The sequence below is a fragment of the Polypterus senegalus genome, chromosome 3 (genome assembly GCF_016835505.1).
Source record: "Polypterus senegalus isolate Bchr_013 chromosome 3, ASM1683550v1, whole genome shotgun sequence".
NCBI classification, from domain to species: domain Eukaryota; kingdom Metazoa; phylum Chordata; class Cladistia; order Polypteriformes; family Polypteridae; genus Polypterus; species Polypterus senegalus.
The window spans coordinates 39200714-39271461 of NC_053156.1; the positions used below are offsets into that span (position 1 = coordinate 39200714).

The 70748-nt window shown below is 39.1% G+C and overlaps 1 protein-coding gene across 1 annotated transcript; it reads right to left on the reverse strand.

Annotated features, from left to right (window-relative positions):
• Positions 1-2158: 2158 nt before the first annotated feature.
• polr2a (RNA polymerase II subunit A) lies at positions 2159-34778 on the reverse strand. Its single transcript, XM_039746996.1, has 29 exons — positions 34447-34778; positions 32154-32286; positions 31098-31234; positions 27701-27874; positions 26913-27194; positions 26664-26825; positions 25557-25777; positions 22197-22329; positions 21803-21927; positions 20050-20260; positions 19456-19665; positions 18689-18857; positions 17814-17908; positions 17520-17723; positions 17183-17405; positions 16691-16874; positions 13772-13943; positions 12911-13016; positions 12569-12774; positions 12071-12295; positions 11638-11884; positions 11053-11153; positions 8940-9044; positions 8127-8309; positions 6974-7177; positions 6549-6735; positions 6091-6204; positions 5476-5625; positions 2159-5324 (listed from the first exon to the last, which is right to left on the reverse strand). Exons 1-29 carry the CDS (start codon positions 34531-34533, stop codon positions 4168-4170), a joined length of 5907 nt encoding a protein of 1968 aa, XP_039602930.1. The 5' UTR covers positions 34534-34778; the 3' UTR covers positions 2159-4167.
• Between the last annotated feature and the right edge of the window lie 35970 nt (positions 34779-70748).

Genomic DNA, 70748 nt, shown 5'->3' on the forward strand with positions numbered 1-70748 from the left:
ACTTTTGGTCGTAACCCGATTTGTACGTGTTTTTTCTGTCCCCACCTTGCCATTGGACCTTACTTATTCTATGTTAATTAATGTTGACTTATTTTGTTTTCTTATTGTGTCTTTCATTTTTCTATTCTTTATTATGTAAAGCACTTTGAGCTACTGTTTGTATGAAAATGTGCTATATAAATAAATGTTGTTGTGTTCCGAGACATTCGTGAACTGAGGTTCTACTGTAGAAATAAAAGAGGAAAAGAATACCAACTAATTAAATAAGATAAGATCAATGTTATCAGTTGTCACGGACTATGAATCCGCTTAAAAAAAAAAAAAAACCCTGAATCACAGTGGGTCCTCAGGATCGATTTTGAGATCCCCCGATTTAAACAAACAGCATTGCCAAAAGCAAAACTGGTAAATAACAGAGCAATTAAATTGGTCTTGTAATACCACACCAAAGTGGAACCACCAGTATAGGACATCTTTGTTGTAGTAGAAACCAACATCTTAAATTAAAAGAGAAACTTCAAAAAGGTTTTATCAGATTTACATCTTGCCGAGTCAGTAAGCTGGTCCACCTGCTGCGCCAAGCCATCACTCACAGCACTTTGTTACGGCACGAGGAGGAGAAGAGTCACAGAAACCAACGCTTTAGGTTTGTTACAAGAACTAATACATTTACATTAATGTCAATCAATGCATACATCTGATTGGTTAAAACAAAGGTGGTGTTTAGCAAAGAACAAAACCAGCCTAAAATAAGTCCGTTATACCTATGGGATGTATTTTCTGCCAGAAAAAAAAAAAAAAAGGAAAAATTGAAATTAAAAATGAAAATGCAATCTTTTGCATTTTTAAAGAAATGCTGCAGGCATTACAATTCAAATGAAATAACCCCATTTGCAACTTCATTTTCTGCCTGAACAGCAATGAAGCCTCAAAAATGAAAAGTAAAACGCAAATAAGCACTGGCGCCACCTGCTACTCATTGAAATAAATAGCGCAGGTCAATGGGCAGGGATACGACTTCAACAATTGACAGAATAGTTTTTGTAAGGTACCGGAAACTTCTAAGAAGATGGACAGTAAGTAGTGTACAAGAAATAAGAGTATGAGGTTGGCAGATTGCGAGGATGAAAATTTATCACTTAGATGTGAATAGATTTTAGATGTCAAGGCTTTCACCTACACGGAGGTGAAGGATATTGAATGGAGGAATTTACACAAGGTTGTACAAATCGCCCAAGTACAGCATCAGTGGACACAGCAACCCTTGCGGCTCCAGGTCAGTCTCGGCTGGTCATTACCATAGACGTGACTGAAATATCTGCTCCAGGTTATCCAGATTAGTCAGAACAGGCAACATTTTTCCCCCACAAACACCTCATTTTTGTTGTTCTAATCTGCCTACTGTTCTTGACGGACACTGCAGCAACACTGATGCACTAATCAGTTTAAATTGTCTGCTCCTATTTTCTTTTTTCCTGATTTGAAGAGCTGGCCTGAGAGAAGAGTTCAGGTGACAAAGTTAACATTTCTAGAACAGACCTAATTTGATTATTTCTAGATTGGCTTGTGGACACAAAAGCTTCCAAGTCCAAAACACCAAAACCAAAATTCATTGAACTACAACAGACAATACACGACCATATGAATCAAACTCCATAAATTATACACTCCACACACTACCTTAATCGGCAGACAACATATTGTGTATAAACACTGACAGGCATGGGCCAGCGGGGGTCTTTGAATTACAGGCATGTGGGATCCTTGTTTTAAGACATTACAGACATGCAAAAACCACCAATCATATGTGGCATGAAACGGGTTTGATTGTGTCGCAGGGACGGCACTGTGTGCACACGCAAGACAACCAATGAGCACCAACACAGATGAACAATGCATATAATAAATACAGTGCAGAAGAATGATTAACGCAGGATGTTTTGGACCTCACAGAAAATTACTTTCCGGAATGTTGTACTTGCTAGATGGGCATTTTTGAAGTCAGGAGGTCACTAGAAACATTTTACTCAATAAAGCATATTATACACACACAATATAAATAATACACACATTCCACTCATACTGAGAACTTCATATGAAAGGGCTGATTGACATTTCAGCATTTATACATTAAACAAAGGCACACATCTGCACAAAAAATTAGTAAAACTTTTATTTCTTATCAGGTCAAAAAAAGAACAGAAAACGAACACGTAGAAGAAATGGAACAATTCTATACAATGGCAATTTTTAAACAGACCCTGTCTTAATTACAACTCTCATGCTCACACACACCTTCACAAGTGCCCACCCTCAGCATTACTCGGGAGTCTGAAAAACCTCACACTCAAAAGAACACCATTAAATACAGCTGTACATGGATTTTAGTAGAAAACACTGATTATCTTTCTTTTCTCCATTTTCAATAAAGCAGTGCACTTCACATCAGGTTTGGACTGTAGTGATCAGAGGTGGAGAACAGAGGGATCATGTACCCTTTTTTGCAGACCCCCCCAAACCCCACAGGATTTTAGCATTTAATAATACCGACATTTCACAGTTTTAGTCTTGTGTTCCCATCGCGCTATAACCTCTCAGTTGAGAATCTCCACCTCTAATTGGCACAGTTCATGCCCCTTTGAAATGCATTACCCACTTGAAATCTTTGGAAGCTACAGGGTAAGAAGAAAAAAGCTATACAATTTGTTTTTTAGCAAATACTTGGATTTTATCTGACTGTACAAAAAAACAAAATATTGATAGTTAAAGGCAAACTTATTTAGCCAGTTTTCCATAAAATAAACCCACTGATTTCACTGTATCAAGAGTTTCACTTCTCATTACCCACCCACCCCCATTGTTCAAATATATTAACCCAAATACTCTTGTAAAGGATGCCCAACCTCCTTTATGGCCTTCCCTTTACGCAACCAACTCAAGCTCATGTCATTTTGAAGGATTACAACTACAATGGGGCAAACTGTAACTAGAGTACTTGGATGAGGATACTCGCACGCACCCCCCCCCAAGCTTTCAAACACAAGACATCCAGCCACCATTAACAGGTTTTGAAAGCTGGATTAATTCACAAGCGCTTCTTGTCCAGATACAATTGGCACATAAAACTACTAAAAAGGTACGTAAGGCTAGTGAACAACAGGCATCGCCTGGACTGTAATCTACAAAAGGACTCATTAAAACTCCCTTAACACAAGGGACCTCATTTTTAAGGTTACATTTTCTTTTGGTGTAGATTATATGGGCAAAGATTTGTTACAAGGGCATCTCACTTTAGCTCAAAGTATACTTTACATATATATATATCTATTATATACAAAAAGAAATGAAAACTGACAAGTTTGACTCGTCCAAAGAAAAATGGGGCAGTTCATTTTGAGGTATGTCAAAATGTTGAAGTTCATGGTGTAACTAAGCATTAAACTCACGATTACAAAGCAAAGGAAAATTAACAAGTTTATGATCAGGAGTTCCTAATTGGTATCTTGGAAATGCTTGATAAAACTGTTTATATTGGAAGACAGACACCCCCAAACCTACAAAATCACTTTCAACTACCCACGTAAGACTGCTCTTGCTTGACACAAGCAAGGGCCCTTGTAAAGAACCACTGGGTTGAAACAAAAATGTAAATTATAGGTAGCATGGGGCAAATTAAAAAAACCAAACTTGCATTTCACTGTTGAAATTTCAGATGAGCCCCATTTCTCTAAAGCAGATCCATTTATAGAATAAATAAAATTTTTGCCCCGTTACAACTGCCATGGTTAATACCTGTAAGATTTTAAAGGGGCGTTGGGATTGAGTAACAAAGAGACTCCAAAATTTAAGCAGCATTGCATTATGCTCTAGTCTTTGATTTACAGTTCAAATCCTTCTTGCAAAATCATATTCACATGAAGCAAACATGTTCATCTCAGTCATTATAAGAAGAAAATAAATGAGCCCCCTGTAGAATTGGGAGCCTTTTTTGTCCTCTCCTACCAGCAACCCCAGAGGTTAATGTCTTGCCCAATTCATAGCTATCAGTCAGGAGAAAAAAAAAAAAAAGCCAAGAAATGGAACAGGAATCGTTGGTAGTTATATGAAGAAACTCCGATGTCAATGCATTGGATTATCTGGGCTTTAGATGCGCCTTCACGTAACTCTTCAGTCTTCCTCATCACTGTCGTCTGGACTGATTGCTGGACTTGTAAGGCTGTACGTTGGAGAGGTTGGGCTATAGCCAGGAGAGGTGGGAGAATAGGTGGAGCCCTTGGGGCTTGTCGGCGAATAAGTTGGAGATGTTGGGGAGTACTTTGGAGAGGTAGGCGAATAAGTGGGGGAAGTGGGGGAATATTTAGGGGAGGTGGGCGTGTAACCAGGGGATGTTGGGGAATATGTTGGACTAGTGGGGCTGTATTTAGGTGTAGTAGGCGAATAAGTAGGAGAAGTAGGTGAATACTTCGGAGAAGAGGGGGAGTATTTGGGAGAGGTAGGACTGTACTTGGGGGACGTTGGGGTGTATTCTGGAGAGCTGGGGCTGTAGGAGGGGCTGGTTGGGGTGTATTTGGGACTGGTTGGGCTGTAACTTGGACTGCTTGGAGAGTAGCTTGGAGAACTTGGGGTGTAGGTGGGAGATTGTGGAGTATATCGAGGACTGGAGGGCGAGTAACTGGGCGAGGTAGGAGAATAGCTTGGAGATGTAGGAGAGTAAGATGGGGAAGTGGGGCTGTAGTTGGGAGATGTTGGAGTATAGTTGGGAGAAGTTGGGGAGTAGGAAGGAGAAGTAGGGGAATAAGAAGGAGATGTAGGGGTGTAGTTGGGGGATGTAGGCGAATAACTAGGGGATGTAGGCGAGTAGCTGGGAGATGTAGGCGAGTAGGAAGGTGAAGTGGGACTGTAGGAAGGGCTGGTTGGAGAGTAGGAGGGAGAAGTGGGAGAATAAGATGGAGATGTAGGGCTGTAACTGGGCGACGTTGGAGAGTAGCTAGGAGATGTTGGAGAATAGCTGGGAGACGTTGGCGAGTATGATGGGGATGTGGGAGAGTAGCTGGGTGAGGTAGGAGAGTAGGAAGGTGAGGTGGGTGAATAGCTAGGTGAAGTGGGCGAGTAAGAAGGAGAAGTAGGAGAGTAGGATGGGGAAGTAGGAGAGTAGGATGGGGAAGTAGGAGAGTAGTTGGGACTAGTTGGAGAATAACTGGGACTAGTTGGAGAATAACTGGGTGAGGTAGGAGAATAGCCAGGGCTCTGTGGTGTGTAGCCACCTGGTGAACGTGGTTCATAAGCTGGAGAGGTTGGAGAGTAGCTTGGGGACATTGCACCACCTGGTAGAAAAGCAACATATTACAAGATTAATTAAACTGCGTTACTGCATACTGAAGTAATAAAACCCAAAGTGAGGGTGAGGGAAAGAAAATGCAAATTTATATGAAAACAGTCCCAAATAAAAACAAAGGCCACCAAATGCCGACTTACCAGGAGAAGGAATGTAAGGGCTTGCTGGTCCTGGTGATCCAGGAGACCCTGGAGTAGGTGACCAAGCTGGAGAATAACCAGGGCTAAAGCCACTTGCATCTGATGCAGCGCTAGGAGAAAATCCAGCGCCTCCTGGGGTCATGCCGCTCCCTGGGGATGGGAAAAAAATAAATAAAAAATTGAGAAGCTGAAAAGGTTTAAGAGGTTGAAATGGACACATTATAAAATGTCTATTGCCTTCTCCCTTTTCGAAATAAGTATACAAAAACATAACCCTAACTATATACCTTCAAGCTGGAAGGACATACTTGCTGCACATAAGACTGACATGGAGGGAACTGAAACTTGATGTCTACAAATGTAAATAAACTGCCAGAACTAGACACAAGATGAATAGCTATGAAGACCAACACTGGTACAGAACCTCAGTCTCTGGCATCAAGTAAATACAGATTATGCATAAACACACAGATAAGGAAACATGGATAACATTGAGAAGGGAGTTGGAGGGGAAAAGCCACAATTTAGCTAGTTTCACTCTGATCAACTTTGAAAAAATATACTACTCCGGTGCACTGAATAGGTAAAGACATCTTCAAACACAGCTATACTTACCAACACTTGGTGACCAAGCTCCATAAGCAGGTGTAGCACCCTGATTCCAGGGGGTCATGGCTGGAGACATGCCACCCATTGGGCTAGGAGCGGAGCCATAGAACATACCAGTAGCTACAAAAGGAGCGAGAGTGGTGTTAAATAAGAGAAAAAACACTTGGTGATGTTTCAAGTCATTCTTACTGTAAATTAAACATGCAATATCCTGCTAGATCAGGCCAACAATCAAATTGGACACACTACTTCAAACAATTTGAAGTGCCTATTTTTAAAGGTCAAATGAGTTCATAAAGATTCATGAAGACTACGGGTCAAATTACAGTTTACTTCTTTGTTACAAGGTGGACAGATTGGGAAGCATTATTCCTGCTAGAGAAATGTCAGTCTTTAAAATTGAAGCACAAGTTACATGTAAAGAATGTAGAGTATGGTTTTGCTAAATATACAAACAAACTTACGCCCTGCAACACTGATCCCAGGTAAATTGGTGGGGATCTCCATTCCATATTTGCATTTCTCTGCGTCTAACAGTAGATCAAAACAGCCTGTCCCAGCAGGAGCTAACTGGCCCAGCATAATGTTCTCCGAAACACCCTTCATGGGATCGCATTCTCCATGAGCTGAAGCTTCCATCAACACATCAACCTTAAAGTGCAAGTTAGAAATTCAGTTTGTGAATGAGAACCTTTAAAAATCCAGAACATTTTGGCCAGTAAACTTTTTAATAACTGACAAGTTTACCAAGATGGTACTTTCATGATACATGCTTTGTAATACGGATTCCATTCATTACAAGGTATCACGATTATGCCAGGAAAATTGCCACTGGCTGAATTAATCCAACACATTTTCCAGATGAACCCCACTCCCTTAAGATGCTTACCGTTTCTTCAAAGGAACACTTCATGAGAGGCCCAGTGTCCTGCCTATTCACACCATGTCTGGTGATGGCCATCAAATGGCCTCGACAAGTCATGGTGTCACAAAGCAGTGCCAAATGTCGGTAGTTGACATAGGACCCATCAAAGGAGATGACATGGTACAGCTCTCTCTCTAGAGCTTTCCGTACAGCTTCAATACCCAGAACCTGTCAAAGACGAAAAGCATGGTCAATTCTTGCATAAAAAAAGGTTTTTTTTGTGGGGGAGTGTAGTGTGGCTGTAAGTGCCAGAGGTTTTTTCTAAGCTTCAACTTCTGTTTAACAGTAAAGTCTGCTACAAGACTGCACAAGCTAGGTCGTTGCATTCACTGTACATATACCAGCCGAGAAATATGGTTTGTGATCAGGCCTGATACTCATTTGATAAATGGAATAAGGAGTGCAACCATAATGAAATGTATGTTCCACATTTTCACATGCAAATGGAAATTAATAGCACCAGGATCAAATGAAATACGAGATTAAAAGCAGGAGGCAGAGCTGGAGGTAGCAGAGTTAAAGATGCTAAGATTTGCATTGGGTGTGACGAGGATGAACAGGGTTAGAAAGGAGTACATTAGAGGGTCAGCTCAAGTTGGACGGTTGGGAGACAAAGTCAGAGAGGCGAGATTGCGTTGGTCTGGACATGTGCAGAGAAGAAATGCTGGGTATATTGGGAGAAAGATGTTATGGATAGGCCTCTCTCTTTACCTGGCAGATCTAAGAGAAGGTTTATGGATGTGGTGAGACAGGACATGCAGGTTTTTCAAACCCATTTACACCACCCTATTAGGGTAGCATTGGGTGCAAGGCATGAACCACCCCTGCAGCAGCCCATGGTAGGGCCGACAAATGCACAGTCTCACTAATCCAATTTGGAGATAACTTCTGACTTTGAGGCAGTTCCACCTAAAGGCAGACAATATTACCCATCAGGCTATGTTGCCACTGAGGCATCAAACTGCTCTGATAAAACAGTTAAAACAAAAGTAGAGGCGTTTTTGTATATATAATTTTTGTATAGCACGCCTACCAAGAGAACTTTGACAAGAACTGAAATAGAGTACAAGTTGAGCATTGCTCCATTATTAAAATATTCACACATCAGGTAACTCACCGTAAAAATTTCCACAATGTCATTGGAGGTTGTCCTTACAGGGTCCACATCCTTTTCACTTAGCACCCTCATGAGTCCTACACCATCTGTCTCCAAAATCCATTCCTGCAAAGCTTTGAACTCGCCATCCTCTGTGATGATAATCTTTTTCTTGTTGTCCGTCTGAGGCAAGTGCATATACACCTACAGCAGGATTGTGGACCGTTAAATCACTTATCCTGTGCCTGGTACATTTTTAGGTATAACCAAACATTTTCTATCAAAGTTATATAATGCATTAATTTGAGTGTAGGAGTGTAGACTGCCACTGAATCAATGAAAAAGGATTTTAAAAACTGGGTAATTTAATTTTTTTTTTGTTACATGTTTTAATATAGAAAAAGGTCAACTTAAGAAACTAAAGTGATCAGTACATTAAGTCTAACACATGTAAATTATCCTATATTGGCTGGAGTGTTGAGCCACCAGATATGGGCTATTTAAAGTTCAGTTCTGGAACACCTGTTGATTCTACTGAAGGAAAAAAACTCAACTACAAAGTAAGCTAAACCATTAATTATGAGAAGTGTTCAATGAGCATACACTAGTACCCAAGGTAACTAAAAATGCATGCATGAAGCAAGATACTCACTGAATCATGGGTCAGTAACAGGACTGACCTAGCTTAGCCAACAATAGCATATTTACATTCCTTCTTTTTATCTTTGCTTACCCAAGATTGATTTGTTTTTTGTTTTTTATAAATTGCAAGCCCACACACTGTAGCAGATGTGAAGCCATTTTTGACAAATCTAACAAGCCAGTCCAACTTACCTTGCTGATCTGCTCAATCCCCTGAAGAGTCATATCTGTCAGCATATTTGACTCAATGCACCTTAGGAACACATCATCATCCATCTTGTCAACCACTTCTTCATCCTGCATTTTAAAACAATTCAGTCAAACAGAAGTAGGAGGGAGACCTAGTAACAGTGTAAAAGTACAAACAGCTGTATCCAATATCTAAAAGGGTTTTTCTGTAGACACATTAAGCAAAACATTCTAAATTTACTCCCTAAACATGCATAATTCCTATCCAAAAAACATCAAGGCTGACTCTGCAAAAGGTTAAACTAAAATTCAGTTGTGTGGGCCCACTGACAACAACATTAATGACTGCTCTGCAATACAATTGGAAATCTGCCTGGTTCAATTTAGAATATGGTCAGCCAAAAATGCCAGCCTACTAAACCAGTATTTTGGTTAACATTGTGGAGGCTTTTGGTTAGTAAGATTAGTTGATTTATGTAGAGTTTTAAGAGGTCAACTAGGGAAAAAAACAAGTCTTCGGACACCAGCTTGTATCGTGTATTATATTTGGTCTACAGGACCTCTGGGTAGGAGATCTTTAAGGGCACTTGCAATCTATTCACAATTGTTACACCAATAGGAAAGGTACTGCCGGTAACAGAAAAGCAGCTGGACAGTAAAATTCAATTTTACAGATTTTTCAACTTTACACAGCTTTGCCATGAGCACGTCACTTGACTTACAAATAAAAGCTACAAAAGATACAATAAGTTATCAAATGAGAACATACAGGAGAATGGTGACTCAAGCACTAGTCTGCTGCTTCAAACCTCATTTCTGCTCTGGGCACTGACCAGTGACTGCATGTTGCCCCAGTGCCTGCCCAAGTACTAGAATTTTTCCTTTAAACCCCAAATGCATGCAAATTCAACACAAGTCAAACATACAAAGATTCACTCGAAAGAGGCCCTGAATATTCTGTAACGAATCTCACTAGGACGAAGTAATGTGAACAAAGCAATGGGCAATGTGCTCCACAGTACATGGAACTTCGAACAAGCTAGGATGCCCATGCATCAGAGCAATGAGGTAGGTGCTATCATATTTAACCTCCCTTTGCAACTTCTGGGTGCATACCACCCATACCCCTTCACTCAGTCACTCAACTTCTCATCAGGATGGTGGTGTACAGTATTGAGCAGCGCGTCTTCATGGTGCAAATCTATTGGGTCAACAATTTGTTTAAGAGATGGAACAATGTGTCACACATCGGCAAGAAGCATGGCAGAAATTGAGTCCTTCTTCGGTAACAGGGTAATTTCAAAGGGGCTTTGGCCACCATGGTCACCAAGTCTGACACCACCAGACATCTTCCTTTGGGGTATGCTCAAAAGAAAAAAATCTATCGGAACACATCTCTCACTGTGGAAGATTTGAAGGAAAACATGCAACGTGAAATTGCTGCTGTTCCCCCCACCCCCCCATGAAGACGCTCGCCAATATGTTCAGGAACATGGAGCGCCATCTCAAAATCTGTCTGGCAGAAAATGGAAACCACTTAAAGCATCACAGGTAATGCAACCAATTACACAAACATCAAGGTATCGAGCGTATTTTTTCGGTTCATCTTGTTTCATCCTAACGGGAGTTTCACTCGAAAGAGACCCTTAATATTCTGTTGCATCTCCCTGGACAATTTACACATGGCTGACAAAATGGCACGCTGCCCTCAAATGGTTTCTGTCTTGCACTTTGCAGTGCCTACAATAGGCCCACACAACACTGAGCTGGATTAAAGAAGTTAAGCTTAAATGTCTGAAGGTGTTGAACTCTAGTTTTCCAGACAGCAGACAAACTAAATACTAGGTAATAACTGTTTGGATATTTCACATTCCAAATAAAATCATTTAATAAGCACCCCAAAAAAAATAATCACACATTAAAACACACTATAAAACAAAGAAGCAAGTAAATAATCCAATGCAAAAAGTCTGCAGTACAAAAATATCAATTACAATTAAAGATGGAGAAACAGCCTACAGAAGAAAAAAAAAACACCACACACACACACAGACTCAGATGTGAGGGAAAACCAAAACAAAGACACTAAATGAAGAGTTCTCAACTCTGTTATTACCTCTTGAAATTTATTCTCATCACTATTCATGATTCGAATGCGCAGTACCAGCTTCTCTGCATTATCATCATTGAAGATGCAATTCAAATCATCTCCAAAGCCTGTACAGAAAAGTTCAGGTTAAATAAAACAATTTCTTCCAAAAGACCTTAGTTAAACTGCTCATTGGAAAACAGAATAAAACCCGAGGAAAAAAATGATGTTTCATCAGTTTAAGCTACCATTATATAGACTGGAAAGAAACTGCAAAAGGTTTGTTAGGGCATTTAATGTTAATGCAGTTCTAATGATATACCCCAGTCAGTGAATTTTTCATTCAGAAAGATGACAGCAATAAGCAGACAGATTCAACATTAAAAAATTATTTAAAGTGAAAAAGCTACTGCCTGCTTAAACCTTGAGGTTTTCATATAACAGTAGACACCAACATCCATTAATTAAAACTCAGCAGCACAGAGTAAGGCTGGATACAGATTATACCCAAACACATTACTACAGCCATTGACTTTGAATATATTGCTACAGCCATTGACTTTGAATACATTGCAAAGGATTCCCTGGAGGATTTTACCAAAAAACACTAACCTGCGTTGATTTTTTCAGCAATCTGTTCCATGGTCAGCTTTCTGTCAGTCATATGCTTGCGGTCAAGCTCGATGCGCAACAGCCAGGGTGAAATGCGAGTGACATCAAAGTCCGGCATTTCATAATAGACATTCACCCACTCCTGGTCCTCTGCCACTACGGTGTTGTGAGGGTTTGGGTCGTAATAAATAGCGGTGTTTGCTGTTACCTTCCTCAATGTTGTATGTTCCAGACGACATAGGATATCCTAAAAGCAGTAAACTTTGGTCAGCTCACAATAAAATTAACAGAAATGTCTGCTTCAACTGTAAAATGAAATAAAAAGATAAAATTTTGAATTCTGCGGCCAAAACAAATTCAAGTGTGGTACTGTCTAGTACTATACCTGCCACCTTATACCCAAACACATTTAGCATTAGCCCTTGTGAATCACCTTAGCTCTCTCTGCATCCCGCGCTGCCTGTCCAAGGAGGAAGACAGTTAAAGAGGGAGTCTTGGGTCGTTTGGAAATGTTGATCAGCTCCTTAAGACGGGGCACTCCCAGCGTGACATTCTTGGCAGACACACCAGCATAGTGGAAGGTGTTCAGAGTCATCTGTGTGGCAGGCTCTCCAAGTGACTGAGCAGCAAGAGCTCCTACCATCTCCCCAGGGTGAACCTAGTAATACAAGACAAGAGACCTGTTTAAATTCTTTTCCCCCCACTATCTCAATTCACAGTTTCTCAGAATGGTCTGAATTCAGCTCCCTTGTACATTAGTTGGTACGCCCATTAAAATTATGGGCAAAGTGGGAAACAAAGCAGAATACAAAAAGTGCTACCCAGCTGGAAAATTTGCCGGGATGCAACGCAGATTTGCAAGTTTCAGAAGCCAAATTGAACGAAATGATTTGTCTGAATGGACATTAGTTATGACAGCCACAACACTTACAATGGCCTGGCTGAACTTGGCTTCTATCTCCCCAAGCAGCCAATCAAAAGCCTCTGTGCTGAGCCGGAACTCTTCGGTCATTCGACGGCTACAAAGAGTTGAGCGTAGGTGAATATTGAACAGTAGAGTGGCATTCTCCTGTGCCTGCCGGCTCAAGGGGTCATCACCATTGACAATAACAAGTCTCTTACTTAGTTCCTGAGCACCTGAGGAAGAAAGCAAAAAATATTTACAAACGTATAAAGAGTGTGAAATTTAAGAAAAGCACAGTAGAACTGTAAAGCTTAATAAAATGCATGGATCCAATTCTACTCTGTTTATTCAGGAAAGTCAAAAACGTACCTTCAACAACTCTGAGTGGGTGCAAGTCAGTTGGTGTGCGAGTATTAATGCGAAAAATCTTCTGGGCATTCCAAATCATCCTGGCTAGATTACAAGGCAACACCACCTGGAAGTAAAGAAAAGCAATTAATTTTCATCTGCTACAAAAACCATGCTTTTACCAGTTATTTAAAATTACTTATAATAGTGATCATTTGTACCCCTTACTTTATATTCTGTGGTCACCAAACACAAACAAATCCACACATACTTGCTGGCAATTTCAGGAGGCCCAGCTCTTTTTTTGTTTTTGTGAAGTGTCTAAGGTTGATGTCCTCTATAGCAACTTCAGGGCTGCCTTTTGCCAAGTGATAAAAGGGCTTGGACGAAAGTTAAAATGGCAGAGGGTTTAAAGCTCCCTCAAACATATACATATTGAGCTGTAAACCTGGTAGTACAGATGGGGCAGAAGCTCAACTTGTGAAAGAGGTGTCAGCGACACAAAGATCTGAAGTACTGCCTTTGTGATTCTACCAGATAGATGTAGATCAAAACTTGTATAAATTAAGCCCAGAAAAATGACAGCACACACCCAGTTTTCATGGTTATTTTATCAAAGGCACACCTTTTGTAATTAGACATTAAACTGGGAAAGAGTACTGCAATCAGGGCTGACTCCTGTTACATAATGTATTGTAATGGTTGTGGGGCAGTGTTTACATTGTTAAGTGGGGTTGGAAATGTTCACCTACATATCACACATTTGAATCCTACAGATCAACACTTTTAAAAAAGAACTTTAACACGTCCCAGAATTGTTACGCAGCCATCAACAGGAAAATTGAACATCAGCCTAACAGACTCTGGCCTTCTTTAACTTACTTTACTGTCTCCAGTAGGGAAGATTGTTCTCAAGATTTGTCGGTCCTCTCGCATCTTTTCAAACTCCTTCTCTAGTTCACTCTGCACATGAGCATTGGTCATTACATCCTTGACCACTTCCTCCTGCAGTGTGCGCCGAAGTGCTCTCTCATTTGTGCAGTCAAATTTGAACCTATCAGAAACAGGATATGAGAGTTACAAGGTTTTGGGAGTACCACAAAATATACTATAATGTCCCACTGTAATGCTGGTCTAAGGAGGCATTTCTCAGTTTTTTACTAACCATAGCCAAGGGGTTGCTCATAACTTCTGAACTAAAAAAAAAAAAATGTAAAAAACAGTATACGGTGCGTGGTGATGCAAGACTCAACATATCGAGTAACATTAGGCACATAGCTCACTAAAAGTTGTAGACAAGCAGAAAGTTTTTTGAAACTCACTGGCCCATGTGAAAGTAGCAATTGTAGCATTAGTAAATGCAACTAAAAACTGTGTATTGATCTGTCTCTCACAGCACTATGGCCAACATATTGGCATTTATTTTAACTACATTTGAAAAGAAAGATTACCTACCTGTTCCCTGTACTGCATAGGCATATGCTGCTAGTCTTGCTTAAGTATAAACAATGAACATGCACGTACACAGTATGAGGTCTCATTGTTTTCTTGTGGTAAACAATCACACACACACACAACAATGACAAGAAATAAAATGCTAGAAATACAGTATTAGAAAAAAATTTGGTGTAAACTAGGACTTAAGGTTAATGCTTCATACTTCTAAAACTGATCTCGTGATTAAATGCTTTTTCTCCTTAACTGTGTTTAGCCCCCCTTTGAAATTCACAAGCTCAGATGCACTGGGGCACATGACCAAGAAAGGTTGATATTAAGAAACAAGTTCTATTTAAAAGCCTGTTTTTGACTGCCTTGTTTTAGAACAAACAGATAAATGTCTATGGTACATTGCTACTTGTATGTAATAGTTGACCATTTTCAGTGTTCCTCAACCATTGCAATCGATAACCTGCACAGGTGGTACTCGAGGAAACAAAAACCACAGATAGAGACTGTGGGTAACACAGTCACCAATCCCGACCCTCCAGACTCCTCTGCAGCTCCACTCCCAACTTTCCCACCCCAGTACTCCTCCACCTTATCCATCTCCCCTACCAAACCAATGTTTCAATTCGCTCCAAGAAAACCATTCCCACTTAATTTAACACCAATTTGAGCCATTCAATAGCAGGATGGAGAGACAATTCAGGAACCATGTATCAACTGCAATTTGAATTTAGTGACAGTATCTACAGCATGCACTCTCACCTCCTCCTCCACCCATATGTGCAGCCTGCCAACTGTCTGCCTCTCTCTCAGGTCTGGTCCTCCAGTTTAAAAGTTTTAGTTTTGGTGAACTTGTTTGGTTCTATGAACCACAAAAGTTTTAGAAATTGGCAGATTAAAATGATTTGTTTTTTATTGTACATTCTCCTGTCTTGAATAATAAACATATCTAACATTGCATTGAGTAGATATTAATCAACAGCTATTGCTTCAGAGGTGCCAATTTTGTTAACAGTGACTCTTCATTTAAGAGCAGCTCTGCTTCGAACTTCAGTCCATTTGTATATTTTTAAAGTTATCAAAACTGGAACCTGACAGGTTTCACAGGTTCTTTCTCTTTTCACCTGAATGAATATGTAACAAGTTATGATTTTTCTACTTATTTTGATCTAGATGTCCCTATATAATTTGTTAATTTAAAAATATGGAAATCATAGGCTATATCTCTTATTTTTCAAGCAATAAATTCTTAAAAGCAAAAGGTGCACATAAGGAAAAAATAAATAAAACATAAAAGGTGTGCACAATCACACAAAACATTCTAAGCAATTCACACTTGTTAAAAACCCCAAAATTGGATTATTGGGGGCAGGCATGGTAGTTAATGTAATCTCATTTTTAGTTCTTAATAGAAAGAGTTCACTACTTAAGACTGAAAGAAAATGTTGGTACTTCAAAATATTTAAATTCCTGGAGGAGCCAAGACAAGAAAAATTGTTATATATCAAAGCCTAGGAGATACCAGATTACATTTAATCACATAGGTGTCAGTCTACTGTAAGTATTTGTAAATTTAAAAAGTTTTTTAAATTTTATTGGTGAAGACCTTGATTAACTGGTACAACATTTGGGGTTGGGCTTGACTCTGGAGACCCTTATCTAAGGTATTCCATTCTCAATGGTTGTTTTGACTGGGACAAATTTAAATCAAAACCACCATTATTAATTTCAGCTCAAAGGATAAATTGATACTTTGAAAAATGTAGAGCTGGCAAATTTAAATATCACAGAAGTACAACTTTTAACAGCAAAACATGCATAATACCACAGTTAAAAACGTTAATGCTAGACAGCAAAGTCTGTAGCAAACTATAATCTATGAATACATAACTCCACTTATCCAAAAATGAAGCATTAACTACCACTACTTACTGCAAAATGGTTAAAAATTAGACTACATACCTCCAAATACAGTTGAGGACACAATTCGTACACATTACTATTGCATGGGATAATTTATATGGCAAGGGCTTTTACAAAAGGCACAAGTACTCAAATTCTGAGCAGCAGTGCCATCTACAGGGGACTCCTGAACACTGCTAAACTAATGATTGTGATTGCAATTATATTACGCCTGCTAAAATTCTAGGGATTTAAGCACTCAATATGTACCATAGAAAACAAAGGTAGACAGTTCAAGATACTAAGTAATAAAATGGTCAACAGCAGCCAAGATGTATTGCAAAGAAGATCACTAGCATTGGTGGCATCTACAATATCTACAGTAAAATCTTAAGAGGCAAGAATTACTGATGACAAAATGTGCCATATTTTCTTTCAGTGAGGAAAACTTACTTCTTTTCAAAGGCTTTGTTTGATGGCTTCAGTGTGGCCACATTCTGGAACTCTACTGCTTCACCAGCCAGTCCATCTTCACCATAACGCAGCTGCACTACTTGGTTGATGGAGTTACGCACTGTAGCATCATATTTCACCATTACAGACTCCATAGACTTGATAAGTCGTCTCTGGATATAGCCTGTGAAATAAAAATAGGTATTTTACATAAATGAATAGCATAAACAGAACTAGCTACAACTGTAAAGCATCCTTTTTTAAAAGCTAAGGCACAGTCAATGGAAGTCTATACCTACAGCGCACCAAGATCTATATAAAAAAAGACATGGAAGGACCAAGCATACGTCAAGCATTTTATAATGTAGTTAACTCAATTTTCCAAATTCTCAGTGACACCTTTTATTGGCTAACTAAAAAGATTACAATATGCAAGCTTTCAAGGTAAAGAGATATGCACCCACTTCTAAACAAAACACTTTAAGTACTTGCCTGTCTCAGCAGTTTTGACAGCTGTATCAATCAAACCCTCTCTTCCACCCATAGCGTGAAAGAAAAACTCCGTTGGAGTAAGTCCTGCCAAATAAGAGTTCTCCACAAAGCCCCTGCTCTCTGGCCCATAGTCATCCTTGATAAAATGTGGAAGGGTACGGTGCTTAAAGCCAAATGGGATCCGTTTTCCTTCAACGTTCTGCTGACCCACCACAGCAATAACCTACAGCAAAGGAAATACACGTTTACCATACAAAGTGCTGGAGGGAATTAATCACATAATTCCATAAAAAGTAAGATAACTTAATTTGAATCTGCAATTAACTGGTCAGCTTACCTGAGAAATGTTAATTTTTGAGCCCTTGGACCCAGCTACCACCATGGATTTGAAGTTGTTATATTCAGATAAAGATTTCTGTGCAGAAGAGCCAGTCTTATCTCTGGCATCATTCAGGATCCTGTTCACCTGGTTCTCAAATGTCTGACGCAGTGTGTTACCTGGAGTGGGCTCCAGCTCATTATTGTGAGCCTTCTCAATGACCTACAGAAAAATATAAAGGAAAGTGAAGTGAAAATGCTTTCCTGGAGAGAAACAAACACGAACAATGGCAAATATTCCTGGTCTCCTTACCTCTATTACATCTTGTTTGGCTTTCTTAATGGTGTTCTGAATATCCAAGTAAGTTTTAGCATCAGCAATAGAGTCTCCAATACCAATAGAATGACCTGACGAAGAAAAAATATATTTTGAAGACATTGCCACACGTAAATTTCACAGAAGCTGGACAAGAAGCCATAATCACTGAAATCTTAGACTTTAATAACACAGATTCAGCCAATTCTGAAATGCCACAATTGTCTTAGAGATCAAGAAAAAGGATAATTACACCATTAAGGAGTCAGACTGCCTCCATCATTACCTAACAAAACTAGCATGAGACAACCCTTTTTCAAGACAAGCATGTGGCTTTCAAACTCTGAAAAGTTACTATTTGGAGTGACAAAAACAGAGGCAGTAGTCACAGCACAGGATTAGTGTGAAACAGAGTATATATATATATATATATATATATATATATATATATATATATATATATATATATATATATATATATATATATATATATATATATATATATATATATAGACAATACTCAAGCACACATTCTTTCCTCTGCACTGTCATTTTTAAAGAGGAACAGCACAATACAATGTCTCCACATAATGACCAGAGTGGCACTTTCTTCAAAAATGGAACACATATACATTTGCGTTGTACCTTATGCTTGGGAGTTTGCAAACAGTTTTCCCCCCCAAAGTTACTTTCTCTACCGAATTGACACCATAATACTATTGTGGAATAAGCAGCTCAAAAACTAAACAAAGGCCCTCTTGATAGATGTGCAATCAGTATCAATTACTATCAGTAATAACTAGTCATCTACATCAAATCATTGATAACAAGAGCCTAAAGGTTGGAATGGAAAAGTGCAGGCAGTAGATTACCCTCAATGAGCAGCCAGTTGTTAACAACTGTCTGGATGTTGCTATAGAAGAGGCGAGTAGTGTCATGACCCATCTCAAGGTAGGAGATATGAACCAAGGAGCCAGCAGATGTTCCCAGAGACTTCTTGCATAGGATGCCCATGATCAACTCTCCATTTTCCACAATGACCTACAAGACAGAAGGTTTACTTCTCAAACTCAAGCTGGCTAACTAACAAGATTAAAATCACAAATAAAAACCCCTTCTAACAAACCATCAAAAGAGGTCTTTCTTGGTCCAAAGAACTTTAAATGGAGAAAAGAAAAAAATGTCACAGTGAAGTACCATTTCTACAATGTTGGAAGTTATATTTATCTGGGACTACAATTGTAAACCTGATGTATTTTGGAAATTAAACGTCCCATAGCCACACAACAACTAAACAAACTGTTGTCCTAGCAAGTCACTTCATTGCTACCAAAATACTTTTGGTAAATCATGTAAACGCATTCACACTAAGTCAAGCACCACCAAATATATATAACTCAGAGATGAATTAGAATTGGTTTGTCTGCTTTATATAAAATTACTACCCAGTTTAAAATATACATGCTCCAGTTTGGGTTCCAACTCATATACTACACATTCATAAAACTCACAGCTAAATTAAAAAAAAACCCATACGCCCAAGATAGATCGAATAGGTTGAAGACCTTTCATGAGCATGGATATAAAAACAAATCTTCACATGGTTTATGAGCAAACAGAGAACCAGCTTGAGACAGACCTTGGTGTCCCCTGGAGAAATGTGTTTGTATGGTCCACTATCCTCATCGTCTGGGTGAGTGCTGTGTGTTCGAATTACATTGATGTGGCCAGGGATGATCAGAGTAAAGATTTGCTTGCCAGTCCAAAGTGGCCGGGGTTTCAGAATTGCAGGCTGGGGCACTTTCCCATCCCATGTAGACAAGAACATTAGAAGATTCATGACTTCACCCTGGCAAAAAGAGTAAAAAAGTACCAAATTTAAAAAGTAATAGGGTATCAGTAACCTGTATTAGTCATTAAAAATACCCGATTGAAGGACCCCTACAAACAAGTCTTACAAGATACAGCTTGCACAGTAATAAATGCAAGTTAGAAAATAGTCTAATCAACTATGGTACTAAAAGTAGGGGGTTTACTTTCATTTCACAATTTTATAGAAATACATCAATGTGAACAAATTTGAACTACTGTAAATGCACTTCACATTTGTCCAAAACATTTTTCAACTTCAGGCCTAAAGCAAACCACTTGTTCCCCAAGAAGGATATCAAAGTCATTTTCACCCTATCACTGCTGCCTCATAATATTTAGCCCACCGTACCCAATTTCTTACCCTTTCTAGGAAGACATCTCTCTTGGTAAACTTGCGCACTGCTGTAAGTGTATCTTGCACAATACCCATGACAGGCCTGTTGGACTGAGGTGTGACTATCATTCTAGGGACCATGGCTAGCTCTTGAATTTCTGCCCTTGTTTCCAAGGATTGTGGCAAATGGAGATTCATTTCGTCTCCATCAAAGTCGGCATTGTAGGGGGTTGTGACACTGTTGGATGTAAACAGAGCAGAAAAAAAAAAAGATACATATTTAAAAAACTAAAAATTAAAAGCACATTCATTTAAATGTATTAGTTACACACCATCAAAGGGTTCTATTAGGTGGGCAAGACTAAAGGTTTTCCTTAATTGCCACCACAATTGGACTCAAACTCTTATTACAAAAGTACTTTCTATTGTACATTCTATCGCGCTTTTGTTTCATGTTAAAGCCTCAAATTTTTGTTTAAAAGAGGTGTAGCTGAAATGTACAATCATTGTGTCCAACTGAAGGATGTGTGCGTCTTTTACCAAGGATTGCTACATACCTCACTTTTCAAGCAAGACAAGTTGTTGTCAGTGAGCAACATTACACCACTGAAGCTAAAACCAACGGCAGCAAAATTTACCACTGCATTAACTATAAAACAATGCAACCTAGAACCCAATTTATGTCTTACAGTTTAAATATGGGGGAAATACAGTACATTCGGAAAGTATTCACAGCGCACCACTTTTTCCACATTTTGCTACGTTACAGCTCTAGGAAGAGTCCTGGTGGTTCCCAACTTCTTCTACTTACAGATAATGGAGGCCACTGTGCTCATTGGGACCTTCAAAGCAGCAGAAATTTTTCTGTAACCTTCCCCAGATTTGTGCCTCGAGAAAATCCTGTCTCGGAGGTCTACAGACAATTCTTGACTTCATGCTTGGTTTGTGCTCTGACATGAACTGTCAACTGTGGGACCTTATATAGACAGGTGTGTGCCTTTCCAAATCATGTCCAATAAACCGAATTCATCACAGGTGGACTCCGATTAAGCTGCAGAAACATCAAGGATGATCAGGGGAAACAGGATGCACCTGAGCTCAATTTTGAGCTTCATGGCAAAGGTTGTGAATACTTATGTACATGTGATTTCTCAGTTTTTTTTTTTTTAATTAATTTGCAAAAACCTCAAGTAAACTTTTTTCACGTTGTCATTATAGGGTGTTGCGTGTAGAACTTGGAGGAAAAAATGAATTTAAATCCATTTTGGAATAAGGCTGTAACATAAAATATGGAAAAAGTGATGCGCTGTGAATACTTTCTGGATGCACTGTAAATACTTTGTATTATGCTGCATTAATAGAACTACATCAAATTTTCCCGATAACCTCCATAAAGCGTTTTTGAACAATTAAAATTTACCTCTTAAATTACCTGAAAATCCTACAACACCAGGGTACTGTCACCACAATACCAACTAGTCTATGTCGTGCATTCAGATTAAAATGCCAACAGAAGGTCAAACAGTTGAGATGGGGCTTAAAAATTGCTTAACTTTGAATAGACAAGATGTTTCAAACACCATAAGCCTTTGTCATTTCTTAGTAATGCCTATATCTTTATCTAAAACACTTCAACATCAAAATAAATGAACAATCTTGTGCTGGATATGGAAGTGTACAAGTAAAACAAACAGGAGTCAAAATAAACTATTAACCTCAAGGGTTTTTTTTTTTTTTTAAATATATAAATGGCGTGACTTTGCCAGTTTTTTATAATCACCTGAGATTAAGCCTAAAGGTGGACCAGGGCAGAATTCGCACCCTGTGCCCCATCATAGACATTTTGTGCAATGTGGGCTGTCGATTAAAGATGACAATATCACCATCACACATGTGTCGCTCAACCTAAAGTAGGGGGGGGAAAAAATAAAAATGACATACATATATTTTTTATATACCACTACATACAATTCCAAACAAAAAGTTGCTACCCCAGCAAAATTTTTATCCTTCAAATGTCAAATTAAGTTAAGTGCAAACAAACTAAACAATAGTATTTGAAAATATTTTATGAACATAAAAAAGTTAACTTTAGCATTACAGAAAAATAACTTGAGCATGCCTGCATGAATGATTTTTAAGGTTAAGAGTTAAAGGTAATCCAAATCACTTACCTTATATCCAATCTGTAAATGGAGGTCACTTGGTTTTGGATGAAATCGGAGATCTATTCTATCTCCATTGTCACGGATGATGTACTTTGCTCCTGGATACTGGCTGTTACCTCTTCTGACAAGCTCCTGCAATCTAAACAAAAAAGCCACATAGAGAATAGTGAGTACTTGGCAGTATTAAACAAAAGAGAGACAGTAACCTTAATCTAACTCCAAGTCATGTGCTTAAGTGGTACAATTACAACATATGGACAAGTGTAATATGGTGCATTTTCCAAGATAGGGACAATTAGAAAATGTTCTAGACAATGCAGTTAAGCAATTGGCGCAAGAATGGTGTGTTTTTTATTATAATAATGTTGGCACAACTAGGAGTGTGCAATATGCATCAACATTAATATCTTAATTGTGTTAACAATGTACAAGCTGAAATTAGAGTAGGTCACTCACTTTACTCAACAAAAAAAAAAAAAAAATCCCACACCTGGAGAATCCACAATTTCACGGTCTCATGTAACCTTCACTCAACAGGACAGACTATTGTGCATGCACAATCAGCACACCACATGTCAAAAAATGAGTAAGCAAACAGCACCAGGGGCCTCAGGTATAAACGGTGCATACAAAAATGTTTCCACACAAAGCATGATGTATAAAACCTAAACTTGGCTTAAAGCCGCACACATTTTCACACTAGCTAAAACCCTGGCATACGCACGTTCTCTACTCGGTTTTGCAGACTGGCGGCACCCAGCATCAAAGCAGTGCTACTTGTCCAGTGTGGTTTCCTTTTCTTTTTTAGATTGCAGCTTTATCATATACACTGAAATTAACTGTATATTGCTTATTAGTTTAAGGTATCTGACTGTAGTAAACTTGTAACAATAATGGTCCATAGAATGGTCAAACTATTCCAAATACCACAGCTGCTCTAGCATTGTTACTCTCACTGCACCTTCTTTCAGCTGCTCCAGTAAGGGGTTAACACAGTGGATCATCTTTTTCCATATCTCCGTCTAGTCTCAAAGCACCACTCGGAGTATTAATATCACTTTATCCGAGTGGGGAATCACAACTCTACAGCAGCTGATCGGAAAGAGAATTATTGGTATACAGCAACAAGCACAAGCTGCCTCAGCCCTGCTGTCTATTGAACTGCTTTCATATGGCAAACGCTTCAGAGCCTTTCCTCACGGTTCAGAAACAGTTTCATTCAAGAACTATAAACACACTCAATGATCAAGTGCTCTTTATAGAACTGTTTGTACTTAAGTACAATTACCTCTTGCGACAGTTATAATATTGCACAACTTGAGCCACTTTATAAAGCATGTATTTATATATGATAATATCATTTTTAAGATGAAATGCAGCAAAATATGTTTATTATACAGATAAAACTAAATTCATTTCAATAATCTATATTGGTAATAATTAAACATTAAAAAAAAAAAAAAAAGACTGCCACAGTGCTAGCGAGGAGCTGGCGTGCTCCGTTCACGGATCGTTCCTGCCTTGCACTGTATTCTTGCTGGGGCGACACTGGAAGGATAGATGGATAGAATAATTAAACATGTACTACGAAGATATTTCAATGTTCCTTACAAGTTTTGAAGAATTTGCGTTGTAAGCTTACAGATGGCTTAACATCCATTACAGAGCTGATTGTGTGGTGATTGGGTATTTGGTGAAAGAAAAGTAAGGACAGGAATTAGAGGTTAGTACGTTTGAAAGAGACAGTATTGCAGCAATAAAATTATTTCATTGAAGGTCGCGCACGTGCAGCAAGCATTTTGTGTCAGACATGAACAAACACTGCGCCACCGTGTTCCCATGTTTAATAACATGATTTAACTCCTGTCATCATGAAAATTATATCATGTATACATTTCAGTATTTTAATTATTCAGAGAGCTGTAATATCACGAATGTAATGGATTCTGTGTCCTGTCGGAGGAAGAGAAGGCCCATTTAAGAAGCACGTAGTGATTCACACACATAGAAGATCAAATACAAAAACAAAGCATGCTACTTTAGTTACGATGGGATTTGAGAAACCAGTAAATTAAACGATTTAAAGATGGTTTATGATGTTCTACTTTAATGACAAAATAAAACTACATGATTAAAGTGGAAATTTCGAGATTAAAGTTGGCATTTCATGCTTTTTCTCCCCACTGTGTGCCTATTTTTTTTTCTCTGTACCCTAATAAGCTTTCATATGACACTCATACAGTGGGCTACGACTCGCCTTTTCATGGTGACTGATATCTGACAACTTTTTTATTTTGGGCACTGTGCGTCTTTGTGAATTTGAGCTTTAGAGTCTCTCTGACACGGTCACTCGATCAACTTCCTTTTGTTGTTTATACCACTGTTTAAACCAACATACAGCACATTTTTCCTTGCCTCCACTTGGTATTCGCTGAAAGTCTCGCAATCTACATCATTAAGATAATTGCAAGACATGAATCGTTTTCAACATCAGTCTTTCCAAGGACAGCAATATGCCAAATATCTCAGAAATCAGCTGCTGGATTTTTTTTTTTTTTTAGATTTTTACACTAGAGCTTGTATGCTGCACAATTCACTTTAGAGCACAGCAGTTTGTTTTTCCAGACTGTAATGTTTATACTGTGTAGTTCAGTTATGATTAGTATTTTATTACCTTTGGAATCATATCTTGTTTAAATTAACGATAAGTGTGATTAAAATACTCTCAATAGTCTTGGTGCAGTTTCTGTGCAAACCCTTTAGGCCACTTTGAAATGGTTACACACAATTGCACTGTTTGATCTCAGTAAAAGTGACTGGTGATTTTAATGTTTGTTTTATTCAACTTCAGTTTAAAATGAATAAGACCCTTTTTTCTTAAAATATTGTTTCCATTAATCTCATTAGTAAGCTACAAAACAACATCTTATTAAGACCACCAGGCTTGATCAGTAAGACTTGCATTTTTAAAGGGCGCAAAAACATCATCTAATTATCGTTAGCGTCAAAGTCCCAGAAAATATCGAGATATCATTTTTTACCAATATCACACACGCTCCTCAGCACAACAGAGGCTTGGAGGCTGCTCTGCACAGAAAAAAATTCCTGAAATGCCTGTTCCAACAGTAGTGAATTTTAAAAATATTCAATGGTGTATCTCAATTTGAATTCTCAAAACAGAACAAAGTTTTAATCTCTTCAATCATTTTACCACAATGCAACAAGATCTGTGATTTTTTTGGGTTACATTTTACTGTAGTATCTACACACCATACCCAGGAACCATCCATTTGTAGAACAGGGGAATAATCTGCCTTTAAAAAAGAAAAACCCTGAATACAAACACTTCAAGATTCCCAAGCTCACCTGTCAATGTTGAAGGGTGTGACAATTTCTGGGAAAGTCATGTTAGCAGCAATGGAGCGTGGAACCCCAACCTGGTCGATGGACAAGTTAGGATCTGGAGTGATGACTGTTCGAGCAGAAAAATCCACACGCTTCCCCATCAAGTTGCCTCTAACACGACCCTCTTTTCCCTTTAACCGTTGTTTGACTGATTTTAGTGGACGCCCAGACTTCTGCATGGCCTATTGGAATAATGCAAGAATCACTTAAGTTTCACATAGCAGACTTAAATGCTGTTGTAATTTAAAGCTTGCAAGAGGACACTGAATGTAGTACGATCACCATCATAAGATTGTCCCTCTCCTTGGCTTCCTAACTAATTATTGTTAAAACACAACTTCTTAATGGTTATTGTTCATCTGATGATGTCATTTTGATTCATATGGACCATTTTAAAACAGACTGCTCATAGATGACCACTCTGCCACTAGAAACAAAAGTGGCAAAATGGAATGCCTGCTAGTTTGCAACACAGTCTTAAGCTTCATTGAATTTATGCAGCACCACAAAATCATGTCATTTGACAGGAGAACAGTTGCTGTAACCACATAGATTACAGGACACTACACCAATTCAATCATGAATGAATCATGAATGTCAAGGCAAGTGTGGCTAGGAACAAGAGGGCTCCATTCGTTATTTACACCTCAATTAAATGTGAAGTCAACCATTTGTATCAAATTTTCTAGAATAACCTGCTGACTGAGGTAGCACAGGTCACAAGTTTGTAACCAACCATAGAGCGCGCACACATCCTCAGCAGGACACACCCAGAGCTATACAACTTATTTCCAGTTTAAGTATTGTCAATAAACCTTAACAGAAAGTCTTTGGGGAATAGGACAGATTGAATTATTGACTGGACAATTTTACTCACAAGCCAGATTTCACTGCATCATGGTGTATAGTAAAGACAGCTTGGCCAAACTAGTCTTTCAAACTTGGCCGAGGTACACCAAGTTCAAGCATCATTAAATTCTCATTTCCTTCCACTCCCTTAAGAGTTCATCTACTTAATAAAAAAAAAAACAAAAAAAAAACAACACACTGGTAAACTAGTACACTCACTCGGGGCAGGCCAGGAAGCTCATTGTCAACCATAGTAGCCACGTGAAATTGTAATAATTTGACATCCTCAGCAATGACATGAGCAGCAGCACCACTTTGCTCATTACGGCGTAACTGGTTGTTGATCTTCACGATGTCTGCAAGTTTGTGTGTCAAATCATCCTGTTTGGGAGGGAAGCATTTTTTCAGTATTGTATCTCAAGACATATCCTTTTGAAACCATGCTTCTAAGCCGATTTCCAATTTTACCTGATTACGAGCACACCCCTGCATTACTACAGCAGGCCTGACTGACAAGGGTGGGACAGGAAGGACTGTCACAATCATCCATTCTGGACGTGCAAACTTTGGGTCCATTCCCAAAATCATGTCCTCCTCATCAGAAATGCGTTTGAAGATTTCATGGACACGCTCTGGGCTAAGTAGGATCTTTTTCTCCTGAGAATCCTCATTCACGTGCTTCCACTCTGCATACAGTTCCAGGCCAGAGCGGCGGATACGTGGCTGGTAACGTCCACAGCCTCCATGACCCTGGGAGAGAAGCAAAAAACCATAAAAGACCAGTACTTAATGCACATAGGTTCTCAAGTTCCAAACAGAGACGGAAAAAACACTGTTGTATTTTGGAAATATTCTTTTATAAACTCATCTGAAAAATACCTGATATTAAGTGAAAATATCCTGGGGGAAGTCAGGCAACAACAGATATTTGAAGTAAAACAATTACGTATAATTTTTTTTTTACATAAAGGGCAGAAAGCACTACCCTTCATACGCACCCTGCCCTGTCAACCTCTAATCCTACCAAGAAACTGCATCACCCCATCTATAAACCTTTATCATAGCTTCTCACAACACTTTCCAACTTATTCATCCCAGAAAGCCAAGTATTTTCCTAGGCTGCACTACTCAATGTTTTTTGCTTATGGTGCAAACCATCGATCCCTGCTTTAATTCTCTAGTTATTTGTTTAAAAATTGCATTTTTTTTTAAAAGCAAAACCAACTCTGCACAACACTATGTAGATATCAAAGTACCTTTTCTTTTGTGATGTCTTCATCTCCCTCTGCCTGTTCCACACCAAACTTGTTATCCATCTCTTCTCCACCTTCGCAAATGTTTTTCCCTTTGCAAAGGTCATAGACATGGGTGAGGCGCTTACGAGGCTGACCTTTAGACTTCGACAAGATGTCTTTGATTTTGGGATTATTCTACAAAGAAACAAGACAACATTTTTTTCAATTTGTAGGAAGAATAACAGCCACAGTAGATGTGCATAGTTTTGACACATTACAATGAGTTGGAGAACTAACAGGCATATATAGAATGGGCAGTGTTGTTAACCTGTTAGACAATCCAATTACACTTGTGCAATATTGGCCTCATTTTACATTCAAAAAAACTTGGATTGGACAATGAACTCATTCACATGTGAATTTAAAAAAAAATTCCACACTAAACAGGAGTTTTCACAGGAACATTTGGTAGTATTTACAAAACACATGAGGGCATACAAGATTGAGCGTTATACATGATTTTTTTTTTCTTTGCTGTGGATTAATGCTGTGTTTAATGTTTATTAGCACTGAAACAGCTCATCTGTTTATTTCTTTAGTCATTTCAAAAGCTGTAGTAGCTATGTGAAATGGCACTTTGCTCTCCTGTTCAAAATGCAGCAGGAGGTGTTACCCCATTATTTTGTCTATTGCAAATAGCTTAGTTTACAAGAACATTTTCCAAAATTAACTGTTCTCTCCCTTACTAATACATTTTTTTTAATAAAAAACTTAAAGCTGTAATTGTGAAAGAGGTCAACCAGTCGTGAACTTCAGAAGAATTGCCAACCAAAAGACGGATTTAGGGCTCTGAACAGAGCATTCATGGGTACATTCTTAACCAAACTGACGTCCTCTAGATAATAATTTACTAGGAAGACAAATGTCCAAGGAGAAACGCTATAAGCAAATGGAAACGTGAAACCCAAGTAAAATAGTATATGTACTTTTGCAAGGGATTGTGTGTAATGTTGCGCTTTAAATTGCAAAGTATAAATGCGGCACTCAAATGTCTATTAACTACAGTAGGCAGTAAATAAACTGGACATATATTGATCTGGACATTTTAGCCCTGGAGGAAGGTATCCAAAGGCCGTTAAAAAAGCAACAAGGATGTCATCACAAGGTACAAACTTCTAGCTAAAAACATTTTAATGTGCAGGAGAAACTGTGGGGCTTGAATTTCATATTTAACAGAAGCAGGGAAAAACAAAAATACAGATTTCTTCCCAATGATTTTTTTAACTTTTTAACCCAATGTGACTAATGAAAGCTTAGAAAATAGTCTGTGTAGATGAAAGCTTCCTGGCTTATCCAACAATATACACTTTTCATACCTTGTTTGTCCAAAATAAATAAACAAATAAAATAGCGTTTGTGACATATTTTTGCTGATGAAAGTTTACATTAATATACAGTGGAGACATTAGGTGGCCGATAACACTTATTTAAAAGGGAAGCCAAATTTAAATTTCAAATGTCACACAACTGATGATTTAGTTTTTGAAAATCTTCCCCTCCATCATTAGATTTGTCCAACTTTAAGACAAACTTTGCTAAGTCACACGGTTAGTTTAATATTACTTAAGAGATCTAGAAATTCTCTTATGTCCGACAACTTAAAAACGGAACAAAAGCTATCAGATTTTTGCACTAATATACAGGTGTACGAGATTACAGTTAATGAACTAGATTTAACACAAGTGAAAAAAATGTGTTGTAACAGGAGATAATGCCATTACTTAACATTTAAATATCTTTTGACTAGCCATCCCCGCGGCTTTGCCTGCGAATTAGTGAAACAGGACAGACAGTGAGGAGGGCCCTGCCCAGCTCTCTACTCCTGATGTCACTCTTCCCCCTCCCCTTGCAGCAACTGTCTCGGATTAGCTTGAATATATTGCTCCTACAAACAAACTGATTCTTAGCGCAATGAGAAGTCACAAAATCAACCGGAATGTTCAAGCAAACTATAGAAAAGAAGAAAAAAACAATCTAAATCCGTTAAGTAGTTCTCTCATTTGCTAACTAAAACGGAGTTAAGGTTACGCCCTGAGGCAGAATAATTACAGCCCAATGAGTCTCTTGGATCTGCACTAATAAATCGGTATCGCAAGCAAAATATGATACTTAAGAGATGAAAAAGTCACAAAATCAATGGAGTGTTCAAGCAAATTATAGAGAAAAACCCGATCTAAATTCGTTAAGTAGTTCTCTCGTGAAAAGCGGAGAGAAAAACAGGAAAAAAAAAAAACTACGAAATTTCACGCTTGCACCACGAAATTCTTCAAACCATTTCTAAGCAAACACCTATGGGCCAAGGGTAACCTACATTCCAAATTTCAAGTCCCAAGTCCTCATGGTTTCTCAGGAGATTTTGTGATGAGTGAGTCAGTGGTATTTGGCTTTATATTATATAAAGTTGGGTTGGCAGATATTTGGATGTATGTGAGGCTGGTGCTTGTGTCTACGATGGAAACTCGTCTCTCTACCATAGAAGCCAGTATAGGCCTTCACTCAGATCAATGCAATGGATACCTTCACTTAAATCAATGCAATGGATAAACAGTTTAGAAATTAGACAGTTGGACAGACAACTATAGCCGCATTCAAAGGCAACTGCAAAAGCTCTGTTCCTTCTATTGTGGCTATGTATAACACTGTACTAAAAAGCAAATGTTAAACCACCCTTTTAATAATATTGCACAAACTCTTGGTACTGTGTATACCACTGCCATAAGTACACTTCTACACATTGTTATAAATGGCAGTTTAATTTGACTTTAAACATGCATATAAATTCAAAAGAAAAAATTACAGCCATAGGCAAGATTTGTTTGCTTGGCCTCTAGCTCTTAAAATGGCAATTTTAATTGGTGTTCATTTTACTTCTCACGCAACACACTTTAATAAAACTATAAGTACAGCACCTAATACGACTTATTACCTAAATAACTGAAAATCAAAATATTATAAGATCAGTGTTTTGTCTAGTGCTGCAGGTATATTCTCACACAGCTATTTCTTGATGTATTTTTTGACAAAATTTCGCAAGTGTAAAATGAACAGCCTTAAAGTTTGAGTAGGTGACTGTGTATCCTGTGACACCTACTTGTATCACTTATTGATTTCAAACTTTATGTGAAAAGACAAAATCTTTACGGGGCATCCTTTGTACAACACTGACAGCTACACAAACCTTACAACTGAAAGATTTGGAATATTGAACAACGAATACAAAGTTTAAAAGATGCAGAAAAAATTGAATCAAGGGTAAAACAGTCTATGTATAATTAAGCCATTAACAAAATGAATAAAAGTCAAGAGAATTTCAGCTTAATTTCAGTTTTCCGAGACAAAAAAAAAAAAAAACACTTACTGCATCAACCAGTAGTTTGGAACAGAAGAAACAGACACAACGCAGAATCTTCATGATCTTCGTGATGAAGCCAACATGAAAAACAGGCTTCGCCAACTCAATATGTCCAAAATGTCCTGGGCACTCTGTCATGTTACCTAAATCAGGGAAAATGTTCCAAATGGATATTCATTATTGATCTATAATGAGTTCTTAAATAGCTACAATAAATCCACTCATTGAACAGCAATATACCAAAGCATTAAACACGATTAGTGATGAGCAGGTTGGCAAATTCTATAAAGTTTACTTTTACAGAGCTTGAAAGAAGTAAATTTGGCGAATCTTTTGCACAGGGGGTTGGACAAAAAAAAAAAAACAAAACAAAAAAAAAAAAAAAACCACAAAACCAACCACTTATGGACATGTCCCTGGTAACTAAACACTCATCAATAACTGAACTGCAAATAGTCGATTCTCTTCGTAATTAAATTGGATTTCCAAATATTCAAGGATTAAAATATATGATTTGCTTAAAACGCAAAAAATAAAAATTTGAACTAGTTAAAATCTAATCTTTATTCAAACAAACACTGAAGAGTAAAAAATTAAGATGTAGAACATATTAGTAACAATAATTCTTTACATTTACATAGTGTTTTTCTCACTACTCAAAGTGTTCTACCACGCAGGGAAGAGAACCAACAATCTCCTTACTGCAAACAGGTAATATAAATGGCAGTAAAAACATCTAATATTTTAGTTAAAAGAATATATTCAGGAACACAAATAAATCAACTATGAATCTAAACATGAAAAGTAGCAAAGGGAGCTAGCATGATAGACAAAAATGTTCACAATCATGTATTGCAGTTAAATGTGACTTTAACAAAATACTTTGTACATCTGCTATAGGGCAAATTCTCTGGTTTCCATAGAGATGCCACTGCCCATTAGAAAGTTATGACTCTAAAGGCTGTAAAAGTTATGCTACATACAACGTTTAACACTTGAGATACAATTTGCTAATCAGCACTAAGCTGTATTGTTAACAATCATACACAATTATGCACTCACCAGCACATGTCTGACATCGGCCTGACCTTTCTATTACACCCTGCCGGGGGTCCATCAAACCCCCAAGTTTGGGACGACCTCCTTCTGTGGTTTCTGGGTACTTGATGCCTCCCTCTGTGACAGACATCCTTTTCTATAGAGGTTTTCAACATATTAAAAAAAAAAAAAAAAAAAAAAGACACACACAAGTTAAAAGATTTACAGGCAATTAACTACAGCTTATTCTGTTTCATTATACAAAAAAATCATTAGTTTGCAATACAACCTTCTAGGTCACATTACCAGGTAATGAAAATTGAACCAGCACCCCTATGCTTTTCAGTCTAATGCTTAGTTTGCTGAAACATATAGAGAGGGTAAATGTGCTTGGTGATGTGGTGGCTATATTGGCTTGATGCAAGTAAAAGTGCCCAACAAAGGGCTAAAATATGATGGGAGAAGGGAAAAAATCTCTGACATCCCTATTTTGTTGTTTATGCATATTATACAAGAAGTCGTCAAGTCATTCTAAAAATGTTTTAGGATGGGGAAACATCAGATGTCAACAAAATCTTCAAATTTACATATATAAAACCTAAAATATCTTTTACATGCACTCTTAACAACTCCACAATAAATGGTGGACATAAAGACATACTGTAATTATAAAACGCACTTTAGTTTCCAAACTACTGCAAAACAAAAATGAGGTGAAGATTAAAACACCTATTTCTACAAGACAAGATGGCATTACTATTAGATTGCATCAGTATACTACACATTGGAGTAGTACTCCCACTAAATGCTAAAGCTTAACACTTGATATTAACTATAGAGGTTATTGGAATGCATTTAAATGAGGGAAACATGCAAATGAACACTAAGTTCACCAACGTTACCCCATAAACTTTTAGTCTGTGGACATAGAACATATTGAAACTATTTATACTTGTAACCTTCCCAATGAATAAAAGTGACTGCTAAATGACTGAGTTGTACAAATGTTTGTATCCCCAACAATCCCAAAAAGATATTTTGCATTAATGGGTATTTAAAGCACTCACATTTACATATTTTACAGAAAATTAATTGGAAGTTTTATTTTTATTCTCAACTGTTTTAAATAAAAATAAAAGATATTCATGGCTTTATTCATGTTTTGGTCCTATATACTTCAAGATTACACAAAGTTAGACTATGTTTATGAATTATTCTATAATGAATCTACAATAAAACCCAACACTTGTTCAAGTGTAACCTGTTAGAAAGGTATTATAAAACAATGACTAATCCTAAACACACTACAGGCTGATAAGATTTTTTTCCTCCAATATTAATTCATTCTGAACAGTTTACAGCTACAAAACAAAGCTTTGACATTTTTTAAAATAAAATAGGCCCAATCATTGCACATTACTCTTATTTAATTGCCAAATCTAAAACTTTTAGTTCTCTAAAAATGTAAGAACAAACTATTATAAATTTTTAAAATGCTGACAATTTAATCCCCCACATTACTAAAAATGTTTCATACAAATCATCAAAGTTGACTTATTTCTCTGAACACATCCCCTTTTTCCCACAAGGTAATCAATTTTATTGGGGCAGTTGTTTAACTTTCAATATCCATAAGCATAGCTATGCCAAATCCCAGTTTATAAAAAGCACACCTATACACGTCAGGAATAAAACTGCTTAATTTAGAAAATGTAAACAACTGCAACATATGGATAGCTTTTGTTTTTAAAACTGAATTCGAACATATTAGTCGACTTCATAAAAGATCATTTCACGAAAAAAAACATTTTATGATATTGTTTTTAATGGACTCTGTAGAAAAGATCCCTACAATAAAACTACCTGGATGGAGGTATACTTTACACTTTGGGGTTAAAAGTTACATAAACTAGACGTACCTATCTAGAAGTAAACTGAAAGGCACTCAATGAAGAATGTTAGGAAACACCGGAAAGAATGGTAAACGCGTGGGAGACACAAGGAAATGTCTTTATGATAGGACAGCGTGGGCATCAGGAACCGAACCTGATGACCCACAATTTGAGTCAACACTGAAAATTGGCATCCACGCGGCCAAACAGGTGAAAGGTTTCATACCCACTGTTCTCTTTCACTTTCCACATCGACACTTGCACATGCTTTCGCGGTATCAAACGAACACTTCCGCGACACAGGTAATCAATCAGCAGTGCGCATACGTATATAGTGGATCAAGGAGAAAACAAACACAAACAAATAAAAAAGCTTTAATTTCCATCCCTCCCACCCACATCCATCAAATTAAAAAAGAACCTACAAGTTCATCTGGACTGATGATGCCAAACTGCACTCTCTTGATGAGGCGCAGTGGGCATGCGCTGTCGCCGGAGGGCGGTCCGTGCATCGTTCCTATTCAAACAGACGCGTCTCTGTCGGCACGCCGCTTTGAAAGGAGGAAGAGAAATAGAACGAAGAAGAGGACTACCACCAAAACTCCCTCTTTCTTCCAGTGGCAGTCGGAATACCTCGGATAGCGGTTTCTCGCGTTCACCCGCCGAGAACTGCTTTTCCAAAGAGTTTATTTTTGTTTATTCTTTCTCATAGAGTTTAGGCCCTCACTCCCCTCCCCTTTTCAGGTCTGTCCGCCAGTGCGCCCTAAGCGCAACTGAGTGTAAGCGTCTGCTACACGGGATTATATAGACTCCCGAATAAGCTACGGGTTCGCCCAACTAAATTCAAAGGGCTTCACTCCTCAGTGGGCGGAGAAACCGTCTCTGTTTCGAGCCGCTGATTGGTGGTTCTATGCATAACATGTACTCGGCCATTCGGCAGCTTATTTCGGCGGAGAGAAATCGCTCCACACTTGAAGGGCCATGTTAATGAAGGGGGTGGATTCGGCGGGTTGCCTGTAGTCAGTGACGATTTCCCTTCCGTTTAATTAGTATTTACGTTTAGTAGCTTCCGATTGGGTACCTAGTATGTATAATTAAACTTTATTTGATAGCTAAACCAATGGCTACTAACTTTTATGAATAATTCAGATAAGACCTTAGATACAGCCCATGCTGTAGCCACACCTCCTAGGCCGAACATTGTCGATCTTTGCCGAACTGCTTGCTTTTTTTACTTTAAGGTAATGCAAAAAAAACTGCGCTGCCTCGCTTGTCGCAAGCTGGATGAGCCTCGACTCCCGAAAAAGAAGAGCTTCGCAGTCAAGGCCTAACGAAAATCCATATGCAGAAAATATGGAATTAAATACGAACTCCGTCGTCAAAATCACCCCACTAATATTATTTTACCTTCTCTTTTTAGAAGGCGTCGACGTTTTTTTGAATTTTTCACAGGTTTACGAACATTATGGGACTACGAGCAAAGCCTCGGGATCGAGTGAAGACTGTCGCGGGTATCAGACGCAGGAATGATGGAAGCATCACTAAGGAAAATCCGTTAAGTTACAAATTGGGACATATTTAAGAAAGAAGTATCGGGGCACCAAACTAAGTAATGTGCAGTTATCAAAATGTTCACCAGGCTTTGTCGGGCATTTGTTCGAAGGAAATATAATGGCTTAGAAACAATTTATGTTATTTTTACCGGGCCTTGACTTCTATCTGGAGCCTACACCTAACATGGAGGCGCTTTTACTTAGAGGAAAGAAAGGTGGTATTTATAAACTGTCTTTAATTATGACAATCAAAGCTGTTAATTTATCATTATTCAAGGATTTACGGGTATGATCGTTTAAACAAAGGATTTAAGGGATTTGAATTAACGCAACTAAAATTAGTAGTGTTTTTAAATTATAGTTGATGAGAATTTTTGTAATAAAACAATGTCGACCGGATTAGTTGACGGAAACGGTTTGTTAGGTAATTAACATTTAGTGCTGTGGTTTTCTTTGTTTTTCGAGTTTTGGGGAAGGAGTATTTTGAGGAAGTATTTCATGGACATTAAGTCTTTGGTTATTTTATGTAGACTTCGTCAATATCTTAAATATGTTACTTATATTAACGAATCATAAACGTTTAAAAAAATAATTTCTCAAATGTTTGGGGACTCGGGGATCGTGTCTTCAGAATTGTCCTTGTGTGGCGCGCATTTCTCGGTTTAAGATGGAGTCGATTAAGGGAAGAAACGCTCGATTGCCTGTGGCATACTGGACGATCCGTGCTGTTTATTTTGGAGTTTCTTTATACAGTGTAAAGTCGATTTTTGAGCTGATTGAGTTGAAATATATAAGGGAAATCCATGAAGTGTATAAAATGAACGCCTGCGTTTGGCTTTCGTGATCATTTTAACAGTTATTTTATTATATACGATGGAAAAGAATCCCTAAGGACCTGGCAGGTTAAAAAAATGGACGATTCTGGCATTAGTGTGCTTGTTACACAATAGTACTGTTAGGAGAAGAAAACCCGCGTGGCGTTGCGCTTTTCTTTTGTTAGACACAAAGTGAAAGTCTTAGCACGATATGGCGACAGGAAGGGAGCTCTTTGATTTACGTCTGTATGTTTGTTTTCGTGTTTTTACCTTTTTAGTGTGTGTATGTTTTTTTTGTAAACGGGGGAGGTACGGCGAGGGGAATACCGCCACGTTATGTAACGTTATGTATGGCTGAACCCGCTTAGGCCGCCAGGGCGCTTTCTTTAACACTAAGCTTAAGGTCGCCATTATGTTTGTCAGACTTTTAAGCAAGACAATTACTTAAAAAAAATAAAAAAAGGGATTTTCTAAAATAAAGGGATCAACACACAAAACGGGCAGCTGACATTTCTAGAAATTGGTATACAATATAAAACACACCAGGGTGTAATCGGTCGAGTTGTAATTTTTTTTAAATACTTGGAGAATAGTAACTTTAATTGACATCTTCAGATTGCACGGTACAGTGGGGATTAAATCAGATCACCTTGTGCATTAGATTCCAACGTCTTAGCCCCCAAGTCACTTCCATATTTGTACACTAAATCGTAAACCGTAGACTTTAAAGTTTACTGGTCTGTGTCTACATTTGGGGTTATAGGCCAACATTGTTAAAAGCTGTTAAATAGTCGTTTTTGATGAATATAGTATAGTGGTACAATGATTTGTCTTTGCTTTCACATGTTTGTGCCAGGGAGATTGTTTCAGTTTCGGTAACTATTTGAAACATGCGTTCTTGGCTTTTATATGGGTACTGTTTTTCTCCCCCCACTTGTTATAGAGATGAACATTTAAAATGGTTGTTGTTAATGTTTATATATTTGCCTGGTTATTTTGTCTAAGGTGACTAAGAAGGTTATGATACAGTACAACGGTTCTCATACATTTCTTTTACATTGGGGACAATAATAGGTTAAGTACAAGCAGCCATACCCTCCTGCACTTCAGGATAGGGAATCAACCTGACCTAAATTGTGTGTTCACGTACCTTCAAGCAGGCAGTAAATGAGAGTTGGAAATTCCATGTGAACACCTAATGAATTCAGAGCTACTGGTTGAACAACTTTGAGAAGCTAAAGTTATCTAAATTTTCCGAGCTGTAAAACAATGCTTACCTTTCCACCAAATCTGGTCAGTCAGAAATGCTGTTTTTTTGTTTAAATTGCATTTCAAATTGAAGTTTGCTCTTTATTTTCACACACACAAAAGCTATTGTTAATTGCTTTTTCACAGAGCAAGTAACAAATCAGCAGCAACTTTGCAATTCTCCAAACTGTCCAATTGGAAACCCACGTGATCACACAGAATTGGAAAGGTGAAACATCAGAAGTCTGAGAGCGCCTGAGCACAGCATAAACCTGTTTGGTCTGGCCAGTACTTTGATGGGAGACCATCTAGGAAAAACTTGGTTGATGCTAGAGGAGGTATTGGTGAGGCCTGCAAAGAATGTTAATCTTGTGGTTTGTGTGTGGATCCCAATGACCCAGTGCAGTAATTGGGACATCTTTCATTGGATGAGACATAAAATCAAGGTCCTGACTCTCTGTGGGCATCTTTCGAAAATAGGTGAATCCCGATGTCCTGGCTAATTATCCCCTGTTCCTTACTGGGTAACTATCACTGTCTGCCCTCAACACCTAATACCCAATGTGTGGTGAGCATACTGGTGTGTAAATGGCTGCTGTTGCATCGTCCAGGTGGATGCTACACAACGGTGGTGGTTGAAGTGGCACCCCACTATCTCTGTAAAGCACTTTGAGTAGGTTAGAGAGATATAATTGTAATTGTTATTAATAAGTGACTTGCACTGAATCACCGATCAGTTCAGAGGTGAAACTGAACCAAAGAACATTTTGTTTTAATGTGTAATGCCCTTAGGCATTAAACTAAACTGCTGGTCCATCCCTTATAGTATTTTTCAGTGGTGGACAGGTTCACAAAATGTATTTATTTTTTGTGATCAAATTATTCTATATTTTTTAACCAATAAAAATATAAATTTCAAAAAGTTTCAAAAAACAAATATGAACTGTAATAAAATCACATCCCAATTATTACATACATATATAATTACCTTTTACCCCCAATCTGATCATGAAATTATCAACACAAAACAAAATTAACAAAAACAAAGCGAAGCAACTTGCCATACCCGACCCCTGGAGTTTCGGGTAAGATAGCCAAAAACCATTTTATGTACCAGGCAACATTAAGATTGTTTGCGTATATGTTTTTAAGTTTTATCACACGTTTTTTAAGTCAGATTCATAGAGTGAATGTTTGCACCAAAGACAAAACATGCATTCTTATTACAGCAAAATCAGGAAAGAGATAAGAACCATCCACATTTACTAATACAGAGTTGATTTTGCTTTACAATTTAACTTGTCATAAATGTATTTGCATGTGGGAGGAAAACCTACATAGACACGAGGGAATGGACTACAAGGAGACATTAGTTTTTAAGCCCAACTCCTTAGCTAACAATGCAGGTAGTGCTGATCCTAGAGGCGAGTAGTGGCTGCAGTACTGTTTATTAAATGAGCATTGTTTAATAAGGTTCACCTCAGTTCAAAGAGTGCATGATATTACCAGTTTATAAAATAAAAATTAACTTTTTTTAAAAATGTTATTGATTCTATTTAAATCATTCCATACAAATAGATACATTTTTACAAAAAATAGGATTTAAAACAAATCAACTTCCACCCCTGAGAAAGAGAACATGGCCAACAGAATAAAGCTTAAAAATAGTAAAAATAAATCAATTGATGAGTTTAATAGGCGGATACAGGTAAATGGAGAAGAAATAGAAATGGGGAGAGAATCTACTTCCTCAGTGCTTTAAGAGCTTATTCTAAAATATTATTGATTAGATCCTGCCAGGTTTTGAAAAAGTTCTGCACAGATCCTCTAAATGAAAATCAGATTTTTTCCAATTTCAAATAATATAAAACATCAGTTACCCACTGACTTAAAAAAAGGAGAGTTAGGATTCTTCCAGTTTAGCAAAATATGTATGCGTGCCAGTAATGTAGTGAAGGCAATCAGAGTTTGTTTGTCCTTCTCCACTTTAAGCCCATCTGGAAGTCCATCAAACACAGCTGTTAATGGGTTTGGAGGGATTGTGACACCAAGGCTGTCTGAAAGGCACTTAAAAATTTTTGTCCAGAATGATGTTAATTAGGTGTAGGCCCAAAACATGTGACCCAGTGAGGCTGGAGCTTGATTGCAGTGTTCGCAGGTTAGATCTTGCCCTGGAACTATTTTGGACAGATGTGCTCGATATATAATTTTGAGTTGTATAATTGTATGCTTTGTGCATATGGAGCTCGAATGAATTCTCTGTATTGCTACCTTCCACTCCTTTTCTGATATGTTGAGTGAGAGATATTTTTCCCATTGTACTCTTGGATCTTTGAAAGGGAGGGACTGTAAAATATTTTTTATATATTGCAGAAATGCTGTCTGAGTCCTCGAGACTGAGCAATATTTTTTCCTGCATAGAGAAAGATGGGAAATGGGGACAATCGGGCAGGTTCTGTTTAACAAAGTTTCCAATTTAAAGATAGTGAAAGAAATCTGTTGCTGGAAAATTAAATTTGGAATGTAATTGTTCATAGGATGCAAAGATGTTGTCTATATAAAGATCTCTAAGCAAGTTAATCCCAAATTTTTTCCAGATATTAAAAACTGCATATGTTTGCGAGGGTTGAAAAAGTTGGTTCTCATGCAGAGGTGCCACAGATATAAGATTCTCCATCTTGAAACGCTTTCTACATTGGTTCCATATTCTGAGTGAGTGAAGCACAATTGGGTTATTAGTATATTGGAGATAACTTGCATTTATTGAGGCACAAAGCAGGGAATATAAAGAAGTACTGCAGGATTTAACTTTTATTGCAGACCAGGCCTGTGTATGTGAATCTATTTGTGTCCAGGCTTTTATAGCTTGTATGTTTGCTGCCCAGTAATAGAACTAAAAGTTAGGTAGAGTTATGCCACCTTCTGTCTTAGGACTTTGTAGGGTCGCTCTTTGGATACGTGGATGTTTTAAGTTCCAAATAAATGAGGTTATGGTTGAATCTAATTGCTTAAAGAATGATTTATTGATGTACAGTGGTACCTCGGTATACGGCCCTAATCCGTTCCAGATCCTTGGACTTGTACCAAACAGGATGCATACCAAACAAATTTTTTCCATAAGAAATAAAGGGAAAATGATTAATCAGTTCCCATGAAAAAAATCCTATTGTTATTGGCATATTATACATTGATCGGGTTGTATAAAATAATTTAAACACTGCTTAATAATAAAATACATAAATAAAAAAGCAATTGGATGAAATAAATTAAAATTTAACCTCACTTTTTAATAACGTCTTTGTTTTTCACAAGTTTAGATACCATCGTTCTCAGCATACGGTATGCAGCAGCCATGTCTTGGATATGCTTGCCACCTTCATACTTTTCAACAATCAATTCAAATTTACGTGAAAAAACACAAAATCACGTGAAAATTGGAGCGTGGGTTGTTCACTGAATGCTAGCAACTGGCGTATTGAAGCTTTTGGGCAATCGTGGCTTTGTCTCGAGAGAGGTAAACAAGGGTAGTGTAGTGTTCTCTAGATTGAAGTAGCGACACCCTCAGAATAACGTTTCAAATGCTATTTATTTTGAACCATGTTTAACCAACTCTCCATACAGCGTGCCTTGTAAACCACACCCCTCCCTCCGGTAGTCATACGTCTCAAAAGACGCAGACCATAGCAATCAACACCTGAACATAAAGCAATGTATAAAAGCATCACTGAACAATCATATACAACAGGTAGCACAAAGTTGTTCACTGAATGCTTGCAACTGCCATACTGACGCTTGTGGGCAGTCGTGGCTTTGTCTCGAGAGAGAGGTAAACAAGGGTAGCATGCGAGTTGTATTCCAAACAAAGGTTGTATACCAAGCAAAATTTTTCATGTCCAAACAGGACGTATACCAAGTTGGACTTATTTCAAAGCGGACGTATACCAAGGTATCACTGTATATTGGAATGTTTTGAAATAAAAAGAGAAGCTTAGGAAGGATATTCATCTTAAAAAAAATTAACTTCTAATCATCTTTACAGACATTTGTTGAACACAAAGAGCAGACTCCACATACAGTAATTTCTTAGAAAACAGAATTATCATAAAGGGAACATGAAATAGAATATCAACCTAAATTAAATGTTCTGTCAACCACATGAATACTACATGCATTTGTAATTATAGAAATGTGTTGGAGCAAAACCAAGTTTTATGGCCCATTCGTATCAGGTTTGGCTACACCTGTGTGTGCCAACTGAATTTACTCTACAAGCAGCATTACAGCGCATAATTTAACTAAAACTTAAGAAAGGAATGAACTGTTAAAGTTGGACTACCGTCATTTTGATTCATAATCTCCATGCCCTTGCTATTGCACCACACCACTTTAAAGTGTCAGATTACTTGTAGTCTTAACTTTTTGAACAGGTTTTTGAGTAATTCATTAGTGGTATGATCTCAACTTAAGCTTGATTGTACGTTAGGGTTAAGAAGTTTCAACACTCTTGTGTGCTTGCTGCACATACATGATCAGGTTAAGGTGAATAACCTGATTAAAGCAGAAACCTGGTTTTTTAATAAGCCATGTTTACATGTGCAAGTAATATTCAGGAGTTCTGCTTTGGCAAAACATTACAATTTCATTAAACTGTGCAAAAAAGAGTCAAATTGATGTTTTATTTATAGGTTTCTGTTACCAGATTGCCTGCAACAAACTTTTTCTGCCTGGCTGTACGACTGAGCCTTGCAAAAGACCCAATACAAAGGACGTGGTACATGTGCCTTTGGCCTTATAATAATGCCCATATTGTAACTTCAGTAAGATAAGTATTGCATTAGGTTACTCATTGCTTTAAGACTTTGTAACACACATTGCTTTTAACTTTACCCTACTACTATCAAGATTGTGTTGCTGAGTTTAGCACTGCACGTTCGGCTCATCAACATAAATTTACCGATTAATGAAATATTGATACAGATTATTTCAGCCAGGAAAAGGAATGTTATTGTCTGATCATTTGCCTTTGGAAATGTATTTTATGTTCACTTCTACCCATAGCTGCTGAACCTGTGTGTGAAGACTACAGGCACAGACTACAAAATCCTTAATCCTCACCCAGTTATGGGTTTATATGGCCACATCCGATTGTTTTTGGAGAAATCTACCTCCGTTAACCAGGTTTCTCAGAGGCATATAACCCGATTTATGTAATTGGAATAAGTGTTCACATAGCATTTTAGAAATTGAGTTTCTGTGAATAATGTGGTTATTGAAGCACATACAAATGCACTAACTGTTTGATTGAAATGTACGCAGGGTGGCTTAGTGGTTCTGCTGCCTTACTAGCAAAAGGACCTTTTCCCCCTATCTGATCACCATCCACATGGTGCTTGTATGTTCTCAGTGCTCATGTGGTGTTTCTAGGGGTGTTGTAGTTTCCTCGCAATATTCAGAAAAATGCAGTTACATGAATAGGCAACTCCAGATTGGCTCAGCTAGGGCTGCCAATTCTCTTTCTCTGGAAATGAGGACAGTTGGGTAGAAAAATGAGGACTTTTGAGGATGCCTTTCCCTATGATGCCATAAAACACCTTTATACTGTCTTATGGTTTTTTAAAATGATAAAAACCTTTAATAGCAGTTTATGACTATAATTATGATATGATAGCCACAGTTACAGTCATTGACAAACTAAGAACCCATTAAATATTTTGAACATGTCTTCAATTAACAGACTTCATTCCTTCCATTCTTATTTGGATAGCTTAACTGTCGTAACTGTGTAATTCACTTATAGTAAAATAAAAATAATTTTACTCTTATGAATATGAATGGAAATCTTTACATTGCATGCTAGTGAAATTGAATCTGTTCTGCTCATTTGAAAACAAGAATATTTGTTGTTCAAGTAGTCTGTGAACTTACACTTTCTTTTTGGCATAATGGGTGTTCCTGAATTTATGTATAGGGTGGTCCAGATCTAATTATGCAATTTTCATTAAACTATAACTTATTAAGTTTATTACTTAGAGAATTCGCAAAAAAAAATTTTGTTGCTGATAGATAGTAGCACCTGTCCTGCATTCCAAAATGACAGGGAGACGGTTGTCAGTCGAACAGTGGGTGCAATGTGTTTGCCTTTTCATAATTGCATAATTAGACCTGGACCACCCTGTACATGAAATAATTATGAAAATATTCTTAAATTACTTCAAGAAGTGACTTCTTACATGATCAACTGATATCTAAAAAGATATTGCCTTTATATGACAGAATAAACGTGCAATTCTTTTTTTTAAAATTAACTGAAACTTTAATAGTTGACTCATTCATTTACAATTATAAATCCATTTTGAAACAACAGGTGGTAATAACAATATTTTCCATTAAAATATTACACAGAAGTACTTTTTCGCACTTAAATATGATGGACTGTACCTGGATGTATGAAATTTCTTTTTTAACCAAACTGCTGAAAGAAGAATCGAAAATAAGATCTCACATAGAAAACGTGAAATTGTAATTGCGATTTTGAATAAATTCACTTAATTACGGTGAAATAGGATTACAAATAATTAAGAAAGGAACAACATTTGTAATGAACTGTCTACTCGCCAAGAAGATAAAGCTGAATTCAAAAGATGAAGTGAAAAGCCAGGTTGGACAGATATTGACTATTCTCGTTAGTATCTGCATTGTTTACTACCGGAATGGAAGTGAAGATTCTGGGGGGGAAAAGTGTACACACTACTTCGGCAAATGCTTATTGGTGTATGGCTTTCAGTTTTTATCAATGATAAGGAGATTTTCAAGTTTTAGGAGCCAAAATTCTGGACATTTTAAAAATTTTGTAAATTCCTCCGGACAGTCCATGGCGCATTAAAAATGAGGACATGTCCGGGAAAAGGAGGATGGTTGGCAGCCCAAGGCTCAGCATAAGTACACTTTGCAGTGAACTGGCATCCTATATTGTTAATGTTGAGTTTCCTGCATGCCATACCTGACAATGCTGGTGTATAGAAATGGCAACTTGAATGGTAATGTTCTATTTATTTATAAATGTACTGATAATTTTATGCTGTCTCATATCTCTATTTGTAGAAAATACAGATAAAATGAGATAAGATGTCGCTGTCAGTTTAGCTTCTTTTGTCTCGGTTTATGTAGTCAGGTTGTAGAGGTTCAAATCAATTTATTTGTATTATCAGTCCACTCCAGGTTATAATAAATTGAAGCACTTCATAGGAGAAACTATATCAAAGTACAGTAGCATTTCTCTACTGCCTGAAGCATGTTCACAAGACAGGCAAATGATAATCACACATTTTAATATTTCTTATTCGGGCTTTGATTTTATTTGCTTGCTTCCTTCAGTACGGACAAATTGTGCGTGTTGGCTGGGCATGGCAGCATTGGGCACTTGAAGAACCTGTCTTATTTGAAGTGCCAGTCAATTGTATGGCAGGTATCCAGATGACTAATTTGTTGGTACCAGTCAACGTAGACTGTAGCATCCTGCAAGAAGCAAAAACTTCAAATAGAATGAGTGAGCCAGGTTTGGAACCTTAAGTCTAAACAGGCTAAATTTCATAATTAGTAGCAAAGTCACCAGAACAGCTATTTTTTAAATGAACCTAATCCTAAACATTTTTTTCTGTTTTAAATTTAGGAAGAGAAAACTATGTTGATACATTTATTTTTGGTGTAAAATGAGAAAGATAAAACACTTTATTCAGCTGTTGCTCAAACATCTGGTATGCATATGAGGAAGTACAGTTACATGCAATTCTTGAGCTCTCCGGACAAGCTGTACATTTTGCTAGGTGAAAGGAATATAAAGCAAATCTCTGCAATGTACATACACAAACAGATTTCTATGTATTCTTATGTACAATTGCTGTGTATTTGTTAAATCTCACCCTTTCAGTTAGAACCTCATAGCTTCTTCTCTAGCAGGAATTAGATTCAAAATTTTTGATATACTGAAGTGTGTTTCTGTATATTTGACATCTATCCACAGGTTTTAATAACATTTAAATATTAGGACTGTAAAGGCCATTTGAAAATCTTAAACTTTAAGTCTTGTTATAATGTTTTGTAGGGTGTGTTTTGCATCACTATCTTGGTGAAATATCCAACCATTTTTCAGTTGCAGTCTTTTCATTGAATTTAATGCATAACCTTTGTTGACATTTTCATACATTCCTCCTTCCACCTGACCAGTACTTTATTGGCTGCCACACATAACTTAAAGGAATAATGCACTCAAAATTATTATTTTTTTTTTCTTTAATATGTTACCCAGTGAACTTTTCCTCATTCATTAGTCAAGAGTCCTGTCTAAATTTTCAAAGCTCATTTCTGTGTGAACACATTTGCCTTGCCTTCGTTTTATGTATATATTGTACAATATACTCTATTAGGAAAAAATGTGAGTTTTACCTTTTGTTAGCCATGACTGGATGACTTGACAACTGTCTTATATGACATGATTAATGTGAGATTTTTTTTTTTAATGGACGTTTTTGATATTGCTTGCTGTTGTCCAACGGTGGTCTCCATAGTTGCCTATTATATCGGAAACTTTGTCTATTATGCATGAAAACATGAGCCATCACTACCAAGTGTGATGGAAGGAGTAACATAACAAAAACAATTTGGAGTATTCCTTTAAAGCAGAATATATCGACCCCATTCAATATGTTTGGCAAGGTATTGTTTTCTACATATACTTGACCAGATTTTCAACAAGTGAATGCTTAGTAGTACTTGGGGATTGGGATTGGGATGGCAGGGGGGGTGGGTTTGGAGATGAAAATTATTCTTCTAAGCAGTGCTGTTTTGTGAACAACCACTCTGGTTGTCCACTAAAGCTTTCTACAGGTCTCTTACAGTGATAAATAGGTTCTGCTTTGCACATTCATCCAGTTTACAAGAAGTGACAGTTGAGACATACAGTAAGTTTACATACACCTTGGCTAAAAATTTTCAAACTCCAAATCCCCCAACTTCACACATACCACATTACCTAACAATTCATGTGTTAAGTCAACTAGTGTGTTTTGTGAGAAATCTGTAGAAGGCTATCCTATGCATTTGAGGTTATTAAGCAATTTAAAGGTAACCCCAGCAAATACTAGCTTGGTGTACATAAACTTTTGATCCACTAAATATCTGACACAGTAAGTATAAGCTAAAATAAATTTGTATCTTATTATTTTGGAGAAAAAATCTTATAAAAATTAAGTAGATACATTAATTGTTTTAGAACATGTGGACTTTGGGAATTTTGAATTTGAAAATCTTTTTAGCTAAGGTGTATTTAAATTTGAGGGTTAGGATATTTAATCAAGAATCTTATTTACCTGGTTTACTTTAAGGCATCAGTCATGTTTTGGGTCCTTAGAAAGTATTATTGAGCTGTAAATAAACCCAAAATTCTGCACTTGTAAATGTTTATTATTTTCTTAAAAGATATTAAACTCAACAGGTTGACAGTTACATATGCACATGAGTGACCTTCATTTGCTTTATTTACTTTATATTACACAGTTATAGAAACAGAACTGTACACACACTAAATTTATGAGGCATTTATTTGTTGTATTTTTTTTTCAGTAGGCATACAGCAAATCCACAAGGTTGTTGTTATGACTCTCAGAGTGGCCTTATTCTATGACCTTGAGCAAGTCACTTAACCAATCTTTGCTTTGTTTGTTTAAAAAAAAAATTGCATACAACTATTTACTGGTCTTATAAATTTCCTAGGATAGATAGAAGTTTTATCTAATCCCAGCAGGAGATTGGGAATAAGGGAATCTGTGTCACAAACTATATAATAAAACATTGCATAATGTTTTTTGTAGTGTATACATTAAGTACTTACATACTATAGTTGAAAGTATTGCCCTATGGATATTGGCTACGTATTATTTTCTGTGTATTAAAAAGAAATTGATGACCTACTGCCTAATTATGTTTTATGTAATTAGCTGCAAGTTCCCTTTAGTGTTCAATTCTTTTTTGGGGTTACTGATGCTCTTTAAAATATTTGAATAAAATTTGTGAAATTAGAAAGTTGGCAGAGCAAAAGACAAAGCTTGTCAGCAACTGTGTTTATTCTCGAAGGTAAATAAATAAGTGAGTATCCTTGTTATTAAGGACCTTGATGATCTTCTATGTGGTAGCTACAGCACAACTCTTAAGATAGTTGCTTCATGACTCAGTTGCTGTGCTCAAAAAGTTTAAAAAGGAAAAATGTATCTTGGGTAGCATCTCAAGTAATTTTTTTCCTTGGTTTCATATTTCATTGATTGTAATTTGCTGATAAACTGCTTAAGTTTGACAAAATGCTTCCCAAATGACAATATCTGTTAATACCACAGCAAAAATGAATGGTTGTCTCACAATTTACACATAACTTACAGGTGGATTCAAAATTTCTGGACTTGAGTAAGTGTATAGATAAGAAACATTTAAATAAGTCATATGCTTAAATGATGTTTTATCCACAGAAATCTAAAAACATGCACGTAGTATATTTAAAATGGTCTGTAATATCAGACTGATGTGCGCAGGTCGCATGCTGAACTGGTGCCAAAATTGAAGTGGTCTATATATATATTTTTTCTAAAGCAACATTAAGAATATAGATAGGAGTATTGCTTTGTAGAATCCTGTACTGAGAAAAGTAGGTTCAGGTAATGGGTGGGTGGATGGCAGTTCTTTCTTGTAGTCTATTCCCTAAGCTATTAGGCAACATTGTGTAGTATATTTGAGATTAACATTTGGTGAATGTTCCTAGAACAAATTGTAAGGGTTATTAGTTCTGACAGAAGGTGTCAGAACAGGCTGTTAACCACGGTAATAATTGGAAAGTCAGATTGAATGGTTGAATGGTGATGGAAATTCCACAATGCAGACCAAAGATCACTACAAATGGAAAACAAGTGCATCTTATTTAGTCTCTTTGCTTTCAATAAAGGGTGTGATGCTGGATTTTTCTTTTCCTGTCAATGATGGGGATGCTGAATTTCACAGGGGACAATTTGATATCTATGTTGGTATTTATACAATCTTCTGTTTTTGTGGGATGTACTGATGGGTTTACCTAAAGAAGTGAAAACTGTGATCAATGTTGTTTGTCGTTTATTTACTGAACTTATGTTAAAATATACATTTGCCCAATGGTATAAGTAAAGTGTTGTCAAATCAAAATTCATGTTGATTTATGATCTGGCTTTTTAATTTATATATCTCTTTCTTTATATATATATATATGTATATATGTATGTGTATATGTATATGTATATATGTATATGTATATGTATATGTATGTGTATATGTATATGTATATGTATGTGTGTGTGTGTATATATATATATATATATATATAGTCTCACCTAATTTTACGTAATCAAGTCCAGTTTTACATCACTGTAATGCCCTATCCAAACACTTAAATGGATGCCTGATTTAAAATACAATTATCTAGTTTTTAAAATGCATTGTTATTATTAATTAAACTGTGCAGTAAACTGTGTTTTAGAATCATACTTTATGTAGATATCAAAAGAAGGTAGTGTTTAGCTTTGAATGTCATTATGAGTGATCTCACAAAAGAGTACAGGAGTAAAGGTGCCAGTAAATGCATGCAGTGACTAATGAGCTGCTGTTTTCATCTTGGGATATTGCTGTGGAGCAAAGTGAAGGACACATTAAAGTGGTAAATCCTTTTCAAATGTTATTAGCTTTAATTTTTGAGCCTTGTGATGACATTCCCATTGTTTTATACTATCACAAAAGGAAATGGAAAATGTGTTTTATGTTGTTAATATTAACATCTTAAAGGTAATGTCTTTTTGTATGGACTTGAACATGATCTGTGTTTATAAATGAGATTATCTTCTATGGCTATTACCAAAGTGTTGTGTGGTCAGAAGCAGTAAGAGAGAGAACAAAACTTACTGTTGAGGCCAATTGACTGGCAGAACATTTGCAAACATTTCAATGGAAGAAGAGGTTTGCCTATGTGCACAGTTATCATTAATACATGTTTATTGTAAAAAAAAAAGAAAAACATGTTTCAGTCTGAAAAGTATGAATATTTGCTAAAACCATGTTAATTTTTCATTTTAACCTGTCATAGATTTCTGGCTGTACTGCTCGCATCTTTGTCTAAATGAAGATATGACCAGCCTAACAGCCAGATACAACAGTCAATTGGATTACATAGTACAGGTACCCTTTTATCCACAGAGCTTTGTGGCCCCCTCTATGTTGTGTAGTGTTTCTCCTTGAATTATACATTTTATTATGCTACATTTCATTTCTTTCCAAAGAAAAAGAAATCCCAAAGCGGGGTTCCCAGATGTGCTCATTTGTCACTTTGGTCTTTTGTCTATACCATTTTTTCCCAGCAGTTTTTGACATTCCACTTTTTTATGAGTTCATCCATACTGTTTTACATATTACATACTATGATCAGTTCACATTCCTAATACGAGTGCTTTACAACATGAGTAAACTATCTTTGCCATCTGGGATGATACTTTTTACATGTATGCTTGGCAACACTAAAATACTAGTTTTAAAACCATGCTGCTTTCTATAAGGAATAAAAAAAGCACTGGGATAACATGCGAGGCAAACATTTCTTATGAGTAAGAATGCTTTCTTATGAATAAGCTGTTTCCATGACTTCAGTTGCATTCATGCTTTGAGTATCCTCCTTGGAAGTTCTAAACAGTTTTAACAGGTTTTAACTGTATCAGGGAGGATAGTACACTTTTGAATCATCTAATGTTTATTATAGATAGAAAGAACCTTATTAAAGCATAAAGTTGTTGCTACAAGTTTTAAACAAGGACTTCTGTTAAAACTAATTAGATGATGAAGACCTGAGCTCCAGTATGTGTATGATTGATAGTGGTGAGGAATTAAAAAAAAAAAAAAAAAATTTTTTAGAACAGTTCACAATGGTCGAAATGAAATTTGTGTCTATACCTCAAATTATTTTTATTTATATTGTATATTTAGGTAGTTGGGATAGTGGGTTCACTTAATTAAACCTAAAAATGAGCATTCAAAAAGCAAAAGGAATATATTACAACATATTTAGATATGGGTTCCTTTTGGAAAGTCTTACCTACCTTTGCATCCATGAGTATTAAGAGAGATGTCAATTGAGATATTTTAGACTTTTTTTAATAAGGTATCATTTTTAAAAATGTTTTTTTCTTCAAATATACTGTTAACATTAATGATGCACTGAAATTAAAATTGTTGGCTAAAGCCAAATTTCAGAAAACATTGGGCCAGATTACATTTTTTTCTTTAATTAGGTTTTGTATACATTTGTTTTTGTGCCATTGCATGCAGCCTAAATTAAAGCATTTTAAATTTTGATTTATGTATTGCAATGAAATGTACTTACAAAACAGCAAATTGATAAAGATTTGCTTACTATTGAAATTAGTCACTTCAGAGGGCACATTTTTTTTAAAAATGAGCTGAAACTTGATAAATCCACCTTAATAAAAGGACAACTAGCTGTGTGTCTGTTTGATTTCTATGTCTCTTATATGTCATTTGTTACAGGATTTGTGCTAATGCTGTGATGCGCCATCTGTTGGAAATTACAGTGTATTTTTACAATTGCACATCTCACAAAATAAATTCCAACAGATTGGACACTGCAAATATTAAAGCTAAATAAGCTTGTATGTCTATAGTATACTAGCCAACCCGCGGCGTACCATACGCCACATAATCAGGCCGGTTTTTTAATAATTTTTAAGCACTGGGAGAAAATTAACATTTGAAAAATTGGTAATGTAATAAATCAGCAAGAAAAGCAACATTGTAACAATGCACAGAACGAAGCAACACACAATCGTCTGTGACTGAAAACTGGTGGACCGCAATCGGAAGAATGATCAATTGTCCAGGGCAGAGGTCATGGTGATGTGCTTTCGCAGTGACAGCATCCATAAGTCCCTTGTATTGCTCTACATGCAAATCTTGTTGATGTGAGCGAAGGTAATGTAGACGCGTGCCTTCTGTTCTGACATATGCGTCAACGATGTATTGCTGGAACAGTTTGCCACTGGAATGCAAGACACTAAATGAAGATCTCATGGCAAGCCTGAAAGCATAAAATTTCTTTTTCGCGCCATTTCCTCAACATGGGTTAATTGTATGAGCCAGCCTGGATCTCCGTAAGGGAATAGCAGTGGATAAACTATGGGGTCACAGTTCATATTGAGAACAGAGATACGCTTGCAAGCATCTCCCCTTTGATATATGCAAATGTCGCATTGTGCAGGAGGTTCCCCTACAAACATAGCTGCAACATCAGTTTGACGGGACGGGGCGTTATACCTTCTCATATCCAGACCTGGATTTTCCATGAACACCATTTGTACAGCAGTAACAGGGTTACCATGAGTGATAATGTCATGCATTTGCATGTAAGACTTTGCGAAGGGATTAAACTGTCATATTATGTTGTCTAGTTGAAGCAACAAAATATCACTGCAAGCGCAATTACATTGATTTTGCAAACGGTGACTGGTAGCCTCAGCAGAATCGAAGATATATAGCTGACCGTATTGTGGTGACGTGTCAGGAATGTTATATAAAGGAGAGACCTGGTGATAAATTTGACCATGGATTCTGAAAGCATACGGTCCTTGTCCAGATGGTTGAGCGATGTGTGCGCCCATTGGCGCGAAAGCTAAAGCAGAGTTGTATTCCCTGATATGATCACAGTAATTTCGGGACAGCTGGTTCTTGCCAGTTAAGAGGTCTTCTAATAAAAGGGGGTTTGGATAGCGGTGGCAAAGACACCTTGCCGGCATAACAGCACTTAGTGTAATGTCCGGATTTGTTGACCTCTGCTGGCCAATGAAGAGCGTTGCAAGAAGCACATCGTGCGGTAGGAAGGCCAATGTTCTTGGACGTGAAAGGCGGTATCTTCTTGAAAAGCTGCAGAAAAGTGAATGTGATGTTTGTGCATGAACGATTTAGTGCTGTGTTGACACTGAAGGGAATTGGAATGAGTTGTGTCGAAGCATTGCTGGCAATGTTCACATTGCATAATTCGTTCAGTGGAGTGTGTTTTTAAATGCATGTTGAGAAATCTCTACACTCGGAACGTTTTTGAACAAATCGTGCATTCAAAGATCTGTTTGGAATGCGTTTGCTCAGTGGAGTGTGTGTTTAAATGTGCTTTGAGATATTTCTGGCGTGTGAAGGTTTTGGAGCAGTGTTGACACTGAAAAGAATTAATCAGGGAATGTGTTTTGAGATGGTTAGTAAGGTATCTGCGTGCGTGAAAGTGTTTGTCGCAAAATTTTGCATACAAATCTTTGTGTTGAATGGATCTGCATGTGGTTGTGGAGATCCATCTCACCCGTGAAGTCCTTAGTACAAAATGTGCAATTGAAGGCGAGAGTGGAATGAGTTCGTAAGTGTTTATTGAGAGCGCAAGTTGTCTCGAAGCATTGTTGGCAATGTTCACATTGCATCATTCGGTTAGTGTTGTGTTTTTTCAAATGTGCGTTCAGATATCTGTGCACTCTGAAGCTTTTGGAACAAAAGGTGCTTTGAAAGTCCTGTGTGGAATGCGTGTGTTCAGGGGAGGGTGTCGTTGAATCATTTTCAGGAAGAGGAGAGTGGGCAGGTGACGTCACATTAGTGTGGCGAGCAAGTGGGTGTGCACGCTGTGTGCACATACCGACAGAGTCAAAAAGATGTCACCAGAAGGTAATCACATGGGTATTTGAGAGGCATGAGAACCTCGTAATGCCCATGATCCAAAGGACCGCTAAAGAGCAGGGATATGAAGAGATGCTGGGCCGGATTGTAAACTCGAGGAGAGGCATGAGGATGTTCTTGGAAGTAAATGCTGATAGTAGCTGGAAGGATTTGGGACATTGTCACAATTTCTGCCTCGCCACCATAGACTCCGGACGTATTCATGTAATCACCGTATTGTTGAGCAGACTGTATAACAATGCCTCTGTGACTAAAAACAACGGACACCACGTCACCAAAGTTATCCCAATGTTGGCAAACAAAGCTAACAGCCATATTACGAAGTTTGAGAGCAACAGTTTCGTCAATGACATTTCTCCAAAAAAACCTGACTGACAGAAACAAACAGTTACATGAAGCAGGAAATTTCTATAACATTGAAAGAAGTGTTGTTTCCATGAAATACATTTGAAGCGGTAGCCATGGAGGGCAAAAGAATAGTCAACGTGGCTCACAGCTGGGTTTGGACCGCAGCACAGACCAAATGGACCCTGAGCACATGGGAGGAGAGGTAGAGTGTCTGGGCGGGGCTTCGTTGTTCCTTTCGCATGGTTTTTCATGGTGGACGCGGTCAGGTGTCGAAACCGAAAAGAATAATGAAAAGTCAACGTGGCTTAGACGTGCATGTGGACTCCTAGCACAGACGAAAGGGGCTAACTGGGTGGTCGGTGAGTTTTTGCGTCCGGGCACATGGGCAGGCAGTGTGAATGCCTAGAGAGCGAGGGTAGACGCAGACTGGTAAAAAGGGAGTGTTAGTGGACAGGGAAACGTGTTCCGTATTTCTGCAGGAGCATCTAAAAAAGACGCATGTTTGTCGCAGGATGCGAATTGCTGTATGTAGTGTGTAAAACAGTTTGCTAAGGTGCACGCGGTTGTGCGTCGTAACCGAAAACTCGGTTTTTAAAGACTGCTTACTTCATTGTGTTTTAACCTCAGTTGTAAAGGATTGTTTTAAAGATCCCATGGGATACCCCTCGCAAACTGTTTTACATGCTGCATATGGCGATTTACCTCTGCGAGAAACATGCCTCTATGAACAGTCAACGTACAGGTGCATGTGGCCTCTACGACAGACGAATATAAATGACGCTGTTTCTTCTGTGTCGTCGCGTCCGAGTTGGTGGGCGTGGCTCTGCGAGTTGTCGTCGTATCCAATGGTCTTGGAGTTGGTGGCCGTGGCTCCATCCTGCGTGCGCCATAGGTGTCTGTCTTGTCGGCGGCTCAGTGAATCCACGCCCCTTCCGGCGTGCTTTCCATGGTTGTCTTGCCTTAGAGCAGTGCTTCTCAATTATTTTCTGTCATGCCCCCCCTAGGAAGAAGAAAACATCTCGCCCGCGACTATAAATAGTATCATTTGTCTATAAAATTGTTATAAGTACACCTCTGCATAACACTGTATCCTTATTAACGTATAAGAGAATAAAAAAAGAAAGAAATATGGAGCAATTTACAACAAAGAATAGCTTTATTAAATGTAACAGAAAAGATTTAAAGTGCATTCTAAATTAAAAAAAAATTTAAAATAAAAATAAAAAAGCATGTTCCCCCCCACTATTTGAGAAACACTGCCTTAGAAAATTATATATATAGATGTTTCAGGCTGCCTGAAGCCTGGTTTAAGACTTACCACATAAAGCCGGTACGCGTGCACATAGTAAGCGACCAACACATATTTGTACTTCTTGCAGCCCATTCAATCAGCGTGTTGATATTCTCCTAGTCAGTAAGTGACAGTATTTGGTCACTGTCACATAGCTAATAATGTCACAGCAGAGGATGTGACTCTGCTGATGGTAGAATAGTTGTGCCTGCTATTACAGACTTTAAGAAGAAGAGGAAAAGGAGAAGGTGGAGTGTCGGACTTATTGGCCAAAAGCAGTGAAGGGTGGGTGGGTCTAATCTTGTTACTGGGGTACCTACAGTTTATGATGAGCAGATGTATTTCAAATGATTTTGCTTCTCTTTCATTGCCTTTCATTTTGATTGCCTGTTGTCATATTCAGCCCTTTGTTCATCATTTTGGCACCCATGTAATCAGCCTCTCCTTGAAATTCACCATTTTTAGATACACCACATCTGCTGCATTGTTAGAAAAATTTCTGTGCATAGGGCAGCATGTCTTCAAATCTAGTGTCATTTTCACCACATTGACATACCAAGTATAAACTAGAATTGAGACGGGTAACGCAACTAGTAAATAAATGAAAAGCAGTAACAAAATGAGAGTGGAGCTTATCTTGCTCCGATGCTTTGCCTATGTCTTGGCTGGCAAGTCATTACAAACCCACATTGTTTATGAATTTCAGCTTGTAATAATAGCTTGTTTTTGTGCTCCAGTTCAGTTTGTCCTGGTATGGTCCTTTTTGACTATTGTGTGTTTGCTTTTGTAAAAGCATTGCAAGTACTTTTCCTATTGAACAGCAGGTGCTCTTTGAAATGAGTATGCATAATCCGCATAGAATAACAATAGAAACATTGTCACATATTTAGATAAAAAGTATGCATCTGTACCCATTTGGCTGAATGTGCCGTGTTTTGCTATTTTTGGCCAAATATATTTAGTGGCTGAAAGTTCAGTGCATCTCTATTTAATATACACAGAGATGTCTATCCACTATCCAGCCCGCTATATCCTAACACAGGGTCACAGGGTTCTGCTGGAGCCAATCCCAGCCAACACAGGGCAGGCAGGAACAAACCCCAGGCAGGGCGCCAGCCCACCGCAGGGCACATACACCCACTCCCCAAGCACACACGGGACAATTTAGGATTGCCAGTGCACCTAACCTGCATGTCTTTGGACTGTGGGAGGAAACCCACACAGGCACAGGGAGAACATGCAAATGCCACGCAGGGAGGACCTGGGAAGCAAACCCAGGTCTCCTTACTGTGAGGCAGCAGCGCTATGACTGCACCATCGTGACGCCCCCAGAGATGTCTAGATTAAGCTAATCTTCATCTATACATTTTCACTTTGTAATTGTGAGTGTATGTGCATGCGTGTGTCCTTCAATGAGCTGGTGTGCTGACTAGGGCAATTTCTTGCATTTTGTCCAGTGCTGCTGGGGTAGGCTATGGTGTCCCTGCAGCCTTCGGTTGAAGTAAGCAGGTTTGAGAAAGTTTGTATGTATGAATACTATTAATATTCAGAACTTTTTAACAATTCACTAAATAGATATTTTAGCACGTTGTAAAGTCGGTTTGAACAATGACAATTTTGATGGAAAATTTTTGCATTAAAATCTGTGCATATCATTTTGTTTGAGATAGTTATATAGGCTCTGCTAAGTGTTGTAATTGACAAATTTCATTGAAGGAAAACTAATCCTTTAATGCACACCACTCCTTAAACTGCAGAGTGCAGATTATTTAAAATCCATCCATCCTCTTCCGCTTATCTGAGATCGGGTTGCAGGGGCAGCAGCTTGAGCAGAGAGGCCCAGACTTCCCTCTCCCCGGCCACTTCTTCTAGCACTTCTGGGAGAATCCCAAGGAGTTCCCAGGACTGCCGGGAGACATAGTCCCTCCAGCGTGTCCTGGGGCTTCCCCGGGGTCTTCTTCCGGTTGGACATGACCATAGGTGAGGGCAAGAACGTAGATTGACTGGTAAATTGAGAGCTTTGCCTTACGGCTCAGCTCCTTTTTCACCACGACAGACCGATGCAGAACCCGCATCACTGTGGACGCTGCACCGATCCGCCTGTTGATCTAGCGCTCCACTTCCCTCACTCGTGAACAAGACCCCGATACTTGAACTCCTCCGCTTGGGGCAGGATCTCTCACCCAACCCTGAGAGGGCACTCCACCCTTTTCTGGCTGAGGACCATGGTCTCAGATTTGGAGGTGCTGATTCTCATCCAAGCCGCTTCACACTCCGCTGCAAAACGATTCAGAGAAAGCTGAAGATCACGTCCTGATGAAGCAAACAGGACAACATCATCTGCAAAAAGCAGTGACCCAATCCTGAGTCCACTAAAATGGACCCCCTCAACACCCTGGCTGCGCCTAGAAATTCTGTCCATAAAAGTTATGAACAGAATCGGTGACAAAGGGCAGCCCTGGCGGAGACCAACTCTCACTGGAAATGGGCGCAATGCGGACCAAGCTCTGACACCGGTTGTACAGAGAACGAACAGCTCTTATCAGGGGGTCCGGTACCCCATACTCCCGGAGCACCCCCACAGGATTCCCCGAGGGACACAGTTGAACGCCTTTTCCAAGTCCACAAAACACATGTAGACTGGTTGGGCAAACTCCCATGCACCCTGCAGGATTCTGCTAAGGGTGTAGAGCTGGTCCACTGTTCCGCGACCAGGACGAAAACCACACTGTTCCTCCTGAATCCGAGGTTCAACTATCCGATGGACCCTCCTCTCCAGGACCCCCGAATAGACTTTTCCAGGGAGGCTGAGGAGTGTGATCCCTCTGTAGTTGGAACACGCCCTTCAGTCCCCCTTCTTAAAGAGGGGGACCACCACCCGGTCTGCCAATCCAGAGGCACTGTCCCCGATGTCCATGCGATGTTGCAGAGACGTGTCAGTATTCAGTATACGGAAGATTTCGAATCTCAGCCTAGCTGCCATCTGTGCAGGGTTTGCAAGTTCTTCCTTCTCTTGTGTGAGTGCTTAGCAGCTACTCCGGTTTGTAATCACATCACGGAGATCTCCATGGTAGGCCGACTGTGAATTGTCCCTTTACGAGTGAATGTGGATGTGCTACGTAAGGGAATAAAAGCCCATCAAGAGTTGCTGCTGGCCAGTTGTTCTAGGACAGGCTACTTGGTCCACCAAACCTGAACTAGATAAGCAGAATTCGAAGGCAGATGGTTGTTATTCAGAATATCTCATTTTGTGTCTAAAAAGGTTTTGTAACATTGAAGATGCCTTGAACCTGTTTTTAATAACTTGAACGTAAACATGTTAGAAAAATCATATGCTCAACCCCCTTTTTTTCTCCTTTCTATTCATTGCAAAGAAAGTGGTTGTATCTGCTATCATTTGTTCCGTTGAGTAGCATGCTATTTCTGAAAAAATTGAATCATAAGCTTGTATTGTTAGCAAATTTTACTTTAATGGACACATTTGCTAAGAAAGTAAATTTGGTATAAGATGACCCCTAAATGTTGACTGTACCAAAACTGTGTATATATAAACATATGAACAAGCATGTAATGGAAATGTGTAAGGTAAGACCGTGTTTTATTTATTTAGAGTTGTGTAAGAGAAAAAAGTATAATATGAAAAGGTAGTATACTTACTGGTTAATAGATTTCGCTCCTCTGCACTCTTTGGGAAAAGACAAAATCATGCTTTATTCCAGCCTGTCTGCACTACATTTTTAATGCCTATTTTCACTACCTTTGTTATAAGCTGACGTTCTCTTGCTGGCATACCCATTGACAATTTCTTTGACCCTATTAAGATTGGTTGTGACAGGCTTTTGAAATTAAACATGCATTCATCCATCTTCCTAACTCTCTTATCCAGGGTTGGGTCACTGGCTAGTTGTAACCAATCCCAGCAAGCATCAGGGTAGGACGCCCATAGAAGGTGAACTCGCAGACACTAGGGACAATTTAACCGTGCCAGCCCACCTAACCTGAATGTCATTGAACTGTAGGAGGAAACCCATGTAGACGCAGGGAGCACCCAGGACACAAACCCCCGTCTCTTTATTGTAAGGTAACCGCACTCCTCTGCGTTACTGTGGTCCCCTGAAACTGTATTTGGAGGACACAAACAGCCTGCACAAGACCATCTGTCATCTCTGCTCGACTAACAGATTCATTTGAGCTTTGGGATGAAATGATTAAAATATCCCTATTAAAGCTCAGCCATTTTAACTTATTAGATGCATTGTCTGGCATTTTGTGGAACTCTCATTGACTTTTAAACCCTGAGCAAGGAGTGAAATTAGCACAGGCGAGTGGGTTAAAGGAGAATGTTTAATCTATCATTTCCACACTAACATTACAGTAGTAGTTCTAACACATGGCTATTTGTGTTACATGTGGTGAGGGCAGTAAGGTATGCTGCCAAATTTAGAGTTTGTGCAAGGACACACACATCTCTATACCACCTGCAGACTAAAATTGATGGTAAGGTAGCTGAAGTTTTATAATTTTGTTTATAGAAATGAGTGCAGCGACAGTGGAGACACACATGCATGTAGACCACCACTGCTACTTGGCCCCTCACTTTGAAAAATGTCTGCTATGGTATCTTTCTGTCATTTTAACTATTACTTCACTACCAGCAAACTGGGTTTAGCTAAGCATTGTTTTCTATGCATATATGTACAACGTGTTAAAATGCCACAGCCATGTATATTCTGGCAGAGCATGTTTGCATTTCCAATTAGACAGAAACGTTTAAACAGCATTTAGACGTGCAGTCAGAAGGTGGGTGCTGTGCTTGATTGTCTGTGCTTCACTGGTGTCATCAGGTAGATTTGTTGATTTGTGTGTTTTGAAAACTGAAATCTTCATCTACTGTGGCTTTTTCTTATAACAGAAGTCCTTTTCACCTCCTTTTGACAGGATGTAACACACAGTTTACTTTAAATGTATATATATTTAGCTGTTCATATTTTCATGAGTATACCTGCCAGTTCTTTCTATCTTAGGCCAATTGCCACACTATCATTGTAACTGAACAACAGAGAGCACACCGCCTTGCAACACCTCATGTTTATTTTTAAAATGTACATTGTGCTCCCTGCAGATGTGACACACATTTGCGTGATTTTTTTTTTTTTTAGTAGTCTTTTCAACGTAAAGAGAAGCTCAATGTCTGTCTGGCCAGGTTAATGAGAGCACCTCTGATCTTTGCAGTTCAGAACCCCCCATATCTACTTTGAGCACCACCTTCTGGAGGCATTTGATTGGTTTAGAAATGTGACACTCAGTGAGCCATCTAATTGTTCCTACCTGCTTTTAAGCAAACTTCACTCATGGTGGTCTCCAGGCATACGGTATGTATAATACAGTGGGGGAAATAATTTGATCCCCTGCTGAATTTGTAACTTTGCTCACTTACAAAGAAATGAATAGTCTCTCATTTTTATGGTAGTTTCATTTTAATGGGGAGAGACCGAATAGCAACCAAAAATCGAGAAAAATACTTTACATAAAAGTTATAAACTGATTTGCATATCATTGGGTGAAATAAGTATTTGATCCCCTACAACCCTGCCAGACTTATGGTGTCCACAGATCGGCTAGGCACACACATTGTAATCAATCAGTCAATCACAGATACTCCTGATCTCAACTCATTATGTTTATAAAGCACACCTGTCCACAATGTCAAGTTTCTTCCATTCCAGCTTCTCCACCACCGTGGGCAACACCAAAGAGCTGTCAATGGACATCAGGGACAAGACTGTAGACCTGCACATGGCTGGAATGGGCTACAAGATCATCGGCAAGAAGGTGACAACTGTTGGTGCGATTATTTGGAAATGGAAGAAATATAAAATAACCATCAATCACCCTCGGCCTGGAGCTCCATGCAAGATCTTGCCTCATAGTATGACAGAAAAACAACCCAAAAGCATAATGTTTCTACCCCTATGCTTGACTATGGCGATGGTGTTCTTTGGGTTATACTCGCATTTCTCTTCCTCCAAACATGTTGGGTCGAGTTGATGCTACAGAGGTCGATTTTGGTTTCATCTGACCACAGCACTTTCTCCCAAGCCTTCTTTGAATCATTTAGATGTTCACTGGCAAACTTAAGACACACCTGTACATGTGCTTCCTTGAGCAGTGGGATCTTGAGGGTGCTGCAAGATTTCAGTCCACTACGGCATAGTGTGTTGAATGGTGTTCTTGGTGACTGTGGTCCCAACTACCTTCAGATCATCAACAAGTTCCTCCCATGTAGTTTTGAGCTGATCCCTCACCTTTCTCATGATCATCCTCATCCAATGGGGCAAGATCTTGCATGGAGCTCCAGACCGAGGGTGATTGATGGTCATTTAATATTTCTTCCATTTCCGAATAATCGCACCAACAGTTGTCACTTTCACACTAAGCTTTTTGCCGATGGTCTTGTAGCCCATTCCAGCCTTGTGTAGGTCTACAGTCTTGTCCCTGACATCCATTGACAGCTCTTTGGTGTCGCCCACGGTGGTGGAGAAGCTGGAATGGAAGAAATTGATACTGTGGACAGGTGTGCTTTATAAACATAGAGTTGAGATCGGGAGTATCCGTGATTGATTGTAATCTGTGTGACACAGACACAAGATGAGCACACAGCCAATCTGTGGTAGCCAGATTTCTGGCCGAGTTGTAGGGAATCAAATACTTATTTAACTCAATGACATGCAAATCAATTCATAAGTTTTATGTAAAGTATTTTTGTCAATTTTTGGTTGATATTCTCCATTAAAATGAAACTACCATAAAAATGAGAGACTGTTCATTTCTTTGTAAGTGAGCAAAGTTACAAATACAGCAGGGAATCAAGTAATTATTTCCCCTCACTGTACATCTGGCTTCAGTGGGACAAGGCCAACGCAAAGTTGACTATGAAGGGGAGAAAAAAATATGCTATTGAAGTGTTAATAAGTTCACATGGCATTGATAATTTAAGTTGTGTTTTTTAACCAAAAATAGACTTGGCAAAATATTCGTTAGACAGAAGCCTTTCTCATTGTAGAAAAAATAAAAAGAGCAAATAAAATTGCAAAAAAACTTGAATGGGAGGGTCATACAGGTAACATGAATGATGTATTAAAGGTGCACAAGAGAAAAATATTTACCCCCTCTAAATTTCCTCTATTATTGCAGATTTGTGAAACTGAAAATTTTTTGTCATCAACCAAAATCTAATAAAAGGACATCAGCATGATGAATGTCATTTATTGAACAAACAAAATTATCCAACACTAATGTGTGAAAAAGTAATTGTCTCCTAGTTAAATAATCCCAATTAAATTGATAATTTGGTGTTAATTGATTGAACACAGCCAGAGCTGCTCATTATAAACTTCACTTATTTTGACCCTCATCATCAGAGTCGAGTTGCTAGCACATAAGGAAATTTCCGCAGCGAGCAGAAGGAAAAAAAAAACAAAAGACTTATGAAAAAGTGTGGAAAAGGCTGCAAAGCCAAACATATTCTAAAAAGAGCTATAAGGAAAACACCCCTGTCTGAACACGGGTTACAGACGCTTTACGTGAAGTTTGGTGACGGGAAGCATCAGTAATCCATAAATGGGTCTGGGAGACGAGGCAAATGGCCCAACTCTGTCCCATAATAAAAAGTGGTGTTTCACAGAATCTCTAAGGACAGAAGAGCTCTACTACCTTTTAATGGCAGAAAGCAGAACACCCAGAGTCGTGTGCATAGACTGTCAAGAACACAACACCTCTGTGAGTGTCTATGAAGCAAAGCATTAGGAAGTGGAAAATCAAGTCAAATGTATTTATTTTTATTGGTAGATCGCCTATCAATATAGAATGCAGAAAACAGATTATCACTTTTATGGAGTACAAGGTAACTGTATGGAGATCAAAGAAATTGGACATATTCAAAACATTTTAAATAAAAAAAAAAAAAAAAAACTGCAGTAACACAACAAAGGCTGAGGGGACCCGTGAGACACACTGATGACAAGTTCCTGTTGTCATTTTCTGTTACTACAAGAACAAGTTGAAATGCCATGGAAATAGCTTCAATAAAGAATGTATGCTGCTTTTTGCTGATGCCAATTAATAAAGCAGTCTTAACATCGCTGAACACTCACATCAACGACACTCGGTGGCCGAATGCACCTTTTCAGCAGGGCCATGGAGCTGCTAAACGTTTGAAAGGATACTGTGTTTAGCCTAATTGGATTATTTTAAACAGTTTTCATCCGACCACTGATTGGTTTAAATAAGTCGCATGGTCTGCAAGCATGACAGGTAAACTCAGTAGCAACCTTTGCTGTCAGACGAAACACCTGCTGCACAGCATGTATTTTCTAGTCAAAGTGAACAGTTATCTTCAAAGATGACAATTCATCAAATATTTCATTGCCACATAATAAAATTGCAATTACCAAACCCAAATCTAGATCTAGGATCTAAAAAACAAAAGTGAATACCAGAAAGGTGTTCTGATGTATAGAAAAGTCATTCTACATGGAGTAACATACAAGTATAACACAGAATCTCAACATCAACTGAAGCCTTAAGGGTTCAGCTACTGTATATATAGGAAGGACCCTTTCTGCCACAAATGTAGTGGCTGGCCCTCTTTCCTAGATGTACCGCATTCCCATTACCGCCCTTCTGTTACTCATAGTCTTCTTGCTCTCTCTATCTGTAATTAGTGATGTTACTTCTCACTAGTTGCCCAACTCCAATCTCACTCACCCCTAAACTGGGATCAGCACCAGCACAACTGTAGAAATTATTCAGGGCTCATGTAGACTGAGGGGCGGCACGGTGGCGCAGTGGTAGCGCTGCTGCCTCGCAGTTAGGAGACCTGGGTTCGATCCCGGGTCCTCCCTGCGTGGAGTTTGCATGTTCTCTCCGTGTCTGCGTGGGTTTCCTCCAACAACAACATTTATTTATATAGCACATTTTCATACAAACAGTAGCTCAAAGTGCTTTACATATTAAAGATTAGAAAAATGAAAGACACAATTATAAAGCAAAATAAATCAACATTTACATCGAATAAGAGTAAGGTTCAATGGCCAGGGGGGACAGAAAAAACAAAAAAAAACTCCAGACGGCTGGAGAAAAAAAAAAATAAATAAAAAAATAAAGTAAGTGCCCCCTCAAATACCTAAAATTAGCATCAGGTACGGTAGGTGTACCAGATCAGGGGTCACCAACTCCAGTCCTAGAGGACTGCAGGTTTTCATTCTAAGCCTTTTCTTAATTAGTGACCTGTTTTTGCTGCTAATTAACTTATTTTGAATTCATTTTAATTGACTTGTTTTTGAAGATTTGTTCCCCTGAATTTCTTCATCGTTCCTTTGAATTCTTTCATTTCTTTCCTTAAATGGCACTCAAACAGAAATGAAACGTGAATTTAGTGAACCAACAGAAGACCACCTAAGTCAGGGCCTCAAACTGCAACCAATTTCACTCCAACCAGTTGCTTAATTAGGTGCCGAGTCTTCCTGTTAATTAAACTTGTTCTTTAATTCCATTGCTTGTTGCTGCTCTCATTGTGCAATAGGAGACATTTCCAGAGTTTTTGATTTTCTACTTTCTAAGAGCTCTGTTAAAATGTTTTGGGGACCTGAGCAGATCAACATTCCTGACACCTTCACCTTTCTTTATTTTCAGATATTGTATGATGGGCATGTTGCTGGTCATGTTTTAGCTCATTTTGTATCTCATTATTGTTTGGCTGCTAATTTAAGGAAAAAGAAGTCTTCAAGAGCAAGTCAGTTAAAATTAATTCAAAAAAAGTTAGTTAGAATCAAAAACAGGTCACTAATTAAGAAAAGGGTAAGAATGAAAACCTGCAGTCACTGTGTTCCTTCAAGACCAGAGTTGGGGACCCCTGCACCGGATCATTGGTTAGGAGAAAAACCTGTCATATTTAAGCTTCAGATATTTAGTTTGTTGTTCAAGTATATGTTATCACCATATCATTGCCTAGATATAATGATCTCTCCGTGGTATATCAGAATAGAAGCTCAGACCTGATTAGTCTAAAATAACAGCACATGGAGAGGACAGTTTAGGTGATGTATTGTTTTAGCTTTCACTGCACAAAGACATTTGCCAGAGGGAAGACTTTTGAACAAGCGATGCCCTCGGTGAGTGAGATCAGCAGTGATCTGTGTGGCCCACTTCCTTACCATAGACTGTGATCTTTTCACATGTTTTGATGATGATTTGCAGATTGACCTTAACCTGAACAGAAGCAGCACCAAATCAGTTATAGAAGAGGTCAGAATAGACTCTGATGGCTGTGTACAATTGGAACAGTGTCTGACAGGTTTCTTAATAATACATTTGATGTTAATGTCCCACTTAAGGTTTTTTTTTTTTTTGCTAAATGCCTGGAAACTTAAATGACTCACAAAAATGGCTGAGCCATTTATAGCAATTGATTGTAGCTGTTGCCACTGTTGATGCCAAAGTGCCCGAGTCTATCATTGGAAAGAGGCTGCACAGACAAAATCTACATGGGAAGTGTGCCAGAAGGAACCCTTTCGGGGCAAGATGGACACCCTGCAAAGACTAGGACTTCAGGGCCAGACAAGGTAAAGATGGAGTTATCTGGCCACAGTAACAGAAATCACATTTGGCCAAAACCAAAGACAGCATTTGACCAGAACAACCTGATACTACCCATAAAGCATGGTGGTGGGAATGTTATGGTTTGGGAATATTTTGCTGCATGAGGGTTTGAGAAGCTCACTATCAAAGAATCTACTAGGACTTCTTCATTGTATCACAAGATGCTAGAGGATAATGTGAGACCATCTGGCTGAAGATTAAAGCACATGCAAACATGGACCTTGCAACATAACAATGACCCCTAAACATTCCAGTAAATCCACCAAGGATTCTGGAATGGTCAAGTGAAAGTCCAGATATGAATCCCATCAAGATACTGGGGGGATTTGAGATGGTCTGTGCACACAAGACACCGCTTAGACATCACACAGCTTAAATAATTCTTGTATTAACTTATTTGGCTGACATCCTTATCCAAGGTGACTACAACATTTGAGATACAATTGGTTACATTCCTTTTGTGTGTTATCTTGATATTCCCCACTACTTACCCTTTACCTAGGGGTAAGTGTACTCATCAGGTTCGTTACCGGGTTGGTCTACTGTTGCACCTTAAGATTAACACACACATACATAGATATATGCATACACACTGAAACTCAACAGTGCCCTATGAATGACACACACACAGCTGGGTAACCTCTAACACTTTAAACCACCCTAGTACCTTAGGAATAACACAGCTTGTCACTCTTCTGGCATTTCAAGAGACTTACTTATTGTTGGCACAAACAACATACAATGTTTTAAAATATATCTCAGACCTAAATATTACTTTGGTCTCTAGAAATACAATTAAACATCCTTGGCTATAGGCCATTTATCAGCCAAGAATCTATTACTTTACGTACTGTTCCCTACTATTGGGTGCAGCTGAAACACTCAGCCTTAATAAACTGTGCAGCACAGAGCGTACGGCAAACCTCCGGCTGCACCAGGTGCTCTTAATAAAAATGACCTTATTACCTCAATCACTCTAAATATAAAGACAAAGTATAGAAAGTTAAAAGTAGCATGGTATTTATTACATGAATAATAATAATAATACCAAATAGAACAAAGAATAATAGGAAATAAGATTGATAGTAAAGTCTGGACATATATATATAGTCTTTAGAAAAAGTAAAGATGTCAAGGATGAATGTACAAGGGTGGCACTGATCTAGCACTCGAAGTTGTTCATGAGATTTTTTTTCTGACCATCAGATGGAAACAGCCACACGTTGCTGGCGCCCTGTTCTGATGCTGCTCTTTTTTCCTCTTCTGTTACTCTGTTCTCTTCATTTAGTTCATCATGTTTATTTTAAAATGCTATGGATGTTTCGCAAGATGTGATAGCTACATGCACCCGATTGGCTGGCTGTCAATGTGATAAATGAATTTGCACAAATCATCAGTTTGAGTATTTTCGTTTTCCCAAGCAGTACAGCTTTTTTAATGTTTTAACAATCTCCTTTCTCAAGCCCTGGTGCCCTTCCCATCATCAATACAGCTCGAGGTGTCTCCTAAATTCCTGCTCAGATCAAACCACCCGGATTGGGATCTGAGTGCAGTCATGCAACGGGTGACAATTTGCACCACACTGAACAATGTGAGTTTTTTTACAGTGGCTGGAGTGCCAATCCTACATTACCTTTATTTACAGTGTCACGCATGCGCGAGTAGGAGGCCGCGGACGGACCCGAAATCGCTTCGAAGGACGTTCGCTGGTAGGGAATGGCGGGGTACTAACCTTTCTGCTCTCTCTTCCAGGAAAAAAGACGCTCCGCCATCTTAACCTGACCGCAGCACGTCCACTTCCGCCCTTCCTCCGCCATCTTCCCTGACGCCAGGAATCCCGTCATCCCTCACGCCTCCTTCCCAGCATTCCTCCACTTCCGGCTCCTCCTATATAAAAATGGCGCGTATGAACAATTGTTTTTGTTTGTAAAAGTTGACCTTGTTTGATTTGCTTCTTTACAGTATACGGGGCCGGAAACCCCAACCCTTTACGCTGTCTTTGTCCTTATTTTTACAGTGGCGTAGTCGGCAGGATACTGCACCGAAGAAACAAAGAAATGACTGAAAGGCAGGACCTCAACACCGTGCTGCAGGGCATGAACGCCCAGATCCAGTCCCTGCAGCAAGCACAGGCCACTACTACCCGGGAACTGGAGGCCGCGAAGGCGAAACTCGGACGCCGAGAGGGTAAGGGCCGACCCGCCTCGTCCAAAACCTCCGTCCCTTGTCCCGATGACGGAGGCAGATGACATTGAATCCTATTTGGAGATCTTCGAGAGGACGGCCACCCGGAACGAGTGGCAGCGGTCCGAGTGGGCGTCCCTTCTGGCGCCCTACCTAAAGGGCCAGCGCGCAGCCTATTATGACCTCCCTGAGGAGGAAGCCGCGGACTATAAGCTCCTGAAACAGGAGATCCTGGCACGCTACGGCATCACGCCGAGCCAGCAGGCGAGTGAATGGCGGAGTTGGCAGTTTGACCCCGAGAAGCCGGCCCGAGCACAGGCCTTCGATTTCTGGGGAAAAATGGGGCGGTGGCTGCGGCCCGAGGGCCCCCGAGCCCGGAAGGTCGTGGAGCAGGTGGCCTGTGAGGGCCTGGTCAATGCACTACCCGGCTCCCTCGCCCAGCAGGTTCGGCGCCACCCCTATACGGACATGCCAGGACTCCTGGAAGTCCTGGAGCGCCAGCTCGCGGTTTTCCGAGCCAGGGGGACAGAAAGGCAAGCTCGCGGGAACCGGCCGGGACGGGCGGCCACCCCCGAGCCCTCTCAAGGCGCTGCAGAAGCACCTCCCAGACCCCGTGAAAAGCCGGCCTCTCCGCGCTGTTACAAGTGCGGGGAGACCGGCCACCTGGTACCAACCTGTCCACTGAACACCCCCATGGAGCTGATGGACTGCACCTGGGCCTCGGCGGAAAGGTACTGTACTCCGCCGCACCCCTTGGCAAGTCCGAACACGGGAGTGGTGTTGGTAAACGGGCACTCAGTGGTGGCTCTCTTTGACTCCGGCAGCAACATAACTATTGTCGCTAGATTGCTAGGTGGGACCGTGCTCCTCTCGTCCCGATACCCCTGATAGATGTACCCTTTGACCGGATAGGGGTCAACTTAGTAGGACCCCTGGAACCCTCAAACCATGGCCATAAGTATATATTGGTCATGGTTGATTATGCAACCCGGTACCCAGAGGCGGTTCCCCTGCGCTCCGCTGCCACCAAAAACATCGCACGGGAATTAGTCAACCTCTTTTCAAGAGTGGGTATCCCTAAAGAAGTCCTCACGGACCAGGGTACTCCCTTCACTTCAGATACGTTCAGGGAGGTTGCCAAATTACTGAGAATAAAGCACCTGAAGACGTCTGTCTACCACCCCCAAACGGACGGTCTGGTAGAACGCTTTAACCAGACGCTTAAACAGATGCTTCGCAAGGTAGTCAGCGCTGACGGCAGGAATTGGGACCAGCTCCTACCGCTCGTGCTCTTTGCCTACCGGGAGGTGCCCCAGGCCTCTACGGGCTTCTCCCCTTTTGAATTATTTTATGGGCGACAGCCTCGGGGACTTTTGGACATTCTAAAAGAAGGCTGGGAGGCTGAGGCCCTTCCCTCCTCCAATATATTGGAGTATGTAGCGCAACTGCGCGACAGGCTCACCAAAGTCAGGCCACTCCTCAAAGACCACATGACTTGTGCGCAGGCAGCGCAGGCCCGGTGTTACAACCGCAACTCTGTCCTCCGGGAGTTCCGCCCGGGGGATCGAGTGATGGTACTCGTTCCCACCTCCCACTCCAAGCTACTAGCTCACTGGCTGGGGCCATACGAGGTTAAGGAAAGAAAGGGGCTCGTCGACTATTTAGTCAAGCAACCTAATCGTCGGCCGAGCGAGAGGATCTATCACGTTAATTTGTTAAAGCCGTGGAAGGACAGGGAGGAGACTCCCGAGACACATAGATCCCTCTCCCTATTCGCTAGCACGGCTGCCCTTAACCTCGGCGACGAGCTAATACCCATACAGCGCGGAGATTACCCAAGCTATCTAGCCATCCCTGAAGTGGTGAGCGAGTCGCCAGGCCGGACCTCGCTGATTGCCCACGATATAGTCACGGAACCCGGAGTAGTCGTCCGGGAGAGGCCCTACAGACTCCCGGAGGCAAAATGCGCCGAAGTGGAACTGGAGGTACAGCGGATGCTGGACTCGGACATTATCGAGGAAAGTCACAGTCCCTGGTCCAGCCTGATTGTCCTTGTTCCTAAGCCGGACGGGTCCTGGAGATTCTGTAATGACTTTAGACGTCTAAACCAGATCTCCAAGTTCGATGCCTACCCGATGCCCCGCATTGACGACCTGCTCGAGCGGCTGGGTGCGGCTCGATATTTGACTACTCTTGATATGACAAAAGGGTATTGGCAAATTCCCTTAACGGCATCTGCAAAAGAAAAAACTGCCTTTAGCACCCCTAGCGGACATTGGCAATACAAGGTCCTCCCATTTGGGCTGCATGGGGCCCCTGCGACCTTTCAACGTCTGGTGGATAGAGTGCTGAAGCCCCACCAGTCCTATAGTGCCGCCTACCTGGATGACGTCGTCATCTATTCCGGCACCTGGGAGGAGCATCTATTGCAGCTCTCTGCTGTCCTCGCGACACTGGCTAAAGCCGGTCTCCGCATTAACCCCCGTAAGTGTTTTTTTGGCTTGAAGGAGGCCAAGTATTTAGGCTACCTTGTGGGACGAGGACAGGTGAGACCCCAATGTTCCAAAGTCAAAGACATCCTGGAATGGCCCGTCCGAATACCAAGAGACAGGTGCAGGCTTTCTTGGGGCGAGCGGGTACTACCGCCGGTTCGTACCCCGTTTCTCCGAAAGGGCAGCACCCTTGACTAATTTAACAAAGAAGGGCGCTCCCCTGCATGTGGTATGGAACGACAAGGCGGAACACGCATTCAGTGACTTGAAGAAGGCCCTAACATCGGCACCTGTATTACGGACCCCTGATTTTGGGCTACCCTTTATCCTCCTGACCGACGCTTCGGACACAGGCCT

Bases quoted from the DNA above. Each gene is read 5' to 3' on its own strand.
- polr2a (XM_039746996.1), bottom strand. From the start codon at position 34,533: ATGCACGGACCGCCCTCCGGCGACAGCGCATGCCCACTGCGCCTCATC. The intron at 22,330-25,556 runs GTGAGCTTGGGA...TTTTTTGTTTAG, and splicing joins ACACCCTTCAACATTGACAG to ATTGCAGGAGCTTGTCAGAA. The intron at 13,944-16,690 runs GTAAGTTTTCCT...TGTTTCTGATAG, and splicing joins AACAAAGCCTTTGAAAAGAA to GTTCAAATTTGACTGCACAA.